The sequence below is a fragment of the Battus philenor genome, unplaced genomic scaffold, assembly GCF_028537555.1.
Source record: "Battus philenor isolate CCGP_79_NKW_IND1 unplaced genomic scaffold, ilBatPhil1.0.hap1 SCAF_11, whole genome shotgun sequence".
NCBI classification, from domain to species: Eukaryota; Metazoa; Arthropoda; class Insecta; order Lepidoptera; family Papilionidae; genus Battus; species Battus philenor.
Genome location: NW_027181673.1, coordinates 10,571,179 through 10,643,267, shown reverse-complemented (window position 1 = coordinate 10,643,267; position 72,089 = coordinate 10,571,179). Strand labels below are relative to the sequence as shown.

At 31.5% G+C, this 72,089-nt stretch overlaps 3 protein-coding genes across 5 annotated transcripts; 1 reads left to right on the top strand and 2 right to left on the bottom strand.

Moving 5' to 3' along the window:
* Nucleotides 1-26,022: 26,022 nt before the first annotated feature.
* On the bottom strand, nt 26,023-28,460 carry LOC137930856 (protein FAM177A1). The gene is made up of 2 exons (XM_068774196.1): nt 28,198-28,460; nt 26,023-27,236 (listed from the first exon to the last, which is right to left on the bottom strand). The coding sequence occupies exons 1-2, from the start codon at nt 28,354-28,356 to the stop codon at nt 26,955-26,957; spliced, it is 441 nt and encodes a 146-aa protein (XP_068630297.1). The 5' UTR covers nt 28,357-28,460; the 3' UTR covers nt 26,023-26,954.
* A 572-nt stretch (nt 28,461-29,032) lies between these two features.
* On the top strand, nt 29,033-36,723 carry LOC137930277 (uncharacterized). 2 transcript variants are annotated; one of them, XM_068773504.1, is made up of 10 exons: nt 29,033-29,201; nt 29,669-29,859; nt 30,075-30,136; nt 30,627-30,813; nt 31,968-32,212; nt 32,660-33,357; nt 33,830-33,949; nt 35,034-35,182; nt 36,146-36,240; nt 36,495-36,723. In XM_068773504.1, the coding sequence occupies exons 1-10, from the start codon at nt 29,094-29,096 to the stop codon at nt 36,710-36,712; spliced, it is 2,073 nt and encodes a 690-aa protein (XP_068629605.1). In that variant the 5' UTR covers nt 29,033-29,093; the 3' UTR covers nt 36,713-36,723. The 2 variants fall into 2 exon arrangements, with proteins under 2 accessions (XP_068629605.1, XP_068629613.1); XM_068773512.1 differs by having other exon boundaries at nt 29,116-29,201; nt 29,669-29,735.
* A 1,060-nt stretch (nt 36,724-37,783) lies between these two features.
* LOC137929569 (upstream stimulatory factor 2-like) lies at nt 37,784-43,377 on the bottom strand. Of its 2 annotated transcripts, none has more exons than XM_068772586.1 (7): nt 43,265-43,377; nt 43,053-43,096; nt 42,844-42,933; nt 41,964-42,044; nt 41,423-41,547; nt 40,646-40,830; nt 37,784-39,284 (listed from the first exon to the last, which is right to left on the bottom strand). In XM_068772586.1, exons 1-7 carry the CDS (start codon nt 43,315-43,317, stop codon nt 39,110-39,112), a joined length of 753 nt encoding a protein of 250 aa, XP_068628687.1. In that variant the 5' UTR covers nt 43,318-43,377; the 3' UTR covers nt 37,784-39,109. The 2 variants fall into 2 exon arrangements, with proteins under 2 accessions (XP_068628687.1, XP_068628695.1); XM_068772594.1 differs by having other exon boundaries at nt 40,646-40,827.
* Nucleotides 43,378-72,089: the final 28,712 nt, after the last annotated feature.

The following is a 72,089-nucleotide window of genomic DNA, read 5'->3' as shown; positions in this document are numbered from 1 at the left end:
AGCAGGCAGGTTTAAAAAAGGTATAAGCGTCTTAATAAAAAAACAATTAAAAAATTACTGTCATTGTATATTCTTAAATTAAAAAAGTAACCTTTTTCGTATGACAAAATATGCGTTATATTGTGTCATAATACATTTTCTACGAAAAGTAAAAGCTTTGTACTAAAATTGCAAGGAGAGCGACATTAAATGTTTCACCAAATGAAGTATTGTACTTATATTGCTCTGTATTGGTTCTGTAACCAATATTAATGACTAACTACAAACTCCCAAATATTAAAATATAAAAAGTCAATGTAAGAACAATCAATTATATTGTTATTAATTTGTTATATATGTACTCATAATATTTTATTCATTGTTTCATAAAAGGGGCCATTTCAGATTTATTCATAAATTTTCAGATGATGGGATCGAGTCATAATTATCGTTATTATTGTAGTTACTATCATAATAAAATAATATTTATAGTTTAACTAAAGCTTAGATAATCCAAAACGAATTCAAAACTAAATTACACTAAATAAGATCGGTATTTATTTCGCAAAATACCTCCCACGCAAACCAATTGACAAGAAACGCTCATTTACTCGCAGACTAATTTATCCCGTCTAATTCAACCCTTAACAAGACGCTGTCCGTAGCTTTAAAGGTGTGTATATAACGTACATAGTTTGTATATATTCAGTTAAGCCTTCCGAAAGTAGATCTCGGCATACATTGGAAGCGAGGCACGCACACATACACAGTAAAGCCGCAAGGCACGTAACATAAGGAGCTTTGAAATTAATTTAGCTCGGAACTAGCTGGCAAATGGATAGACGTGAGCTCGGCGAGGGGGGGTTTGGGCGCCCCCTTAATGGAGGGGGTGGGAGTCTTGCGAGGCCGTGTGTCGGGTAAATTCGGCGTTTAGAGGAACCTTTGTGGTGGGACCGGTTGCGCTTACGAGTAATTGTGTTGGCTCTTGTTGTGTAACAATTTTATTAACTAACGTTTATCGTTTTTTAATAAATAATCTCGAGTTTAGCCCCCACATTGTCTATTTTGCAGCCAGTATTTTTGATGCCTGATAGTAAATTTAATTCTTTACCTCACGAGATATAAAAATTATAGCTTCCTATGTACATAATCTTATAATACAAAGTCTCAAAATCGACTACAATACAGCGTATTTTTCCTCGATATAACTTTTCCGACTACAACGAAACAACTGCTTTGATATGTAGACAGTATCTGACAATAAAAATACGTTTTGCATTATGTCGCCTACTACATACATGTCATTATTTCAGCCATGGGACGTCCACTATTGGACATATTCCTACCTCTAAGATTTCCAATTGGAGCGTTTGAAAGCAGCCTGCATTCAGGGTCTTTTCCGGCCTTAAAGAAGGTCGTCTGTTCACCTTGTGGATGAACGTTCTACACTGACTGAGCCTGCCGATCTGTGGTCTCCACTAGGGAAACCAAAATACATGTAGAGATTGGTTATGGGTATAAAAGCTTTAAGAGGTGAATTTATTGCGCGTATGTCTGCAAAAAACTTTAGCTTTCCAGCTTCTTTAGATTCTATTATACTTTCAATCAACCCGTATAAATTGTTAAATCTGAAACATATTATGTTAACCCAAATATATTTTTGACTGGAAACACTTAACGTCAGTTATTATTTTCTACATGGTTGGATCGTAGCATAATATTAAAAGTCACGCAATATCCGTTGCGACAGCGCCAAAGGCCCGACAATATCCGACGGACGTGCCCTTAACATATCCCTGCTCGCTCACGAGCTACGCCCGCGCCATTGTCATGCTCGTACGCTGGCCGATTGACATATAACGGATATAATATCTTATAACTTTTATGTAGTCGACAAATGTTTTTCTTAGAACATATTTCTAATGTACATAACGAAAATAATGTCTCATTGTTTTGACTTAACAACTCTTCATAAATTAGATCATAGTAAGTCATAAAGCCGCTTTCACATACTCCATATGCAGCGTAATTTCTATTTTCTTAACACAAATTTTCTAAAAACTATAAATATCAAATCATCATCGGTAACCCGATAATAATGTTTTTTACTTAATTTAAAAGCAAATATGTACGTGGAATCTTGGATATTCTCTATCCTAGTTGTAAATATCCATTAAAACCGAAGAAATATTTTGTACGAATGTATCCAAGATGTCAGACATTATTGTAATCAAATATCATAGTTTAGAATTATGACTTATGAATAATTTGTTTCAGTTATAATTAAAAATAGTATTACATACATACATTAAATGTAAACCCGACTTTACCGACTTCATTCGTTTTTTTATGAATTTCCTAATAATAAAGAAAAGATTATTATAGAAAAAAATATTTCTAGTGCAGCTTATATCTGCAATGTCCATAAATTAATTGCAAGGGCAGTCATTGATTTCTTTTATTTTGCTTATACTCATGATGGAAATGCTTAAACATTATTTATTTACGTACCAGGAAATAGATCTACCTAACAATGCTATGTATCAATAAGGATTACAATAAATATTGTTTTGAGATAATTTATTAAGATTCGAATTGATTATTCATAGCCAAGACAAGATGTCTGTCTGATCAATTAATTTTCGATACAAAATAATCAATCACTTCAAAAATTCTATCCATTTTAATGAAATTTATTTTATTTTTGTAAACATGCTCTGTCATCGCTTGTGATTTTAAAGTTAATTATTCACGAAATAAAACGTTCTCTTTATTAATTTACGAAATCCTTACTAACCCTAGTTATTATATTGTTATTACAAGAAATATGTGTTTGGTTGTTAGCATATATATTTTAACATAAAAGACGTCAAAGAAGCTAGGAAAACAATCATCTAAAGATCTTTTATTTAGTCTTTCTCTAACTAATCCTCCAACAAGTATACGGTCTGCAGGGAAATATGTATGCAAGTTTAAGAAAAAAATTTTTTAAGTAAACTTTTTTAATAACATTTACATAAATAGAATCAGAAAGCAGATAATAACTAACTTTTAACCCTGTAATTGAATGTAGAACGCGAACACACTAAAATTTAACAGTATAAGAACAAGGTATACATAAATTAAAAATGTTTTTTAAAGGTTGTCTTTTATATATCTGTGGTACACGTCTGGAAACTTATGAATGAAACTTTATTGAAAGTCACGTATCTTTTGATAATTTGGTTTAAAGAAATCACGTTTCGTTAAAACTTCTTCTCACCCAGTAATCGAATCCAGAAGTACCAGAGCTGAACATTTCTAGCATATCCTAAAAATAATTTATTTAAGCGTATCTTCAAAAATGTATGAACAACCCAAAATGTATTTGCTATCCGTACAAGTAATTATAGCGAGCAAATAGGTATATAGTTGGTAGTACATAATGTAATTATGCACGCTCGTACATACAGCCTTCTAAAATACCCGAACAATTTGGAACTAGAGGCGAAGTTGGAAACCGCAGCAGACGGCGGCCATCTTGCCGTCGCCATGGAAACAGGCCGCGAATTGTCTGTTCAACACCTGAAATGTAAATAACTTTGTTACGTTGTTTACGAGTGTAACTTGTCCCGGAACTTAAGTCGGAACGAACGCTGGGATATGTTTCCCGCCTACATTCCAAACTTTAACTACTATAAGTGTAACTTAATAAATAATATTAAAACAATAATTAAACTATTTCATTTCGGACCACAGAGATCGATAAATGAAAACCAGAAGACGTTTTGGTAACTGGACAGTTGTGTCAACTTCTTTACTTAACAGAAACCCAGCCATAAATTATAGAACATTGTAGCGAAAGTAACGATTTATTCCTATAATACTATTCTAGTCTTAAATAAAACACTGGAACTTATTTTAACTTTTAATGGCAATATTTTATGAAAATTAGTTAATCCATTGCATTGGAATAAAACTATGTAATAACAGTTTTTAATTTATTAAATATCTTTTTTAACTTATATAAACTTGGACCTATACTTAGCACACACAACACAACATTATTTTTAATTATAGACATTAAGCTAATAGCATACCAGATTTTAAGGGTAAACATGATAAAAGATATATCTAGTATAAATCCATTCAAAGACATGACAGCGAGGTCGGCTCGTAAATCACTGGAGACGTCAACCACCGAATCAAACCGATCATATTAGACAGAAGTGTGGCTGAAATTTTTTTCGGCACTACGCCAACCATTTTAGAAGTGGTAACCCGGTTTGAAGTGGAACCATGAGTTTGAACCTTTCGAGCGCACATATATCAGAATATACAATCGTTTTGAGTGACAATCCAGGCAGAGTTCCCTCTCGATCCGGTGACCACTTGGCTAGACGCCCGCACAAGCGATCTAAGAGTTGGGAGACCTTATCCATATCCAATAATATAATTAAATGTAGAGACCAGTCTTGTGAAGTCCTTCAGTTTTGTCGTATAATAGATATAAAAAAAGGTTTAGTCTAATGACCATCTACGCTCTGCCTCTTCGATCTAACAGGAACCGTAATTGTGGTGAGCAGCAGTATCATTCCTTCAGAATTTTTTTTAGTAAAAAACTACTAACTATATTTCATCATATTGGCGCAAAAGAAATCGATGTTCTCTAAGTAACAGATATCTGAAGATAGTTTAGTTGAAGATATCTGAAGTTTACGCAATAAAAAATTTATCTAAATAAATTGTCTCCCGTGTAAATGATTGAGCTCCTCGAGCCGGGCTAAAGAAACAATCGTCAGGTGCTTCGCTGGGGTCATCGCCCCCTCTGCACCGGGCATACATAACAATTCGGCGGAGTATTTCAATATAAACGCCGGTCCGCCGTTAGCAGGCGACGCGCGCGGGCGGGACGCTCAAGATATGAGGACTACACTACCCTCACGGCTAAGAGCTTGCTAACTGTGGAGATGGATTTTAATTTATATGTCTATTCTGTTGCCGAGTATTATCTTGTTAAAAAGCAACATAACCTAATGAAAAATAATAACGTCCCCTGTTTATTTTATTAAAGTAAGACATAGTTAAGATCGCGGTAAATGACTGGTCGTGGGCAGCGTAATAGCAGTCATCGGGGCGATCTTTGGGGGAGATCTATGCCTTGTAGTGGGCTTCTATAGGTTGACATGAGGATGATGGTGATGAACAGTAATCATGGAACAACAAGCTCAGCGTACGCGACGTTCTCCCACAAGGATAAGCGATCTTGTCAATGTCGTCCAGGAACGCTTGATACAGGCAACTTTCATGCGGTGTTATTGGCATTCTTTGGAGAAGGGGTATGTCTCGTAGTGGTCGTCCTACGGGTAAAATGATGGTTGGTTATAATTATAAGTATTTTAGATTTAAATATATATGAAGGTATAAAAAATATAATTTATAATCTCTGTAAAATTATTTATCTTTTAATTAAATATTAATATTTATTGATTGAGCCCCTTATGCATGCACACAGTACAATATACTAAGTTACTATTGACGTGTTTCGTTTCAGAGCACAAAGAAAATCCATTTCCATACAAATGTTGCACAGAGGACAGACAGACTAGTTGTGGAGCACTCTTCATTTCAAATGCCTGTCCACGCGCCGCCTCCCGTTCCCCCGCGTGTACACGCCCTTCATCGTAGAAGCAAACTTTAAAATCACATGTGCGCTTTTGGATGAGGTAACCACACATACGGCATGAATGGGCGCATCACTAAGACGACTGACGACAAGGTCGCTGGTATTCTTTGGATATGGGCATCTACCAGCTGACATAATCATGATCCTTACACTCTTTACGAAAAGAAAAGTAATAAATAATTTCTTTCATTTTTCCAAAATAAAAAAAAAACAATTCCTCATGTTTCACATACAACTTAACTAATCTCGGTCTTATATAAAAAATCATTTAAATTAAATTTGGAGATCTCAAGTCCGACGTATTGAATGATTTTTAAAAATATTTACATTTCAAAGGATGAACAATAAATGTACAAACAGATATAATGATTATAAGTTGTAATAAATACTTTCGTTTTTTAAAATATTAAATACGTTTAATTTTGAAATACTGAATAGTGTAATCATAATATAACAATAAAAAGGTTTTTAACATCTGAATTTCTTCATATTAAAATTAATTCTTGTTTATTATCTGTCCCCGCGGACATTATACTGCCAGAAGTTATTTACCCATACCAATAGAAATTCTTTTTTTAACAGTGATCACTTTATACAGAATAAATGTGATTTTAAGCTTGATATTACATTCAACTCTTTTAAGCTTTTACACCTGTAACCATTCACTCTGTATACCGCATCCATTAGAATTTTTTTTGTTAATCGTGTATCGCATGCCCTTCGCTCCTTGGCAAGTGATGAAAGGACGTGTGATGCGTACCCCTCTATTGTGGTTTGTATCTTGGCAACCAACCTGCGGAGAGCCGGGAGGGTCCGCCATTACCGAGCACTCCCACCTGACGCGGTGAAATGGTGTAGAAATTGTAATAGATAAGACGCTAGCGCTGAAACACGTCTCTGTCCATTACGAACGGACTCTAAAACTTTACTTTCCGATGTTATATTGAATAAAATATTTGTAAAGAGATATAGTTATCACAATTGTCCAAATAATTTTTAAGTATTAATTTAATTTTCTTTTCGAAAATTTTACGATATATTCTCGTTGTAAATTAAATATGCATTAATTTTTATTAAACCCTCAACGATTTAAGCTTTAATAAAAATATAATAAATGAAATTACTTTTCATTACTCTTCCTTTCCTTTGTCATTTTCTTTATATACTTCATTTCTGTCATGTGACTTCTACTGTTAGGCCTCCCCCCTTATAGATTTTCAATAAAATCGGTTCTTAGCAAGCTGCATTCAGTGTGTCCCGGCGACCTTAACTAGGTTGTTTTTAAAATATCTAAAAACATCGCTGTGCCAAATCTCTAATACTTCTTCTTTGTGTCTTCATATCTGATCTCTGATCCGATCGTGTCCGTCTTGTAAAGCCTTGACGTAATCCATGACACCCTCTTTCTATAGAAGCCTTTCCTCTCCTCGCTACCTCGGGGTATCTCTAACACAACTTAAAATTCAAATACCAATTGCCGCGACCAACATTTATAATTTTAATATTTTGTAAAATTTATTTTTACTTAAACCTAAATTTTAATATATAAAAAAACCAAAATTGAATTCCAACTTTTCTCAGTATTGTAGCACTATAGTTTCTATTTTATTTTTATTGCAGTAGTGTTCACTTCTGTAGTGTGTTTTTTATTTTTTTTTTTATTTATACTTTGTTGCTTGTTTAATCGACTAGTTTAGTGAACCAAATTAAAAAATTAAAAGCTCTACCAGACACTAAAAATGTTGTTCAGTAGAAGCTCGGTCGACTGTATGGAGGTTATTGGTATTTTCGTCTCTTACTAACAGTCTATTCTCCTGCTCCTTCAAGAATTTACGGATTACTCTATATATGCCGTCCCAGAAACTCCCGGCAATCTAAGTCGTACAGAACTGCTTCCAGCTCTTTAATTGAGTATCATTACAATTTGAAGCGAACTCCATTTGAAATTATTAAAAAAACCTCCTTTCATAAATTCGTTATATCTTTATTCAAGTAGGCATTTACATGCATTTTTGAATTGTCGATTATTTTAAGATTGGAAATAGTAAGCTAAAACCGGTTAGCAATGCCGATCTGCTGTTAAGAGCCTGCTAGACAATCAACAGTTGCTCTTTACAAAGGAAATTTAACAATTTTTGATATATACTTTATAATACGAATCATGTAAATAAGTCGACAAAGTTAAGTCCACACGTTTTGATCAACTAAAAACTTGAAAATCATAATAAGTTTCTTTTTATTTATTTTCTTTTAATTTAACATTTAAAACTAAGAAAAGAAAGGTCTAAGATATGTCGTGGAACTTTTTTATATATGCTTCCACACAGGAATCAGTTTACACGCTATAAAGATACCTTAAAATTGCATTTGATAGTGACTTTACAGTTATCATAGAAGGTAATTTCACGTAAAATATTTCAGTTTCCCGGATGTAATTATAGCTTTGCTACTAACACAGAAACCAATCACATCTAAGCGCTGTGAGAGATCGCCTATCCGAGATTGAATTGCCAATCCACGTAATATATCAAAGGTAATCCGTTTAAGTTTAAGGGGCACTATATATCATGCGACGGTACATAGACCACCCTGCTGTTTGGTCGCCTAAGCAGGGTGGCTCTTGCGGGCTTAGTCGTGTGGTTGAAGCCACAAGCGATTCATTGCCTCATTATTTATTTTCAGTACGCATATACATTCTTTGTATATTGTCTATGACTTAAAATATTTCACACAGATGTCAAACATTTCTTTACATTTCAGGAGACTTTCACAGTTGAATTTTTTATCAAATATGTCATTTTATTTTAGTAAAAAAGCAATACTATAACCATGTATCATCGCTGTAAAAATAATGTATTTTTTTATTTATTTATCATAATCTTTATATCAGGCGATAGACGTCCACTGCAAGGCATAAGCCTCCTTCATATATTGCCTTGATTAACGGTCTTCCGCTGCCTGCATAAAACGATTTTCTACGACTTTAACTATGCAGTAAGTCCGCCTAGTAATTCATATTAATAACCAAATAGAATTATTTCCTTTGACCAGTTGTGCGCATCATAAAAAAAATGCAAAAAGAGCCCAATTTGACAGAAACTTAAATCACATTGAGCTTTTTTATAATGGCATCCTTTAATTTAAAGTTATGAGGGTTCCGGACATTACCTGATCTGAAAAAGTCCTACAAACTCAGACCTCTTTATGCTATGTGCAAAAATTAGTTTATACAAAAATGATTATCGAATATTTTTTTTCAATAGTTATCAAAACTACAACATAAAAATGGCTGTAAATAATAAGTTAGTACAAACTTCAGAGCCTCTGAACATGTATATAAATATTTATTTTATTGCAACTTACTCGTAAGACTTTTTTATAGGAGAGCTATAAAGTAACAAAAACAGTTTCACTGATAGTTTCTTCAATATTATCATAAATCATCAGCGGTAAGCCGTTACTGCTAAAGCACTCTACCATAGAGACATACAATAGCAAGGTTAGAAGCGGCCTACGTATAGCGTCTGCCGACGGTCTTAACAGCGTCACTTGTACACCTTGTAGATGGATGTTGCTACCCCGCGCTTGCCGGCCCGTGGTCTCCAGTCCAGAACCTTAAAATAATGCCATTAACACGCTTATTACTTAAAAAATAAAAATAACAGATTAACCTTTTTATGATAGTTGTAATTACAATAAAGTTATGATAAACGCTTTCGCTTATCCCTTGAGTCCATATGCGCTCGTCAACTAAGCAGTGGGAGAGGCGGTGCGGAGGCGGCGGGGGGGGGCTACATTTTCCTGTTTGAAGGCACACGTCGCAAAGGGAAATCCTGTACAGGACAGAGCTCTAAAATTGCCCGCTTGTGATAGAGGTACGCAGATATCTGCCTATCGCGGTAGTGTATGCAAATAAAGTAAAATGTTCGTTGTATCTCGCTTAAAATTTGACTTACTTGTCTACACACTGGCAAAGAAATTCTTATACATCTTTACCTTTTAGTTCGTCATAAATAAGTACTATCCACCTTCACGTTATTCTAGCATGATTATTGGTAATACTCTCGGGTATGATCGTTCCAAATACGTATTAAATTTATTGTCACTCAATAGTGTGACATAATTCAGGAAAGAATTATTTCTCAGCGAGGAATCATAACCATTAGTAATGAGATTTTATGACAAATTCATAAAATGATTCAAGCCTTATTAATTATTGCACAAGATAAGTAAAATTTACTTAAATCTTGAGGTTTTCTAGTCGCCGCCCAAGCGCTATAGTCAGCGTTTAGTAAGAGCGAAAATAATATTTTGTAAAAAAAACACTAGTGACACAAATTAGATATAATAAAATAATCTTGAGGACCTACTAGACAAATACTGCGATAGTTTTTTAACTAATAATAATAATTTCTCTTTTATTGACAAAGTTTTATAACTAATAACTGATCGTTCTTCTTCTGAACTAGTGTCGTCATCTGACCGTCTTTATAAGCATATTAATGTTTGTACTGTGAGACACTTTCATAACTATACGATTTTTTTTACACCATTTGAAAAACACTGTTTTAAACTATTCCAGCTTTATATTGTTTTACGTATGTTTGTAGGAGACGACGATTACCCAACAACGTCATAAATTTGATTCCAAAAGCTGTGGAATCAAAGGTAAATATGACATATGCCGTTCTCTGGATTGTCTCTCCCATAATAAGAGATCTTTTATTAAGGTGCCGGACACGGTATTGTGCCGAAATTTTATTTCAAAATTGCAATACATAACACTTACCACTGTGGTCTAAACTCGTTGTTGGCGACTGACTGGGTCCTTTAAAACCTTTATTATATTTTTTACCTTTTTACACTTTTTATATTGATAATTTGTGTCGCGATACAGATTTGCTTTATCGTTCATTCTGTTAGCCTGTTGTTACGTATTATTTTACAGTTGTATAATTTAATAAAATTATAATTGAATTATATTTTCCATCATTTTCATCAATTTAATCCTTTTATACAGTCTACATGTTTGCCTACATCCGTGAAGAAGGTCGTGTTCACATAAACACATAAACCCATTGAAGTAAGCTATTCAGAAAGGATCTCTATACGGTAAAACTATATGTGAATGTCTTACCTATTTACATAAAAAGTTTGTTTTTTCTGCCGACTGTACCCGGTAAGAGAGGCCGGGCGACCATGCGTCCCCTATCTATAGTAACGGTTACCCTCTGATTGCGAACGTAGGCTGCGGTGTTTACCTTTACTTCTAACCTCACGAAGAAGCCTTTCACTGTACCACGAACTCACAGAGCAAAGATGAGATTTTACGATCTTGATTACTCGAGAGCACGGCACAGATTGAAATGCAACGACGTACATGCGTATATTTATGCATCAAAGATAACATTTTATGGAAATAAAAACTTTTATTTTCATCGTTTATTTAAGATTAGAATATATGTTACTCTTGTATGTCATTGGCGATTACGCATCAATGCGTTAGAGATGCTGGAAAAGAATGTTACAAATACAGATTGTAGAACCAACACCAATAGTGAACTAAATGGATTTTTGAGTTTTTCAGCCACCTAGCTAAGAAAGGCAAAGACAACTTAGAACTTTTGATCAACAGAAAAGTAGATGGACAGTTATCACGCGGTCACAGTCCAATACGCTGGTCCTATCAGGTCTGAACCACGCCCGGTACCTCATTAGCTGAAGCAATACACACCGTCTAACACCGGCATAGATATAATATAGTACGCGACAAACTTTCCAAGATGGGTCATACGATACGACCCAAAAAGGAATAAACCGTATTATGAGACGAGTAAAGAGTAGAGTAGGCTATAGATCTACCAAACCACAAAACAACAAGAACTCCGAATGATATGCGGCAGTCAATCAACCTGTTCAAGATCAGATTTCAGCCACCTTGAATTTAAATCCCTCAAAAACGCCTGCCTAGGAACCCGTGCGGAAATTAACCGCGTGTATTTTTCCGAGAATACTCTAGTTGATGCGTGGAACAAATGGTTTTTGGGGTTTTATGGGTTTAGAGTACAGACCATGCACGGGCAAGCGCAGGGTAAGACGTCCACAAGGAGGACATACAACGTTGTTAAGGTTGTCGCTTCCAACCTCTCCTATATGAGTGAAATGATGATGATGACGTGGTATTACAACTGTCAGTATCCTGATCCTTAAATAAAGAAATAATAAAGTGATATATTCGAATGTACACGTAAACCAAACCATTTAATTCAAGGTAAAAATGGTCTTTTTGTACATATGAGACTAATATTTATTTATACTTATTATTTGTGAACATGTAAAGTTTGTCAGTGTATTTTAAAGGTAACATATTAAATTTTAATCACTGGTGAATTTGGGGATATTTTACCCTTATTTAAGTTCAAATATTGTTTAGAAATTAATATGAGATGACTTAGCTTTCTTGAAATGGAGTTAGAAATAACTTAAGAGAATTTATGGGAGTCTCTCGAGTCGTAATACTCATAGCTAAGGCTCGTAACCCCAAGGATCCAAGGATAACTTTCTCCTTGACGAACTTGCGCCTTACGAATTCCAGCTTTGTATTTGGCATCGCATGCTTCACAGTCTAGAGTGGTGCGGTTTTAGCCTGTCCAGCGCATTGGGCTTCTTCCTCGTAGCTTTTTATCTTCGATCTGACCTAACGATAAATTTCTCGGGGTTCTCTCCATCTTTGTGGGCAATGTAACCCAAATTCTCCATGACTCTTTGTATATAAAAGTCTCTTTGTCACTCTGAGTTCTTTAGGTATCAAGAAGTTCGTTCATTACGCCGTTTATATAAAGAGGAAGATAAAGGAAATCAAGGTCGTTATGATATTCTGCTTGCTTATTTTTGTAAAATACACACCAAGGTCTTTACGATCTTTTGTTTAATTATTTTTGTAATGTTCCTATTCTTTCATATCTTCTCTAACTGACTCATTTGACCATTTCGCTGTTAATCAATTTTTTTTAAAATACAGTAGTATTCGTTCCGAATTGTACAGATTATATTTATAATTAATTTCTTTTGATTCTCTCGTCCAACAAATTTATATGAATAGGAAATAAGAGAAATCGTTATCGTAACGTATTGTACAATTAAATCATGAACATTATAAACTTATTAAGAAATACACTTTAGTATCCGAGTCGTGACTCAAAAATTAAGAAACCATCAACTATAGATTGCCGACCCATCAACGTCAAACAAACCCAAAAATCTATTGTGAACACTATGGGAAAAAATCACCGAAAGTCCCACTCCGGCAACCCTATCGTTTTTTTTTACTATAGAACTCATTTGAACATCTCGATGCATCCCCTGCGATGCACCTTGTTGCAAATTAAGTATTCAAACTAAAAAAAATTGTGACCCCAAAGAATCGTGGGTAAAAAAGTTTTATCTTTTTTTATTATACTATATTGAAATGAGACACCGGGTACGCATATAAAATTGGTCTTTTTATGCACGGTGAAAGGGTTAGACACGTTGGATGGGTGCATTGAATGATTTTTTTTAATTTCCGATTGTATGGAATGTTAACCCTTTGCTACTGTGGTTCGCAACGGTCCGTTATTTCCGTGTTAAAGTCGAACATGATTTAGGAACGCGATTACACAAACAAATTAAGATCGCCTTGAAAGTCTATTTATTTAAAAAAAAAACCAAAAGCAGATACAATAATTGGTCACAATTAAGCGTTATAACAATTAAAAATTCTTATTACCTACTTATTTTTTGGCGTACAAAATTTAATATAACATTGTTTTCAACGTGTCAATGCTTCAAAATATTTTATTAAAAAATTACAAACAATAAGCTAATAGTAGCTTTTTTGGTTTATTCAAGTTATATAAACATCATTCATTCCGTAAAGATATTTTTGCTACCGTATGATTATTTAAAATATTACGATTTATACTACAACATAAAGAACAACATGATATATTAATTATTAATTTTTCACAAATTAAAAATAATTTACTTACTATTTTTAATAGCCTTTTCTGTATTACATCTGCTAATTAAAAATAAGCTGATAACAATAGCTTTTAGCAGGGTTTATAGATTACATAATAATTACGTATATAGCTAAGCTATTATTTTAATAACAGTGATAACCTATGTTTAAAATCTTAAACTTGAACAATCTTAAGCTTTTGTTACATACTCAACAAACAAACTGCTTTAGGGAATAACGTAAATACTAGACAAATAAGAATCGTTAGGAGTTTGACATGATCCAACAGCTAAAATCCGAATGAACTCGTTAAAAAATCCTATTACAGTGTAAAAGCTTTTTAAGTGATAATAAACTATAGCAATGAATTGCTCTAAACACTGGATAAATAATTAAGGATATTCGAGAAACTGATCATAAAAAACGGACTGAGTTTGTTAAGATCATTGTGCGTTCGGAACACTGGTAGCCATATATTTTAAGAAGAAGAATGCAAATATAGGAAAACTCAATTCAAGAGATTCTTCTGATAATAAATAATTTCAACTATAAATAAAACAAATGCATTGCCATAACATATAACTTCTGACAGGAAAGTCTATAGGAACAGATAATAAACGGTAATTAATTTTCAAATATAGTAATTCTAATTTTTAAAAGATTTTTCTTAATACATTATCGTTACGTTACTTTTTACTTCTAAAACTAATGATTTTAATATGGTGTACCATACATTAATTAAAAACAATGAAACTATTCTTTCACTCCTTTAAACTTTTAGAGATAAAATAAATAAATGTGTGATAATTTGCTTAAAGATGTCGCGTGATATAATACAACGTAATTAATCATTTAACAAATAATAATTAAACATTTCTGTAAGGTTGTTGAAACAGCACTGCGAGAGAAGCACCGATTTAATTAAGAGATACATACACATTTAAAATTTGGAAACATTTCCGGATGCCTATTGTGACAGCGCACAAAACGCACAGACAAAAGCTGCATGAGATAATATCAACAATTTCACACTTGGTACCTCGGGTGCATTTTTTTCAATTCGCCAGAAGTGCTTTATTTGTGCCGATAATATCGCCCCCGATTCCACGTCACGTCGTTATTATAGTCGAGGGCCCATTGACTTCTGTACATTCATTTAAAAAGTAGCTTTTGTGGATAGGTGTCTGCGTTGATGACATTTCGCGGCACTTGAACTTTTATATAATTAAAAAAAAATTTTAAAACTTTTGGATTTCTATTATTATTTAATTCAAACACGTGTATCATATATTCATGCATCATATCTAAGGAGGTTACTAATTATTAGGCCATTTATATCACGTCATCGTCATTATGTCAGCTGATAAATGCCCACTGCAAGGTATAGGCCTTCCCCAAAGAGCGCCACGATAATTTTGCACCACCTGCATCCGGTGACTTCACACGACATTGACTATGTCCTTAGTTCACCTAGTGGAGCACCTAACTACGCCGTGTCTATTTCCCATAATCATCAAACTTTTAAAGTAAACTTACCAAAATGGTAATGTATTTTGAAAGACCTTAGTTGACCTGATCATCCAAAGACTGTAATAGAAAACAGACTGATTTGCAGCGCCAGTGCGCCCAGTGGTACATGTTCAATTAAAAAACAAATTTGTGGCTAGGCTACCCATTTAAGTCTTTTAAAAGGCATAATGTTGATAATTTGACTCTGGTATGAACGAAAACCGAGATTCAAAAATACAATTCAATCCAAACAGAAAAATTCAAGGTTCGCAACTGTCACAGACTAATACACGTCACTCACCAGAGTGGTTCGTCAAAAATAGCTTAAAAGCTTTTAAATAGCTTAACAGTCAGGTCACATATTATCTCTAACCCTAAGGCCGGCATGCTAAATACTCGCAAACGTAGATATCATCTCTAGGTGACATACTTTACTAACGAAGATTGTTGGAGTTTCTTCCATCATTTCTCCTAGCGCTAATTCTTTCCAAAATGATAGTAATGTTAACTTCAGAAGATCTCTTGATAATTCGATGTTATAACAACTAACTCGTCCGAATCAGCCCTCTCTTTCACGCTCGAATGGAAATGGCAAATGTAATTCAAATGACAGCCCAATTCGACGATTCCTCAGAGAACATCTGCGTCCGGTCTCTCCAAAAAACTTAACAGTTATTGAAAAGTCAATTAATCACAAGATTAATAAAACGTACACAGTCACTATTAATTTCTTTAAACGGTTAAAGAACACTTTTTAGGACTAAAAAAAGGACCATACGATCTTAACATGCATTTTTTCTAGTTTATATGTTGTTTTAACTATCTTAAAACATTAAATAAATTAGCTTAAAAGTTTTGTCAGAAAATGACCTACACATACCTCGAAACACCCTGTATAAAGTGATCACTCTGAAATAAGTTATATTGACTTTTTTATTGGAATGCGACAAGCTCGTCCAGATGTCTTTAATATGGAGATAATAGAAATAGCGGAGAAAGCTCTTTAAGGTTACTTGACAAATGTTACATCAAACTAAAAAATATATGCACTATGTATGGTTAATACTTACTTAATGGTAATACAGTATGAAAATGTTTTCAATATTCTTATTATTATATATTAATATTAATTATTCTTTTTTATTTCCTGCAAACTTTGTACTGCCAGAAATTATAGGCTTGCCGCATACCCGTAAAAAAAAAAATTTGAAAACATTTTTAAAGTGAGCACAAACAAGTTGATTGGTATATCTAAGACTAAAGCTAGTCAGTCACCTTTTATATTCACTATTCTAATAACAACCGATAAACTTCTTCTGGACAATCAAATAAAAAAGGAAGATGGTCTTATCTATCTTCGATTAGAAACTATTAATATACTTTCTACATTAGGGAACATTACTAAAAAAGTATACAAATATTATTGAAGCACAAAACAAATTTGAAATGTTGTTATGGAAATTTATTATAAGCCACAAATCGTCGCGGACTGTGCAAAGAGCGGGCAATGTGCGGAAGCACATAAATCTCACGTAGCCGACGTGTTGTCCAAACCTCGGTGCCGCTGTCACTCCCCCAGCATTGGCAGGACACGCTCCTATTTACTGGTAACCCTTACTGACCCCTAACCCTGCCTACCTAAATATGACCTATAGGCCTGGCCCCTGGTCATTGTGAAGAGAATTAATCGGCTGGTATGCCTTTGTAGTGGACACTGCCCACCCGTTATCCGCGTCCGTTCCTCATTGTGTTTGAATTAAAAGTTTTTAAGTGTTCCCCTTAGCAGTTTAGGGTCGGTGAAACCGGTTTGCAATTTCTTTTTAATCGGAACGCGATTGTGTGCTGAATATTACATAAAGTGTTACCTTCCGCGAAATATATTTTTTAAATTTAGCATTGTTAAATTATTGTCTTTCTAGTGATTTATAATTGCCAATTAAAAACCGAAAGTAAAATCATAAGGAAATGTAATTAATCGTCAATTGATGTGATGAAAAAGATGGCAGAATTTTCTTCAAATCTTCTTCCACATTTAATCTTATACAGTTTACACTTTAATATTTTTTTATTCTATTTACTAGAAATAAATGTAATACACGGTTTTTTTATCAATTTTTTCGTTACATTTTAATTACAGTAGATTTGTTTAATGATTTTTACAAAAAGTTTTGATATTTTTAAACGTTTCTTTTTATTTTAACGACGTAAGAAACCATTCACCGTTAAATCAGAAGGATCCTTGACAGAAATAATATTAAAGATCTTCATTTTGGAATGGACATCAATCATGGATCATTGAATTTCTTTCTTGTACTAAATCCTACTGAAAACACCGGATCAAATATATTAGGGGGACCAAAAAGTAATGTCGCTTTCTCAAATTAAATTCACACGACTACATTTTTAACAAGTTTTTATTTCTAATCAAAAATATATTCACTTTCGTTATTAACAACCTTTTGCTATCTAGTATACAAATTTTCAATGTCGGAGCGGTAAAAACACTCGGTTTTTCTGCAAAATACGTCGACAAAAACGACATTACTTTTCGGTACCTTTAAAATTAAATGCATAAGAATATTTAGAAAATAATGGTTATGTTTGTCATAATAATACTTATTTGTTATTATTATATGAATGCTGTGACTCCACCACACACCGAGCTACATGGCGACATATAGCGGGAATCGACCGGCATATGACCATAATCCCTAACAATAGTGCAAGACTGAGGAGAAGCATATGTTGTTATAATTTACATATAAAACAATAGTGTCATAAAATTTTCACATGTTAAAATAATGAAGGTGAATTCATGCATCGGACTAATCATTAAGAAAGCTTAATTGTATATACAGAGATGTTATAAATATAAAAGCTTTAATTCGTGAATGTTTAGCTCATTTGCTTTCAATTATTACACGGTACGTCTTATACAAAAATCGTTTCAGAAATAATGAACATTTTTATCCCAATTCCGATTACTACATATTAAAATTAATTATTGTTTATAATCTCTCTCTCATGTTGTATTGTCAGATGTTATTAATCATATTATAATAGAAAAAAAATTAATGTAACACATATCAAAGTGATAACGTTATATAAGTTGATTCAAAGCTATATATTCACAGGATGTAAACCTTTTACACTTATAACATATCACTTATTACTAACTCTTTTTATTATAATTATACAAAAAAATCGATTCCTATTTTTAGAGTTCGGCTGGACTATGTCGATATATTTAGTTCCCCTACGCATCTTTTCATCTCTGATTTCTGGTTACATGGCTAGTTAAGCTTACCAAGGATGCCTGAAGTGAGAGACCACGTTCCTTGCAATCCGAAGCTTCCAATAGGGAGCCCTCAAGGTTCGCTACTTTAACAGAGGTTTAATCGAAGATTCTTCTGCACCCTGCCCTGTATAAGCCATATAAAAAAGTCTAATCTCTTAATGTTTAACGTATATTTGTCATTAGATATTTGCTTCTATAATTCAAACACAAATTAATAGAATGTAACAGTTATTATTATTATCGAAGCGCTTTCTAAGCCGTTTGGCATTGTCGTAACTGTTTTGCATACAGCTCACACCCTCGGCAAATGCGTTTGTTATTATTACATGTTATTTATTGCACCGGAAGTGAAACCCTTCGCATCTGCATAAAAATGACTTACAATATATAATACATTAACCGTAAATCCAACATTAGGTGAAAAGTAACCTAACCTAAAAGATTTTTCGAGTTTTATTTCGATTTCAAAATATCAAAACTTTTAACTCTCTCTTAATACTATCGTTAACAGCGTAACTAAATGCATATTTAATTACGTTGCATAAGGAGATAATTGATTGTTAGTCTTTCACTAAAAAAATGATAAAACTATTGAACTTTTTATTTACTAGAATTAAATAAATAAATTGCTATTTAGTAACAAAAAACTTAAATAATGTACAACTCTACATCGAGACTATTAAAATAACTTTCAAACACTAAATATTGTCGAGCATTACTTATTATTTATTTTCACTTAGGTTTTTATGATATAAATCTTATGTACATCGTTTGGACATTCGTCCAAATTTAAAGTTTCCAATTTCAAATCATTCTGTATTTCTTCTGCATTCTTCTGTGATAAATAATACAATTTTTAACAAAAGAAACTAATACTCTATAAATCTAAAATACTTTGTGATAAATAAATAATTATAACCTAATTTGGTGTAAGAAATGAGACGTTAATTATGTTTTTTTATGAACTCATTCACTTAATTCAGGTCAATAACTTTATTCGTTTTTATTATTATTTCTATTATATGCAGGAGTCCTTAAAGGTTTTAATGTTTCAAAAAGTTCTTAATCATATAAGAGTATTGTTCCTAACGAAATATTTTATTAATGTATTAATGTATTTAATGGCAACATTAACAAATATATAAAAAGTAAATGACGCCTTCTCATTGCGGATTTATGCTTTATTCGACCTAAACCCTGTCAGTCAAACTGCCATAGAATGGATCAGCGGGAAAGGTGTGCGATATCGCTTATGCAAATTTCTATTCAATATACACGCAACTTTCACCTTTAAAGCATCACAACAAAGAGTATTCTAGTTTGTATCGTCAAAAAATAAAAATAATATTTGCATTCTCAATTTCACCGTGCAAATATAGCAATAATTGCTATCAAGTTAATGTAACTTTTGGCGTATCAGCAAGATTTGATTTACGTTCTTTCGATAGTATCGTTTCATCTAATTTGCATGGCGCATTGTTAGGAGAAATTTTACTTTTTAAATGGCCACAAAAGATTTTTTTTAATAAACAACATTGCAAATACGCGGGAAGCCAAGTTTGGAAACATCTGCCGTACCCGTGTGCCGATTTGAATATTGAAAATGTATCATTTTGCATTACCTACCTGAATAGTTCCGGCTTATAGATCTTTGGATTTAACAGATTAACTGCGTTCTGTAATTTTATTATTATTCGGTTATTTAAATAATCATTCAAGAATTTTCACTCTAAGATTTTTTATACATCTAGTTAACAGTAACGTGTACATTACCTACTGTACATTAATCCGTTTGAAACTTTTACACTTATTTCAATGTGAACTGGACAGTCTTATGTGTCGCAATTATAACTTTAAATATAATGCATAATGCGTTGTTAATTTCATGTCGAATTAATTTTTTTTTTTACAAATAATAATATTAAATTCCATAACTTTTTGTAAATATTTGTTTAATATTAATTTGCGTATACATCTATATACATATTATATATATATTTATATAACAAAAAATTCGCGACGATTGTATATACATATATATATATATATATGTATATTTATATATATGTATATACAATCGTCGCGAAAATTGCGTGAAATAATATGTATAAACCCGAGAAAGTTTTTGAAAAATCGTTTTTAGCAGTTTATGTTTGATTATTAACTGAAACAAAACCAAAACCTTCAGTTCAGATTTGCATATCATAGCAACACGTGAACGAGTAAATCTAGTTAGTTAGTAATGTCTTTTTAAAACGGTCTAAGTGTGCTCCTGGATAGTTTTTTTTTTTCATTTATTATATTTCTTTTTTTTAACGTTTTACGGCCAAAATGATTAACAAAATAACTGACTAACAGAAATAAGTCTGTATTATCTCCCTTTTTCTCTGTATAGTAATTTCCCTATATTAATCAAATTATCTATGATGAGATTTTTATATAAATTTAAAAACTAGTATGGAACGATCTGTCAACTTTCTTATTTCCCGAGAATTATAACCCAGGTGTCTTCAGGGTCAGAGTGAATAGATACCTACTGAGTCTGCATGCTTCATCTTCGACCACATCTTGGCTTTCAAGAAAGTATTAAAAATGGTTAATGTTAACGTAACCTATAATCATACTGGTGCCTAAAAAGTAATTATTAGGCCAATTTAGATCAGCTTGGTGGGACTGACTTACCTCGGGACACTCGACCCCGCTTTACTGGTATTAGTTAATTTTGAGGTCTTCGGAAGACCGAGATCCAGTGCCGACTGTTTCCTACCGATCCTAATAGAATTCTATCCCATAGTCTTATATCTTAGAAATACTTATAATGGGTTGTTAACGTATACAAAACATACTTATTTACAAACAAATGTACATAAACATACATAGACATACATTAACACACATACATATGTATACAACATATATATAAATACGTTCTCATGTGTTATGACTATGTAATATGTACCTTCATTCGATCAAACAATGCATATAGATTAAAATTATTAATTGAAAATGAAATAAAATTAGATTTTATTATGCTTTTTATCAGTAAAGCTAAGTTATTACAATCGTCTGTAATATTTAAAAGTGATAGACATGACGCAGAAACATTAAACATTTTACCGAACGATGTATTACGAGTGCCTGTTAGCTATAAATCAATTTCCATTACAATTTACAGTTTATTTCGACGCGTGCTGTAATTATTAACAAATTCAATAATTCGTTAACATCGCGGGTCATTCCGGACAATGTGTCTCTTTATGAAGAACCAGTTGCATGCACGCCGATCGTCCCCTACTTCACGGGTAACCTGATAAAGAAATATTGCGAATTATAAAAAGGCGCGTGTGGAAACCAGTTCATAGGCAAATAAACCTGATATACTGGTTCTCGCGAAAAAGCAACGCGCTCTATTTTGCGCGGATTTGCTAAACATAATGATTTTGAATGTCCACCATTGTTCGAAATGTTATACAGAAATTCACGGTGTTAGATTATAAATAAATATTTTGTTGTACTTTCAAACCAATGTTAGGCAGATGTTCGAGGTTTATATTTTATAAATGCATCCGATAAACAAGTATATATAGAATAATAAGGGTCATCTTGTGACCTTATAGTAGTTGTTATTTTATTTATTAATGATAATAAATATAACTTCTTCCCGTACAACCTACATAGATAAAGATTAATCATTATTGTACATCAAGCGAAAATAAAAATAAATAAGAAGAAATACCCAAAAATTAAGTACAAATGGTGGTATTATTGCAAGCGATGATTTTTTAGAAAACCATTGGATGGACTTAGTTAATAATGAATAATAAATTGGGCGGACACCAAGTCATAGGTGTTTGGAATGATTGTAAATTTCATCTTTTTTCTGAAATATTAGAGGTAGCATCTGATTTATCAACATTAAAAATGTATTGCTATAATGTGTTCACACTAAAATACAGTTACATGAAACGTAAAGTAATTGGTCTCTGTGCTTCTTACCTTATAATAATTAAATCAATAAATAAAAATTGTTGTAAAACGATGTTAATTTTCAACACTAATGAAATGATATAATAAATCAACAATCAATTTTTTGCTGTTTGACAGCAAATCCATCAAGTAGACGCAGCGTGGGCAGGCCGCCCTCTTGGTGGACCGAAGACATAAGTAAGATCACGGGAAGTAGCTGACCAAGCCCACAGACACCCGCTGCAAGACCAAGCCGGTCTTGCAGCGGGTGTCTATGGGCTTGAAAGAAGAAGAATTAAATCCTAATTCTATATATTTCATCCTAATTATAAATATCACCTAGCATTTAGAAATTAGGAAATTTTTGGTGCCTTTTTAATTAACATCCAGCAGACCAAAGAAATGAGGTGGAGGTGAGCAACGGGTTCTTTGCCGTTGCTTATTGGCACAGAGGCAGTGAAGAGAGTCCACACAATTTCTTACCTCGGTAGCGTAGTATCGGAATCAGAAGGGACCGAAGATGACACCGCTTTGAGAATCTCCAAGGGAATGGCAGCCTTCGCACGGCTCCGTTCTGTATGGCAATCACGGAAGCTGACTAGGAGAGTTAAGCTCAAAATATTCAGGTCCAATGTGTAAACCGTATTGCTATATGGATGCGAGACGTGGAAGGTTACCAAGGATTTCACGCGGCGGCTCCATGTCTTCATTAACAACTGTCTTTGACGTATTCCCGGTATGTACTGGCCTAAGAAAATCTCCAACGTAGACATCTAGAAACGCTGCGGTGAGATATCGATCGACCAGCAGATCAAACGCCGCAAGTGGTACTGGATAGGCCATACTGAAGGGACCCTGATCACATACCGAGGCAAGCCCTAGAATGGAATCCTCAAGAAAAGCGAATACGTGGCCGCCCAAAGCAAACCTGGTGGCGGACGATCACTGCAGAAGTGAAGGCAGTTGGAATGACGTGGAGCGATGTAAAGCGCGAAGCCCAAGACCGTTCGGGATGGCGACGTAGTGTGGACATCATCTTGGGGACATAATAATAAATAATGAAATGATGTTGCCTTTTACTATTAATACCAATAAATCTTAATTTAAATACATAACACAACCATTTTTTTCTTAATTTATATAAAACTGTCCTCCTACTCGTTGTTGTGTATAAATAGCGAAGACATATTATCCAGATAGACAGGTTTAATTAAGAGAGAGCCATATCAGTCACTGAATGATCATCTGAACAGGCTATCAAAACCTCTTATCAATCACATATATACCAGTGTTGCCAGCTATGAGATATGAACATATAAATAGGATTGAAAACATCCGAAACAGAACCATGGACATCAACCAATGGCTGAATGTATGAGAGACGTGTGGTATATCATACAGAAAAAAGTTATATTAGTTACATTATCAGAAATTATATTCTTAAGTACTAAAATGGTAACTGTGTTTTTAAAAGTATCGACAGACTCCTTCCATTTTCTAAGTGGACAGGAGATATCAAGTGACCACAAAGTCAAAGGATATTAAAGATGCAATTGAGTTTGGTGGAAATCCGTATTTTTGTTGTTGGTAAAAACGATGGGTGAAATACACCCATCTTTACAAATAATTCATACTATTATATGGTTTAAATACGGTAGCAAACTCTGCTAAGTTAGGAAATCTTTGGGGACTTGTATATTTGTATAATTCCGTAATGTAGAAACTTTCTATGACAAATTTTATTAGCTTTAGGTAATAACGACAGAATTGTATTCAGTTTCTGGGGCCTGTAAAGTAATTGTCTATATAAAAATAAATTAAATAAAAATCATTTACTATTAATTTACTTTACGATAAAATGAACAGGTTAAGATTTTTAATTTGTGAAGAAATGGTTGTCTTCAGACTAGAAAAATGCTTAGTTTAAGCAGAATGTCTTTAGTACCAATATTAAAAAGATTATTCATCTTTGTCATTCAAAATAACAATTAGTCGTTACTATCAGGCAAGATAATTCTTCTTTCAAACTACTACCTTTCTGCCGACAAGATTTTTAAATGTCTTTATTAAGCTGTCAACTTTTTTAGTATGATGTTTGACATTTTTTTATGTACACTGTTAACTTCTAGTACCCGAATAAATCAAAATAACAATTTTTACTTGTACTTACGTTTCAATAAATCTTAAAAGTAGATAAGTTAAAAAAAAACTTGTATCGCCTTTGACCCGCGATGTATGCATACGCCTTAAAGTTCGAGAATGTATTGCACGGGTTGGCGCCAAAATTCGGTGTTGTCCGCGCACCGCCTTACGTGCCGGCCCCGCCCTACATGTGGTGCCCAATCACATGTCGCTCACACCCTCGCGCAACACGCATATCGATCTGCCGAGAGCGACACCGCTCGAACGGTTTGCGTTTCGACATATCACACGCTAAACACCGCCAAACAATAACACATGTGAAAATCACGACGTAATATCTACTCTATTGCAAGACTTTAAGGTTCAATTTAGAATGTCTGTACAAAAGATTCATCTGCCTATATATTTCTATAAAAAATAATGTATCGTTTTTTATAATGACTTCCAAAACTAGCCTAATATTAAATATTAATTTTTTATTTCGTTAACCTCATAATTTGTATAATTTTATTGAAACAATTCTTTGGCACACTTTGTTATATATGTTGGAAGCGTATAAAGATAGTATATGTTTACTACAAGAAATTTAAATTGAATTAGCTAAACCTGTATACATGTCTGAAAGAAATAAGTTATTTAATTATACGAATTGAGTAGATACATTTTAAACTAAAGGCCACTAATATTTACTGGTAATAGTGTCATCTAGTGTATATTTATTATACTAACGTAAACATGTTTGCGCGCCACCTATTATTAATAAATTACACTATTTCCTTATAGCTATTTGATATTATTTTCTTAAATGAAAATATACCACGAATCGGCTCCTGAGAACCTTCGCGGCATAGAGGAACTATACTGGCGGTATACTATCTAAAACGAGATTGGGACTAAGCGCCATCTGTGCTCTGAGTCTATAAGTCTGTGAAACCCGTAAATTCCGGTTGGGGCTACTATCACCATCCGTCATCAAACAACGAAAATATAGTTCACGTATTTGATCTTATAGACTTTTTTTAAGCCAAAAACGTCCTTTTCCTTCAAATTTCGCAAATTATTATTTTTTTTAAATAGGTACGCCCAGAACAAGACAAATCGGATACGAGAAACTAATGATTAAGTTTACGTACCCGGCCACAATTAATAAAATTTATGACAGATGATAACAGATTATAATAAATAAATAATAATTTTCTATTTTATTCCATAATTTTTATTATTAAAAAGCTTTTTTGAAGTAACTTAGCACATGTGTTAATTTAATACTAGTAAGGTAACATAAATTAATAAATAAAAATCACAACAAAAAGCAGGAACAAACAAATTTCGCATTTTGTTATACAAAGTGCCTTTAAACGAAATATTTTTTACAGAATGTTAATAAAGATTAATTGACAAGATATATGTTAGCACACAATATAAGTCGTTTTAATCAGTGACCAAAAGGAATTATAATCTTCATACAAATATTATATAAAATTAATATAACTTTATATAATTAAATATAATACCTATTACATTAAAGTTATATTAAACATGTCCATTTTAAGTAACACATCATAGTTGATTGCTATAATGTACATAAAAATGTACTTACCCAAAAATAAATACACATATGATTATTGAATCCCAAAATATTTTTGAACAAGTTTCATATTGTCTTTTAACAATGACAGTAATAAAAAAATATTATTAATAATCGTCAGTTACAAAAGATAATAACACCCATACTATATTGTTAAAATTAGACACAATGGCTAATACTCATAAATTAGAAACAATTTTAATGCATTACTCAGTGGTATACTTTTATTTTTAACTTTAAATGAACATTAAATCAAATCCAATGTAAAAAGCAAAAGAAATTTTAAAATAAATTTATTTTGAATAGATGTGCAATCCATTTACAGGGTAGTAAGGACTAAGGTACCTTTTTATACAGATGGAATTCTGGCTGATTGACAATAATAAAACCTTATTATGATGACATTTAATAGACAATATTTCCTTTTTCACCAAGAACGCAATTTGTGAATGAAATGGAGATAATTAATAAAGAAAAGCGAATATAACTTGTACCAATATTTTCACTAAAAAGGTAATTCTCTGTTAATTGTCTGTTGACAAATATCACTATGGTTATTAGTCTCTTAACAAGTCTTTTGCCCGACCATTTAGAATGAAGTGCTAATAACATTTGGAAATATAAGATATGTACATTAAAATCTTAAAATATCTATAGCATTCATATTAATTAATTAATTAGTTTGCTTTCAATGAAAATATAAAATTCTGTTGCGTAAAGTCATATACAAATTAGTTCAACATATATATGTGCATGTGTGAATTTAAGCATTGTCAATATAAAATGTGGCAATACACAAGATAAATTAGGCTAAGTTTTCAATTGTCTTCACTTCTCTAGAAGGCTCGTTTAATACTAGAGGTATATTGCCATTACTATTGTTTGAAACCCATCCAGCAGATTCTTCTTCAATTTTTTTCTTTTCTTCTTTCACTCTTTCATACTCATCTATTTCAATTTGATATTTTGGTGTGGTGATACCAAAAAAGTTTGCCAAGGATTCTCCAGCATAGTCAACAACATTTAACACCTTAGTTCCTGATTTTTTTGCATAATGTGTAAACCATGGACCCCATTGTAAAGTTGTCTAGAACATAAAATAATCTTGATTAGAGATTAACTTCTAGCAAAACATCTCAAACAATCTATCTATTTTTTTCTTAATTATATTACTTGACAAATGTTTCTTTTACAGAAGCTCAGAGGGGCTAAATGACACTAAGAGAGTAGAAGGATGTGAAAACTGTGGGGTTCTTGTCCCTCTGCAATAAGGATTATGATGCAAGGAGGAGGATATTCCTTTAATTGGTTCCTTAAATTGGCAACACAACCAACTTTAGTTTGTCTTTCATTATTGGCCTATTTCATATAATTCTTATTCCATTCCCATGTCTTGGTGTACAATAAAGTTTAAAAAAAAAAATTTATGTAATAACAGAATAACACAATGATAATTAACTAAACATTTTACACTATGTAGTCTCTTTGGTAGAGATTACAAAGAAGTTACAAAGAAGTAACATTACGGACTGGTGTACTATGTTAACAACTCTAAATATTGTTCACTGTCTTCGACTAAATATTGTACACCGGTCTAAAAAATTAGCTACAATACTGAAAGTACAGGCAATAATAACTAATACAAATAATAATGAAGACAAAAAAATAAAAAGCTGGCACTATAAAAGGAACAATTCAACTATTTATTATGTTTGTAATTTTTGCTTCCCAATAGTTCGAGTTACTAATTTTATGAATTTTATTGCATTTATTACATAAATAATAACTCATATAAAAACTGGAGCATGAAGCAGACTGGAAATGAAGATGTTAGTATAACAAATGTTTACTATACTGCTGGGAGTTTGATTTCGGGAAAAGAAGAACCTTATCTAACTTAGTTTAGAATTGCCCTGAGAATAAATAACTTTTAATAAAATTCAATTTTATTAAGTTTTATATAAACAGCTATAGCTTTTTGTGTTGAATACTTCAAATCATATTTGTTAATAGCCGAAAATATAACTAACTATTAATTAACTACTCACTGGATCAATGTTGTCTTCATTTCTAGGTATAGAATCCAACTCGCTAGCATTTACTTCTTCAATTTCCTCTTCAATTCCATCACTAAAATGTATAACTTTGAAAGGTCGTTTAATTGTTAAATTAACTTGAGGCAGTAAACCGTTATCTCTAGTTTCCATGATGAAACTACAATAAGGTACTAAACAATAGTAAATTAAACCTCAGCGATTAAATTAATTTAAAGGTTTATCAAGGTCTTCTCGGTTCATGTGTCATTGTGTAGTTCGATTTATCGTGTTTATTTTTTTCCTGTCAATGTTATTATTTACAAAAATGACATTACTTGTGACAAAAATATAATATTGGTTAACAGGGCTTTTAGTTGCGCTGGTACTTATAGTTGAAAATTGTAGATCATTTAAATTTATTTGAATATTGTTGGGAAATTTATTAGTTAGACGTGGACATATTTCCAATGAATGTTTTAGAATTTTGTTATTTTTATTGTTCTTGGTTCCCTTACAACAAAAGAGACATAATTTTTCATAACCGAAAAAAGGGCAACAAAAATAACCGAAAATTTGAATTACTTCTAGCACACGTTAAAAAAAGTGGCCGCTTCTAAAAGAATCTTTAAATTTCTTCTCTTATTTTCTTACTAAAACGTTATAAAGTACCTTAGCGCTTAATAAAGTAAGCAAATTTTTTACTTATAATTTATGTTTTAAGGATAAAAAATTTAATATAATAATATAATTTATATAGTCTTTTCTAGCTGTATAAAGTCGAAGTCTTAGCCTTTTCAATTAACAATGAAATAAAAAAATTAAATAACAACAAACTGAAGTTGTTGACAGTATGATGTAAATAGTTTAAAATATCGTGTAAATTACCTTTAATATTTACAGTAAAAATAATGGAAGGATTTTGTAGAGGATGTTTAACTCAATGTAATGAACCTACAGATTTTTTACTATACAACGAGAAAAACCGGAGATTGTTTGTTTACTCCACCGGTATACAGGTAGACGATTAAATATTAAACATGGTTTTACTTTACAGTGGTTTTTTTCCTGAGATATAATATAGTTCCATGTTTGTTTGCTTTAGTAATGTCAGGCTTTTTTATATGTTGCATGTGTGTGAGCCTATTATTATTTGAATATTATTTGATATTTATTAACTTAGCTATTTATATCTAAAAGCAATTCTAACTTTTAAGACATATCCTCCTTATACTGATTGACTTTCCTGCATTTTAATATGAAAGGTTTATTTTATGTGTCCATATAAAAGGTTTATTTTATGGACACTAAAGAAAATAATGAACTATTATTTAAAAAATAAAGTAAATTTTTAACTTAGTTAATTTAATATCACATGAGTACTTTCAAATAAAGTAGGGTGTAGAAATACTTTTCACATATGTTTTCATGTGTATGTAATATGAATATTATACTTTAATTGTAAAATTATATAATTGTGTTACAGGTTAAGCGAAATGATAAATTTACATTCCAATTATGCAAAGACTGCTATCTCAACATGAAAGTGAGCTGTAAGTTTAAGAAATTGTGTAGAAATTCCGATAAAAGACTTAGAAACTACCTGGCTTTAAAAGATGCTGGTGAAAATGTTGATTTTACTACATACATGAAGAATAATGATGATTTAATATTCAGGTATTTTTATTTTATCTCTAAACAAGGATTTTTCATAACATGGTTTTTGTTACTTTATACATCAATGCATATTAAATCAAAGTAAATCAATTAAACAATCTCATTTCTTTTAATTTATTTTGTGCTAAGAGTAAAGGCACATTAACAATATTAACTCATATAATATGCAAAAACAATGAATTTAATTTAATTAAATAATAATGTTTTATTCTCAGGCTACCACACATGCCAGGATACAGTACACCAGCTAATAACAAAACAAGAGATGAAGATGATGGTAAGTTTCAATAATCAAAGTTTGATATGAGGATTTAACATTTCTGTTTAAGTTTTCATTTTTGGTTGTTTGGTAAATTTAATTATTACCATCATTTAAGGACCATTAAATAAGATTTTCTTCTTAGAGACGCTATAAGGTATTGGTACATATTTTGTTTAGCTATTTTGCCTAAAAAATTAAACTATGGATTGTTAGACAAGTTCCAGAGGACATTCTTTTTGATATTGAACAGAAATTTATTTATTATTTTACATATTAAAAGTTCTTTTAAAGAACACAACTGCATTTTGATCTGATTCTTATTAGCAGACACAGGTCTTGCAGGTACTTTGAACTTTGATAATGTGTAGTATACCATTATTGAGTATTCATATTACTGGAAAATAAAATCAAGATTCTACTTACTATTCCTGCATTGATTATTTATATTGGTTTAAGGTACAAACACTGTAATTGTGAAGAATATGTACATTTCTTATTTTTACAGAATCAACATGTACAAGCATACAAAATTTTATCAGTGATCTAATGGAATCAGAAGAGATACCAAATTCAGATGCGCGCATTATCCGTGAGGTGATAGCAGAAGAAGCGGATATTCTAGAAGATTCTTTGGACTCCCATTGGCTTCAAGATGATGTCTCTGTTGATACTGATATTAAGCTTGATTTCAGGTAACAATATTTTTTGGTTACAAAGTGACTATTGTGGTATTTATAGTTTCAACATATTGAATGTGGTAGACTATGTTAAGCCTAAAGCCTTATAGCTTATTTATGTCTACATTTATAAATACTTTTCATGGATATTAAATATTATTTAGTTTGTTTGTTTTCTATAAGAATTTTAGAAACAAGAGTCGTGTGACTTTCATCTGATAATTTTGTCAAATTTGTATGAAAGGCTCTGAAAGGCCGTTTTAATAAAGGCAGAGTACTGTAGTGTTTCATGACAATTCCTACAGTATATAACTTGTGGACTAGCAAAAGCATTTTTATAGAAAGTTAATCTGTTACGGAATTGTTCAAGCTAGGCTTAATAATAGATTGTTATAATGTTGTAAAAATGTGAAATGGGCAGTTAGATACTTTATTTCACAAATGTTTATGCTCATGTAGGGATTAACTGACTCGCTTCAGAGCAAGCTGACAAAGCAAGTCTTTGTTTCCGTGGTTCACTAACCTAAGTTGTTGGTTAAGTGATTTTGGGCTTAAGCTGTGTTTGATGAGATAGTTAGGGTGGCGGGAAATCGCTGGATGCGGGAAGACTATGCCTTACAGTAGCCGCCTGTCAACACAATTGATTTAGATATTTGTATAACTAAGCTTTAAAAGTAATACCTTCAAGTTATTGACTAATGGGAATTCAGTATAACTGACTTCAAAGACACGATGGTCATGTAATATTGTTACTTCGGAAAGAAAATGCTTGCATTTGATACAAACTTGTTAAAATAAGAAAGACCCATCTTCATTGCTGGACAGATTCAAGCTAATGATGAAAATCATTTAATCATAACTTCCAGTACTAACTTTTTTTGTTTTATATATTTATCATGATTTCACTATATACAAGGTGTAATTTAAAAAGTTTATATTTAATAGTATTCTATTTTAAGTTTACTGGAATAATGCATGAATTTTAAGAATTATTTTCTATGCAGATTTTATTTATATTTATAATGGAGATATTTTTTATATAGAAATGTAAAATTAATTACCTTATATTAATATTTAACATTATTATTCCCTGTACATGGTTTTATTTGAAATACTTATTTTTTTAACTGTACATAACTGTGATTTTTGATAGTTTTTTTTTTATAAAGTTTCAGCCCTTTCATGACACCTCAATATATTAATGATGATCATTGTTACACACCAAAGAAATATGGAAATCAAATTTTAACAGATGAAACTTCCAAGAATCCTCCAAGCCAAATTATAGAAAAAAATTTTGTAATAACCAATGCAAGTGAACCAAAATGCACGATAGATAGAAATTTACAAAATGCCTTACTGAATGTGAAAAATGAAAATTTTTCGCTGGACGATCTACTTGTTACACCTCCTTGTAAGATTTTTTTTATATTAAGATAACTCCTGCCTTAATAAAATTGCATAAAACCCTTTAATATAAAAACGTGTTTTAGGGGATACTTTTTTCAGTAAAATAATATTTTTTATGGATATTTTTCCGTGTTTAATATAGAAACTATGAGATAGTATATATTTTATGTACATAGGCTTTTTTAGTAACAAATTCTAGATAGGGATTTTATCAAAAAATGCATAACTCACTCAATGATTTCGGTTCTTAATAATATTTGTTGATGCCAATTACAATTATTTGCCCCTTTCGACACACCGGATGCAGGTTAAATCCAACTAATCCTATTGGAAGTCTATGGGGGATAGGCCTGCCCAATCTACGAGTGGATGGCCTATGGTTGAAATTTTGATGGCAATATGTTTTACTGTTTTCTGGAGCCATTTAATATTTATACTGTTTTATTTATAGTAAATCTAAACCTGTCCGGACCGCCAACACCTTTAATCACAAACATATTATTTGGCGACAAATTAGACAGTGATAATGATGAATCATGTGAGCGGAAACTGGGGCCGTGTATTGAAAATTTTATGTCTGTACAGAGTAATGATAAAATCTTGGAAGAATTTTTCGCAGAAGATACAAAAGATTTCAAAACAGAAGATACAAACGATTTCAAAACAGAAGATACAAAAGATTTCAAAACAGAAGATACAAAAGATTTCAAAATGGAAGATACAAAAGATTTCAAAACAGAAGATACAATATATTTCAAAACAGAAGATACAAAATATTTCAAAACAGAAGATACAAAAGATTTCAAAACAGAAGAACAAGAAATTAAAGATCACAGTGATTCCAAAAAAAAGAACATTCTATTTGTTGAAACTGATCAAAATATGGATATTAACAGCAGAAAAATAAATAATAAAACAGGAAAGCCTGTATCCCCAAGTGAAACAAAGTTTAACATAACAAACTTTTATTGCAAAATGTGTAATAGGCAATTTAAAAATCTGTCTGCACTGAAAGTACATTGTACTAGAGTGCATAAGTTAAAAATTAAACATAAAAATCCACAACTGCGAAAGACTCGAATATGTGACCACTGCGGGAAGTCATATTATCATTTAGCACAGTTTATCAGGCATATTGAAAGCCATAGTGTAAGTTATTCATTTGTTTAATGAGGTAATCCCATTAAGAACTGATTGTTTTCCAACGTTTTTGTGATGACATATTAAGAAAATACAGGTTGATTGCTTATCACAGTAAAAGCTTTAGTAAACATACATGTATCAGGCTCATTTGAAAGCACAAAAAATATAAAGCTTTTACACTTATTTCCAATCACAGAGTAATGGATTATGAAGTGATTGCTGTGAAATATTAATTTTTTTTTTTGGAATTTTAGAGGGTATTAATTTCTGGCAGGTTAAAGTTTGCAGGGATAGATAGTGAACAATGACATTTTTTTCTTACTTTTTTATTTTTATCTTTTTCTCATTATATTAACTTAACGTTTCTTATAAATTCTGAGATCTTTGATTTTTGGATAGGGTGTATATTTTACCTACAACCAATCATGCTGTATATGGAGAAAAATTAAATACAATTTATTGTTTATGTTATTTTTAGAAACCATTACCACCTCATATATGTAAGTATTGTTCACTGAAATTTAGCTCCGAGTCGAAATTGAAGATGCACATGACAACGCACATCGGAAAATCAATTCCAAAGCCTGATCCTGCAAAGGTAAGGAATTAGTATCATACACTTGATATCTTTGACAGAATCATCAAAGTAATTAGATTTTACCGTTACCCAAATTTCATGTGAAGCTCATGTTGGCAACCCATACGGTTTCGCAGGAATGTTCATATCTTTTATCTACTCTATCCTAGATTTAAATTTCTTCGTGATACATGAAAAGTCTTAGAGATCCGAGGTTAAAAATGCTGGCGAATTCAACGTCGTTTGTGTCCAAGTCTTTTATCACGCAGGCTTTCGATTGTGCAATGCGTTACAGCTAAATATAATACCTATTTTCAAGTAAATGGTTAAGAAATATTTATTACTTATCTACTAATTCTGTTTATTCTTGCCCTGGTCATTTATTGGATGTTTCTATTTATTACTGTTATAATTATGTATTATACATACAATGCATGTATGTATGTACACATTAATAATCCGCTACTTGTTCTTCTATTTTCACACTATGGTTGTCTGGAAGAAATTGCCTCATGTAATAAGACCGCCTATTGTATTTTACTTTTCATCATACCTATATATTATATATTTACCTAGCATTTATATATGTAAATTCTAACATATATAGTGTACAGTTAAGAGTATTATGTACCATAAATTTAAATAAGTAATTGATATGTTTAATCTAAGTATTTGAGACACATAACTCGACCAACCGATGATGTTGAGATGGGTGAGGGGGGTCTAGCATGTCCAACAGTGGGATTATGTTGGAAAACGAAAATAGTTATTAGATACATAATCGGTTTGTTGCAAGCACACTAAGTTGTCTATAGTGTTTAAAATTCTTGCTGCCTCAAGACTCGGCAATTTTTAAAATTGATCTGGACTGTAGACAAATGCACAGAGAACTTCATGATTTACATTACTGCACTAAGTCAATTGAGGGTCTGTGTTTTGTATTACACTCATACCGTATCTTTGAGACAATTGCCTTAAGAGTTAGAACATTGCAAATGTATATGAAATTTTACTTTTGATTAGTGCATTTGAAATCAGTTTTAGTAGAAGAAGAAGATTAAGAATTACATGTAAAAGAAATCACAAAGTTTTAATTTTTTTATAGAAATACGTTTGCACAGTATGCGGAGCCTCGAGTTCTACGGCCACTAACTTGAAAACCCATATGAGAAGACATTCCAAAAATTATACGATATATTGCATCGAATGTCGCAGAGGCTTTTACAGAAAATCAGATCTCACTACGCATTACAGGTTAATGATGTTAATATAAGTAATCGATGTACGCCGGCGAATTAGTAAGTTGAATTAGTAGTGGGTGGGTGCCATAGAGGAGGGGGCGCGCAGAGGAAGGCCGTTGGGACCTTAAGGTCCAGGAGTAGATTAGAACGTCTGTGTCTACAAAGTGGAAAGACCACCTTGTTAAAGTCGTTGGAAGTGGCTGGATGCAGACCAGTTTCCACCGGTATATTATATGGAAAACAAAGATTTTTGTGACGTTTAAAAAATATTTGTACAAATTTAAATGTTTACGTAAAGCAATAATACGTTGTCATATTAAAAATCATTTCAGTAGTTTATGTTATGATTTTGTTTATAATATGATAAAAAATTACCAGAGAAACATATTTAATAGCATTTAAGATATAGTACGATTATCCTAGTATACTATTATAGCGGTATAAAATTTTTAGTTCTAATGTTAGACAAGGTGACAAAAAATATTTTTAGTGTTGCTTTATAAAAAAGTCAGATAAGAAAAATGGATAAAATTTTTAATATTACGTTAATTTACTTAAAAAATAAAATTTAATGTATATTCAAGGGAATTGGCTAGTCAAGTTTTATTATCCGGATACTTCTTTTTTAGAAACTATTAAGAGCCAATTTTGGGACTACTTTTAATGTTGTGGGATTCCCCTTTAGCCAATTTTCGTCTCGTTTCGGTCGAACTTGGGTGAGCAAATATTTCTTCGGAGTTTTAGTTTGAACTAACTCTATCATTGTCCGATGTTCCAGTTCATGACTTGAGGCAGCTTATTCGCCAAACCAAAGTCTAAGAGAAACATATTATATATTGCGAAGCTTGCGCAGTAATCTACAATAAGTCGTCTGCTGTATTTATACCTAGCTAATATACAATATGTATATTATATTATAAACAGATTTCTTTATAAATGAATGAAAATTTATTCAAAAACACTCAACAATTTTCAGACATCACACCGGCGAAAAACCATTTCCTTGTGAATATTGTCCTCGTAGTTTCGCGCGACGTGACGTACTCAACAGGCATATGAAATGTCACACGGGTAAGAAAAAATTTACATAAAGTTAACAAATTATCAGCGGGCGGTGCACTTCATTGCACGACAACTGCTGCATAGCGGAAGCGACTAAACCCTCCCCCTTCCCCGTCTATCGAGCATACCTAAGGCGCGGTACAGCGATTTCGGTAGTAATATAATGAAATGTCTTACAGGTCATATTGCTAAATATTTTGTCTCATTAACGAGTGAACTTTATTGACATTTTTAATAAAAAGAAATAATGTAATACATTTCAGATGAGAAACCATATCAATGTCAATATTGTTACTTACGGTATGCGAAGAAACGCGAGTTAAATGCGCATTTAGAAAAAGGAAAATTGTGTCTCCAAAAACGCAATGAATTGGCTTCGGAAGAAAAGATTGAAAAGAACAAGGTGTCGGTTACTTACGGTACAGTTGTCGGTACAAATATATTATTTGAAGATTTTGATGAACTGAGTAAAGAAACTTAAATAAATTATTGATTCAGTTATTTTGTTTTTATTTTTCACTCGGTAACGTTTTTATATACGAATCTGGCAAGAACCAGTCCATCACAGATGATGTATTCCGTATGAATATAGCAATTATGATGTAGAAATAAAATTTACTGAAAATGCATGAATATTACTGTCTCATATTGAATTAATAAAAAATAATGTTATATTTCCATCAAGGTAATACGATTGCCTGTTCAAGAACGTCGTGTATATGAAAAAGCTTTGAATTATAATTTAGCTTATTTGTAGTTTATTTATTGTTTAGTATCTTCCGGATCTCGTAGTCGTTTCAGCCCTTAGACGCCCACTGCAAGGCACTGGCCTCCTTCAAAGATATCTAGGAGGGGATATGCTATAATTGCCACTTGGCAGGTGGGTTGGCGATCAGTGTTTTATTATGGAAAGCAGAGGAATGTTGCAAATTTTCTCTTGGCTTGTTTTCGAGCAGTGGCAATTTTATATAATCTAATATTATATATAATTATAATATGATTTAGAATTATATATCTAATATTATATAATTCTATATTATATATATATAAATAATATGTCTCCGTGTTAATTATATATAAGACTATCTTGGGAATCGAACCCACGTCCGACGATCGCGCGTGTCTTCTACTGCCGGTACCACTGCTCGGTTTATATCTAATAATTATATATTATCTAAACTTTAATTTTTTACCTACAAAGGTTTACAATAAGGCAGTTTTTTTTTAAGTATGATCCATGAGATAGGTAGTAAAATAAATAATTCAACCTCAACAAGGACGTCTACCTTGTGGGACGTCCTACCCTATACTTGTCGGTGCGACGTCTCAACTACAGAACCTTAAAGCCCCAACGCAATCTATCCTACGCACTTATACCCCTTCAACTTGCTAATCCGTTACTTTAATCTCGTATACCGAACATAGCTGCGGGGGCTAGGTTCGGCAGGTATTGTTAAGCAACTGTTAACTTGCCTATAGTGAGACGAGTAAGACCCACAGTGAGAACACAGATTGGATGAAAATAAAACAATATTATTCTTTAACACCTGATTATATTTCATATCTGTATGGTGAATAAAATAAAGTTTGTTTATTCAACATCAATCCCATTAATTTAATGAATTAACATCCAAAACACGCCTTTTCCTCAAAACCTCCCTAAATATTGACTTCATTACTTAAAACCTATTATTTTGTCCTTGATATGATGTGATCAATCTTGCGAACAATACTTAAGTATGTATATTTTATTTTATTGAATCACAAGAACCAGAGTTGAACAATGTACCTCTATAAAAACCTATTACATTAATGAATCATGCTAAGTAAATAAAATATAATTACTTTAACTCTACACTTAATGCACTAAAATAATCTCTAACAAAGATAATTTATCTCGATAACATTAGGGCCTTGTTAATTCCTAACAAATCACAGAAACTATTATACCAGGAAACTCTTAATCTAATGTTTCTTAAAGTTCATGATAGCTTGAAACATAACACAATAACTAAAAATTACAAAACATTTTTTTATTCTTCTTATAAGCAAATAGACGCCCACTACAACGCATAGGCCTCCACCAACGAGCGCTGCGATGACCGGTCTTGCGCAGCTCGCATCCAGGGACTTCCCGCGACCTTAAATATGTCGTCAGTCCATCTAGTGGGAGGCCACCAATGCCGCGACTACAGTTTATCATTTTTTTTTACATTTTTTATTACATAACTGTATAAACCATCTTCGTAAATAATTACAAATATTGACTTTTTCCACATTTCATTGTAAAGTTTATCTAGTATAAATATTGTCTATGATTTGGTTCCTACTATTCTAGACACTTTACAATGTTGATATTACTCAAATCAATTCATCATTGTAACGAGTTGTACTTGACATTTATAAGTTTTCTTTTTAATATCATTATAGGCAAAACCTGACTGTCTCGGAACAGTGTAAACTCCCCAAGGCATAATTTAGAAAATATTGTAATGACTTTTATATTTACATTATTTAGATCTAAATTTCATTTAAACTAATTTTGGTAGAATCAAGATACTAAAATATAACATGCATTATAAACATAATACAAAATTTTTAGTGGCATCACTACTTGGAAATAAAATAACTAATAGAATTGATTAAAGGCTTCCCTGAATCATGATTTTCCTGAACAAAATTTATCAATTATCTTATATCTATGAAATTAGTATTCTATCTCAATACCACCTCAAGACCTATACCAAGTTTGTAGTTGACAGAAAAAATATTTAGAAATGTTTTTCATAACAATATATTTACATAACTACACTTTACCACTTTATGCACAAACACAAATTTTAATTCCAAGTCTCTTCACCATACTTCCTACTTTGTTTTAGTTCAAAACTTTCGGCCTCTTCGTCCAAGGATATGTTGGTGAGGGTGGTCGACAATTGTCTGCAAGTTGTTGTTTCATAGAGGTGTTTTCTTTGCGTAGATCAGTCACTTCTTGACTCAATCTGAGAATCTCTAACACTAGTTTATCATTGTCCACTTCTAATTTTTCTAATCTGTAAAAGAAATTCTCATTTAAATTCAGTGAATAATTTGTAACTAGCATTAAGATTAAAATATAACAGAAAAATAATTAACAAGTTTTTAAAAAGTGAATTCATTGTTATTTCAAGTTTAAACATCTTGTAATCCTACTAGATGAATAGTAAACTACTGTTTCCAAAACAGTTTTCCAGTTTTATTTCAAAAATTTACCTTTTTAGATTATACAACATTTAATTTATTGGAGTTAATAAATTGTTCTTTCAACAACACATTTGTAATCAAGTGAAAAGGATAGATGAAATGAGTAAATATCTTTTGTTAGATAAAATCTAGTTATGTTTACAAGTTTTAGTTTTAATTTTTGGTTAATGAAATGCCAGCATCATCTCAACAATATAGGTCATTACACAACATTTAACTAAACATTTAACCTCTTGTGCAACCACACAAGATTTTTTTAAAGTTGTGTCTAAATCTTTAAAAGAACACATACAAAACCTGACACTTTCTATCTTTTAGCATTAAGAGTGAAAGGAACTATTATAAATGCAAGAAAGAAGGGGAAAGGTATAAAAATGTACTAGGTGCACCCCGGGGCAGAGGGAAATGAGGATTAATTGCTCAAAGATGCATCTCTTAAGAGATAAAAGGCGACCGCAATGTGGAAGGTGCTCAGTTTTGTTCGCCAAGTACAACTCGCTCACTCGACGACATAAACAGGAGGTATGAGAAAGATGAGATAGCTTCAGTAACAAGGATTTTTATTTTTCCCGCACATTGAGTCGGCTTATAACACGCTTCGCAAAATTGTGCTGGACATGATTCTGACTCAAATGCTCACAGGGCATTGGGAATATCGAAGCATCCACACAGGTTTAAACTTATGGAGTCACTCATGTACCTGTGACCCAGCATTGGACCAAACCTTGGTACACATAATCATTTGTGTCCCTAATTTAGTAGACAAAGAGCGTGTGAGGTGCAGTTGGAAAGAGGATAGAGAACGGTTGCCTCTCTAATGGGAGATGGCGTCACGCGATAGCTGTCACTAATTCTTAAAGTATTGCAAAGTAATAAGTAATACAATAAAAAGAAACAAAATGTAATGGTGTAAGAAGTTTGGTGAAGGATGGGTGATGCAAGAAAGGTTTATAAATAAAAGTTTGAAATGAAATGTGGAGGATAAAAGAAAAAAATTCAGCAAACATTTTAGTAGCTGAAAATTAATAAATTACTAAGGAAATGTAATCTATGCCAGGTAGAACTAAATAAATAACAAATTTCTATAGTAACTTGTACAGTATTCTTTAAGGGAACTGCTTCCTAAATAATTAGTTTTATAGCAATTTAGCTTTATACTAAGGAATATGACCTCTTTTGTTTCTCAGTCAGTTCAGTTATGTGATCACAAGCTTTGGCCAATATGCCGCCTTTACTTGCTGCATCCGGCATACCCGAGTTGGGGACCAAAGCAGCTAACTTCGTTATCCAACTGTTGATCTTGTCCCTGCGCCGTCTTTCCACTTCATTATGTGTCGCGCGTCGTTTCTCGTCCCGCTTTGAAGAAAAAATTTAGTGGCAATAATAAGTCTATTAACAATTTCTATAGGTGATTAAAAGGTATAAAATCTTTGGTACCCTTTGTACATGTACAGCTATATAATCAGCAAAAAGCTGTAAAGCTTTTACACCTATTTTCAATCCCCCTGAAAAAACTGATCACTGAATATGTTACATTAATCTTTTTTTCTATAGGATATGACAGGCTAATAACTTCTGGCAATAGTATCAAATGAACAATAAGCAATTTTAATATCTAGTAAGTCAAATTTTTAAAACATTTTTTTGTTAAATATCATAACTCTATCTTCCGTTGTTGCCAAACCCAATGATTGTCGCTTGGATGAGCAATGTGCCCTGACTACTGTCACTTCCAAATGGATAAACCATGAAAATTGAGTAATTTTTAATTGAAGCAGATCATTTTAGTGGAATATGAAAAAATCAGTAAAATTGTAGTAGTGGCAGAGTTTTCTATGAATAAAATATTGAATGTTTTTTTCCATACATAAATAATTTATTTAGTAATGAAGAGAATGAAAAATATCTGCAATTAATTAAATTTTATAATATTGACAAAAGTACTTACTTTTTTTGCAGTTGTTATAGCTTTAGCTTGTAATGGTTGTCTCTTTACCGTTTTCTTTGGAGCCGGTGATGTAGGAAATACTTCGTCCGGGTTTGTGATGACATAGAACTCACCGCTTGGTATTACTGAAATAATTGTAGCAATTTTTAAAAGTTACCACCTCTTTCAATCTCTTTCATTAGAAACATAATCACAAGTATAACCATTTACAAAATAAAAAGTAATAATAAAGAGTTTACTTTTGTTACAATATGTTTCAATGAGATATCGCAATGCAATAGAAAAAAAGTGTATTAAAAATTTTATTCTCTTTTTGGCTTACTTATAAATAAAAATAGCATTAAAAATGTTTTTCGATTTCATCATCATTCCACCACTGTTACTGGATTCTCAGCTCACCCAGCATATTACTGGAATCTTGGCTATGTCATTATTCCATCTGGTGGAGGGGCCTACCCTCCCACACCAAGACTACCTTGGTTACCATTGGAGAACCTTTTTTTGCAATTGATATATAAATCTAATAAATATCATAACATACCATGGGCTGGTGAGTGAGGTGGTATATTATTATTACTCTTTTCTCCAGTCATTTGAACTAGTTTGTATGTCACTGCTCCAGCTGAAAGAAAGATTACAATTGTATTATTTTTAGTAAGAATAAAAAAACCTGTCCAACATAGTGAACTATTAACACGAATGGGAAGCAGACATTATTAATTCTAAATGCTTATCATGATAGATTGTTTATATAATCTATTTTTGTTCAAATAAGTTTCAACTTAAAATGGTGTATCTAAGATATGTAAAGATCAACATACATTAACATTACAAGTCGCAACAATATTAGTAAAAATTACTTTATTATACAATTTGTTATTATGTTTTTAACTATCCATTTAAATTATTTAAGCATTGTAAAAAAGGCAAAAAGACTTGGTTCATAAAATACTGAATAAATACCACTCTATAAGCATTATTTTAATGAATATTTTTTTCTAACAAGAAATAATCGTGATATTATAATTTCAATGATTTGATGATGATTGATATGGCCTACTTTGAATAAAATTAGTGAAATATGATATATCTCCTTTATAGATATTTTCTCCTTTATATGAAATGAAGTTTATCTAAATTTATACATACTTAAACTCAATAATAAACGCCTAATACTACTCTACATATTTAATTATCCTAGTATTTAATTCATGTTGATCACCCAGAGATGAATAATCAATGTAGATTTGAAAACATCTGCCGTTATAAAAGTAATATTATATGATAATAGTCAGTTATAACCAAACAACATGTTTACATTTTAACATTACTGGTAATCAACAAGGGTCAAAGTACTAAGGGGCCGTAACTATGATGATATTATTCCATCATGTAACTAAAAATTCTTAAATTCTACTTACACAGATCACGAAAATGATATGATGAGTTTTCTTCTTGATTGTTGCTTATAAAGTTTTGTGAGACCAATTGAGTGCTTTCTTTGGTATCTTCTGAAAATGGTCAATATTTTAACATCAATATCACTTAATAATAAGAGTAACTATTGCAATTCTCAAAATATTGTTGTCAATTTATTAAGGCATTTTAAGAAATATATATAAAGACGTACCATATATTGGCTCCTCCATTACAACTAATAATTCGCTGTCTGCACTATAAGAAACAAACAGAAATCTTATCAAAAATTGGCTATGTTGAAAGTAAAAACAAAACTTGGCAAATTGAAAAACTAAAGTGACTACGTCTGTGGGCACTCAATCGTTGTTATTATATAAGACATCCGTCTCTATTCCTAAACATTCTGCGCAGTTATTACTTTACCTGTTATCTAGCGAATTTTCGTGTATGTCTATGTTGATTTCCACTTTGGACATTGCGCGTAATTATTTTTGAATTTTCTCAACTTGGTCACGGGGACAAATAAATGGTCATGTGATGAAGTCATAAACAATAAATACAGATACAAATACAAATGGGAGATAATCCGAACAGCCATAGATTAAAAAACCTATGGTATATTTTGAAACCAAAAAAAAATCATAAAAACCCACTATAAGGTTTTAAAATAAAATTAGAGCATTGAATTAAACCGTACCAGAAGAGCAATATACTTATTTAATTACTACTAGTTTTGAAATAGTAATAGACAAAAACAGCAAAAAATGTAGCAAACATCTATCTATAAGATCGCAATTTTTTGAATAGTCGATTTGAAAGTTCTGGATCGATTACAATAAACAACTTATTATGAAGCGTTAAATTACCCATTTAATTAGATTGTATAACGGTTTTAATTGCTATTAAAATAATAAAGTGTCACACATGTATTTTGTATGACGTATACTCGGAAAAAATTTAACTTCTAAAATCTGACTTTTTGAATCATTAGTCTGATATTTGATTATGAATTGGCAATGCTGTGTGGATATTATTATTAGCTATATTTTTAAACTTATTTGACATTATTAGATAATAGCTTAAAGAATATCTAGAATAAATTTATAAAAAGTGAATGTAGATAAAACCTGTCTGTCAAACAAATGTCCTTATTATCCGATTAAAATTTTGCAATAATTAATAAAATCATTTAAAATATTATTTTATACTCTTCAGTTTTAGATAAAAAATTAAATGAAATTTTTGTAAATTTGAAAGTTTTTTGTAAATCCAAAAATTTTAATTGTCCTACCACCCGTTAATACGACGGTTAGTCGTCGGTTAGCATAAATAATAAAATCGGTTTTTGTTAGAAAACTAGCTTTTTAGACTGTTTTTGTCGTACATGAAGAATAAAGCTATATGCCAATAAATATATAATAAAGGTGAAAACCACAAATTAAGATGGTTTTAATTGCAATTTTTGACGAGCTGAATTGACTATCTGTAGGTAGGCCAATGAGTCAGTAAAAAGGGCAATAGTTAGTTTGAGTATTCGTTGCATATTTAATCTTAAAATAATCGTTTTTATAATTAGAAATGAGCTGCTGTGAGATATTGGTTTGGGCGTCTCTATCAGCAAAGGTTGACGCCGACAGTCTCTATCATCGCGTAGTGTACCTGTTAACTAAAGCTATTATTTGTGCAGACAATGCAGTCGCGGAGTATCTGCCATACTGTCTAACCTCTACGATTAAGTGAAATCTACATAAGTTTATTTCAGGGGATAAGATATTGCTTGTCATGGCTCCTCGATGGCGCATGTGCTAATTTTTCGTGCATCTTTGCGATAAAAGGTGCTGCAATTGTACCCGACGACGTGGACGTATCTGATCACCGATGAAAGTACGGTAGTATGTGAAAGCGTTACCATAGTTCTTAAAAAGGCTTTTGAGAAAACCGTAGGGTTTTACCCGGTAAGATTCTGGCATAACTCTCTCGTTGTCTATGCAACGAAAAGGTTCCCACTTAGGATTTTTCAAACTGCGAAACACAAGAAAGAAGAGTTGCTGAGCCGAGGAGAGCTTGTACTTATGCGTTTTCGCATTCGTGGTTTTCTGTGTAAAAGGTTTTGGTCTGATGTTAAAATAGTGGCAAAAGTAGTTCTGCCTCTTTTAGATGAAATTAGCGAAATACTATATATAAATCTTTCACCATCTGTATTAGTGTTTATATCGGAACATTATTCTGCACTGCTGTTTTACAGTGAAAATAGGAAACTTCATAGTATTCATTTCTACGAGCTCTTATAAAAGTTTTCAGATTTCTTTTGTTTACATGGCTTTCATCACTAACGGTGTTCACAGAAACTGCGGTTCAAGGCGGCAGAGCGCAGTGGGCTCTTAGCCTCTGCTCAGGTTGCTACATAATACAATTTTACCAAATAATAATAATATTAGGAAAGCTGTTCAGCTCTTTGAATGTTAGGCGGATGCTTCGCGGAGTGACTAGGCTCAAGGCGACGAGGGCATCCTGGCTTGGGTGAGCACTTGTCGATAATACCAGCTTAATATTCCGACTCAAGTGAAACCGAGAGAGCTAAAACCTGTACTTGGTCGGATGTAATAGAATTAAATACATAAAACATTATAGCCATATTACGTATACATCGAAGTTTTGAGTATTTAAAATTTTCTTATACTTAGAGGTAAATTTCAATTGGAATATTGATTGAAATTTTAATTTATATTCATTACATAATAGATAAAGAAATCGTAACTACAACTTTAGCAAAATTTTAAGAGTACTTCAATATTTTGTATTTAAAAAACGAATTTTGAACTTTTAATTGAACCGCTTCGCTGAGTAAAGTTTCCGAATTAAAATTGAATTATTTGAGTAGAATCCCATCAAAGAATTAAGACGGATCTACGGAAAGTTCATCGGGAATTATTCGCATAGCAAAATTTATTTTCAAAATCTCTTCGTTATCAAACATTGATTATGTTCCATTAAATTTCAATAAAGACTCTAACTTTTAGCACGATTTGGTTTTATCTTAACATACACAATATATCTTCGTCATTATATTTCTGCTATGGTCTAAACACTAATTGTATTAAAATTTGTGTTCTTTCCCTAAATTGTAGTATCGCTTTTGTGCTGGTTCAATAATTATTTTTCGTTGCAAATTGAATATTAAGAACTAAACTTTTCGAATAAATTTACTTCGACATGAAGGTCAGAGTTGCTTTGACTAAAAAAATATCTTTTGGGCTTGAGTCGTATCTCTATATAGGTTTGTTGGTTATTAGTGTTACAGATTTAATAGGTTAAATGTATACCTCTATTGCAAGCCAAAAGCCTTAACTCTTTTACATTTATTTCCATTCAGTGTGTAGAAAATGATCACTCTGTAATATATTCCATTTTTTCTGGCAGTACAAAGTGCAAGGACAAACAATAAAGAGTAATTAATTTTAATAAACAGATATTCGTATTTTGAAAACGTTTTACTTACTGTGTTATCATTAGATTATTTATCGAACTATCGATATTTGGATAGTATGCCATACATTAATTGACAACAAATGAGCTATAAATTCTCCCATTTCAAACTTCAACAATTATAACAAATCATCCTGTATATGTTAAGGATAAATTACATAATATTTGGTACTTATAGTTTATGTAAATTTCTTGGTAGCTTTAAAAGGGTGTAAATTAAATTCTTGCCAGCTTTTGTCTGGAATTTCTTATTTAAAGCAGTTTTAATAAACGGCTCCTACAAAGGCAGTCTCTATTTTATTTTAAATCGACAGCTTTGTTACGTGGTCGTTATATTTGCTTTTCGAACAGGTCACCTTTACCTAAACAAATATAGACGGATACTGGTAGGGGTGTTAGCTCTCGCGTCCAAGTACCATTATAACAATGTTTTAAAATGTTTTTATGCGTCTGAAATATTTTTAGAGATCTAAAGACAAAAGTCTACGACCAATGCTCGTTACCAATGATGTCTTATGGTACTAAAACGTGGTCTTTCACTTTGTGACTCATTAGCAAGCTCGTAATCTCTCAACGAGTCACGGAGACGGCTATGCTCGGGATTTTTCTAAGTCAACCGACATATCCCAGCGGCAAGGTAAAATGACAGTAGGCAACCCACATAGCGCGCAGAACAGATGGCTGCAGGGGTTTTAAGGTTCTGGAGCGGAGACTACGAATTGAAAGTGCATCGTAGAACGTCCACGTGCATGATGGACACGACGACCTTGTGAAGATCGTCGGATCACGTTGGATATATATTGCTTCCGACCGGTTCTATTAAAAATCTGTGGAAAAGGTCTTTGTCCAACATATTTATTTATTCAATAAGATGAAATTCTTTGTTCTTTCAGATATCGAATAATCTGGCACTTAAAGTTATTTATTCGGCACGAAATCAACGAGGCAGCTTAAATGTGTTATTAAAAAGTTTACAAAAGGATTAATTTTCAGACTCTCAACCGTCCATTCGCATCCGGGGATTTACACAAAAAAAGTGCTTTTCATAATTAGCTACAACCGGATAAATCTACTGCTAAGTACCTTAAGTCAATTCATTTATATTTGTTAATAAAAATACATAACGTCTATTATTTACAAGACATTGTAATAAGTATTTTCAATATAACGCTTTCTTTCCCAAGTCATGATTCACTGACATAAAATAAAGAGCGTTTTTATTACATGGCTATATCGCTCTATGAAAGTCATTAAAGTCAAGTATCAAAGTTAATATTTTATTAATGGTCGTTACTTTTTAACGCTTGACAGAAAACAGTATACTTGTATTACATTAACTAAATGTTATAATTATAATTTCTCGGTTTTGACGGTGTGGTATAAAAATTCTATAATGTTTTGCTTAAGAGTTATTTTACGAACATATATTAGTAAGAAATAATCTCATACCTATTCTATTCTATTGTTTCTGAAGATGTTAATGCTGTTAGCCCTAAGGCTTTTACAGCTTCATCTTTATTGAGTTCACGGAGCGGAAGGGTCCGTGAACTAGATAATCTTATACCATTTACAAGGTGGTCTATATGTATACCAGCAATTGTCAACCTTTTGAGCACGGGGTGTCAAAATTTTAAAAATCGAGTCATTGTGAATTCGAATTTTAATTTTTTTTGGCGTGTCACATATTAAAAAATGAAATTTTTTAAAATAATAACATTTACAATTTATGTAAGTTAATAATTAATAGCTTTTAAAATATAAAAACAACGATTGACATTTAGAGACTTATACTACAGATTTCATTGACAGTTCATAAAGAGATTTATTCTATTTATAATTATAAAAAAAAACACGATGCATTTAAATTTTTTTATTAGCGTATTTGATGCCATATATTAAATTCTTGTACACGACGGCAGCTTTTTGTGTTAAATTAATAATTATGATAAAGGTAATTCATAATATATTCGCCATCCCTGGTCTATACCTATGGGGTTAATAGTGCTGGTAGTTGGTCCAGAATGGAGTCCGCTCGTGGGGTTAGATAAAGCCTATTTAGATGTATTCCCAGATCCAATAACGAAATAGAAGTCCCCGGGAACACGTGATACATCGTTGATCTGCCTGTAAAGGAAGATCTCCTAGACAGAACTATAATTTGGCAAAGATCAGACACAAGGATAGATACAAGGGAAGCTGAGGTGGGTTTGGTTTGTATACGTCTTATTAATTATTTTGGGATTTGGTTGAGCTAGGGGAACTGGTTATGAGGCCGAGCAGCAAGGCGTGTTGATTTCGGCGCACATGACCAGGGGTGCAGAGCGAGAAATTTATACACCTTAAGGTGTACCTGGCAAGGCAGGCATGACTAGTTTTGTTGAAACTAGTAAAATAAAACATCTTTTTGATGCCTTCTTTTATCTACCTATTCGTTAAAACAAACAAAATAAAGATGAGACTAAACGACAATTATTTCAGTAGCAATAATATATTCGGCGATTTAACGGGACTCGTGTATGCCATCATCATTACGTCAGCCGACAAACGCTCGCTACAAAGCCTCTTCCAAAGATCGCATCCAGTGTATTCCCGACCTTGACAGTGGCGTCGGTTTACCTAATGAATCGAGAACCTTTGGCCACAACGGCCGGCTGCATGACCGATGTGCCCACTTATGTCTGTATTATTGTGTATCTGTTGTGACAAAATATGTATACACTAAAAAAACGAAAAAACTAAATGACAGATGGAGCCAATGTTTTTTTATTGATAACTTGATACAAATTCTTATAAGCCGTAAAAAAAAAATAGCACGAAAAAACTGTCAAAACAGCCTGGGTGTAAAATATATTCGTACAGATACAGATACAGTATTTGCAATTAAAAGACGATTTCTGTTATATTAAGATTTATAGCTATCATTGGATCGTTTACTTTGTAACGTATTTAGGTAAACGCGCGGTTTAATTAGAGTTTACGCCTTGTTTACCGGAGCCTTAAAGCTAACTTAATTGACGTATGCTTATATACATGGCATTTTCTTTTAGCAAATGTTACGTAAATATAAATGTACGTATCTTTATTTGTAAATATTATTGGCGTGTATGTACAATGGAATTAATCTCTTATTAAAGTGTTTACATAATTCGGTTTCAATCTCCACAAATTCATCCATCAGCCAAAATTGGTGCCTATACGACGGCGCCGTTCCTTGCTTGCGCTAACTACACTTTTCTATGTTCCTTTTTCTCCCACTTGTTCCTACTTATCACCTTATTTTAGTTTGCAGTCAGTACACAAAAAAACAGGTTGCTCATTAAGCAATAATCTAATTAAGTGTCCCTTTCATAGTACTGAATTTAGTCACTCTTTTGCAATACAATCTATTGTTCTCTGGAACTCGCTCTCTCCCGATATTACGATGATCGGGAATCGTTGCGCGTTCAAATCGAAGGTTCGACAGCTGTTGCTTGACAAGCTGATGGAATCATCACGATAATGGGATTTCATTATCTATTACCTAATATTTATAAAGTTATTATATGTAGATATTTAAATATACCCACTATATTATATTTATATGTCATTTTTTTTTTTTTTTTTTTATTTAGTTGCACCAACAAAGCAATCACTATACATATACAATATTATTCTAACATAAAAATAATTGGTAAGTGTTGCTTCACTTATAGGTACAAACAACATGCATTTTATAAAGCAACAAAATTTTGGAAAAAAAAAAAACAAATAACAATATTAATTTAAAATAAATTACATTGCTTAATATACAAATTAAAAAAGTAAAAACAACATCAATTGTGGATAAAATGGGAACATAATTGAAATTTAGTCACAGATAATAATTGATTAATGAAATAAAAATAAAATGGATTAATTAAATAGAATTAAAATTGATTAAAATTTATATCAAATGAAATACAAATATTGAATTTAAATGTGTGCAGACTATTAGAAAATATATCAATAACTTTATCAGATTTTTTTTGTTTATTATTACATAAAGAAGTTTCGAGGCATAGATTATGAATATTGTTATAATTTCTGAGCATTCTGTTAAGAGGAGAGTAATGCCCCAAATTAGTGCGAGCAGGTTTTGCAGAAAATGGCTTATACTTTAATGATCTTGGCATTCTCCTGGGGATAGTAAAATTAATCTGAGACAATAGATGAGGGGCATCAGTTTTACCATTGACTAGCTTATACAGAAACATGTTATCTAATTGCTTTCTTCGATTAAATAAAGATGTTAAGTGAAAGTGTTTCAAACGATCATCATAAGAGGGTAGGGATTTTGCTAAGTTGCAGCTATATGATAGGTGCCACAGAAATCTCTTTTGTATGTTTTCTATGCGTTTTATATATATATCGTAATGTGGGTTCCACACAACGCTACAATATTCTAGGCCACTACGAACAAGAGCAGTGTAGATCACAATTTTAGTGGTTGGTTTTTTAAAATCCCTACAGTTTCGCAAAACGAATCCCAAGGCTTTAAATCCTTTTTTAACAACGTGCTCTATGTGTAAGTTAAAACGTAGTTTAGTATCGAGAATGACACCTAAGTCCCGGACGTGAGTTGTTTCGTATAGTGGCTCGCTGTTAATATAGTAAGTTGTAGTAAGTGGCTCAATTTTTTTTCTGGTATATCGGACTTTACAACATTTTGATACATTTAAACTCATACCGTTAAAATCACACCATGACACAAGGCTATTTAAATCCTGTTGAAGCAATGATCTATCCCCATCTGTGTCAACCCTTCTAAAAAATTTTAAGTCATCAGCAAACATATAGAATTTCGTATTTTTAAAACAATTACCAATATCATTAATGAAAATATTGAATAAAAGAGGGCCGAAATGGGAGCCTTGTGGGACCCCAGAAATGGCAGTGAATGGCTCCGAACTATGTCCACCTATTACAACTATGGATTTTCTATTCATTAAGTAGGAATTCCACCATTTAAGAAAAACCCCGGCGATTCCTAGCGATGCAAGTTTATTCAGCAACATAATGTGACTCACTCCGTCGAAGGCCTTGCTGAAATCAGTGTATATTTTAGTTGGTAGTAATTATTAGTATGTTTATATAAGGTCTAATTTTTAATGTCCGTTATTATTCCCTTCTCATTTTCTTTTACGATATTTTCTTATTTCACGTACCTTCATTAATATATCTCTGCAGCACCCAAAAGATTAACTGGTAGAAAATGCTTTCGGCATTTTTTTCACCGTTATGTACATATTGTATAAGCTGTACATATTGCCGTCAACGACAGGTATTTAATTAATTAATTTATTTAAATACTCATACATTTATTTATATCCTAAGGATTTTTAACTTCACTTTACTTTTAATATTGTTATTTATAAGACTTAGTGGATGTCTTTTCAATTAAATACACCTTATCTTTTAATCTCCAGGACTTCTTGACTAGCCTGTTAAAACCTACGCCTCTTGATATATAAATTTATGTTAAATTTACTAGGGTTAATGATATGGTTTGGGACGGTGCCTTTTTCATTGTGTCATTTTTTATGGTACCTGCTATTAGGGGTACGAGAGGCTCCCAATACTAGTTTGGGATGGGGATTTTTATTTTTCTTTTTATTAATTTTTTCACATATATTTTTTATTTTCGCGCTCTTTTATCATGCGTATAGATATTTCATTATTTTCTTTACTTCCTACATTTCATCTGTCTTACCCTTTAACTCTATTGTGTCAGTTATCAGTTTAAAAGTTTATAAAATTAGGTACAGAAACCCACTTTATTGAAAAAATTTGAGATCCTTAACCAGAGCATACAGGTTAAAATCAATTCTTCATGTAAAATTGTATACTTTGCTAATTTTTACCTCCTAATCATTGTTATAGTTGTTTATTAGATCGCTTGTGATTTATGGCATGATCTAAAAATACTTCACATAGAAAATAGAAATTTTTGTATTGATTTCATAGTAAATATATATCAATAGGACAGGTTGGAAGAGCCCTGCTTTCTACGTTTTCCAATGACTTTAAGAAGGTTGTCTGTCCACTTTAAGGGTGGATATTCTACACTGTTCTTTCCTGACACAATAAATAAACAAGTTTATCTAAGTGAATCTAAAAATAAATCGAGTTAACATTTTTCAGTTATGTGCGTAGTATTCAGAAAAATCAATCTTGACCCAGACTTACCGGCGCCGACGCGTCCTTCGAGATCCTCTCTCGTCGCCTTCGTGTCGCCACAAGAATAAAATAATTTGCGGTTACTTAAATACAGTGTGATAGATTATAGATACATAAGCTTAAAAGGTATATGTAACTTATGTAATATGTTGCTTATTATTTGTCAATTAATGTATGGTACACCCAATCCGATAAAAAAACTAACACCATTAACAGGCATAAAATGATAAAATAATATCTTTATTTTCCGAAATTGAAATAATAAATTACGTAATAATAATATCATAAGAAAAACCGTTCACAAAATTCGATTTCCTATGTATAAAATGAATTATTTTTTACTACCTGTTTCTGCAGACTTTGTACTACCAAAAGTTATTGACCCGTTGTATTCAAATATACAAATTAATTAATGTAAAATATTTCATAGTTATCATTTTATACAGGATATTTGTAATAGATGTGAATGCTTTAAAGAAGTGAACGTGTTGAAAATTGAATGAATGTTATTTGCTTTTGCATAAAGTATATTACACCCTATTTAAAAATCAGTGGTTTTAGAAATAATAAATAATGTAAAAAAGCGTCTAACTTAAGAAGCGACTTCTAAATTCGGTTTATTTTACGCCTTAAAATGAAATATTGTTACTATCTTACTATTTCAAATTTTACAACATTTTGCAAAAAGCATAATAGTTCAAAAGAATAAGTGTTTCTTTTTCTTTGTTTGCAAAGGTTGTTAGTCCACCTTGTGCTGCCAGGAGTTATTGGTCTATCGCATTTCAATAAAAAACAATATTTTATATATTTCCGAGTGATCACTTTACACAGAATAATTAGAAATAGGTGTATTCGCTTTAACTCTTTTGTCACGACAAATGAGCTATGCATCCACTTCTTTCAACCTTTTACAACTGTAACCAATCATACACATGAATAATCCATAACTATTAGGATTTAATTTATTTGCACGTAATTCAAATGTTTCATTGTAAATTACACGACCTTTTAATACTTTTAAAACTACTATTTTCAAAATATACTATAATACTACGTAAGTTTATGAACCGTTTATTATTAAATATAAAGATAACATTAGTGGAAAACCATTTTATGTGGATCACTGTTATGGATTTCTTAAACGGTGATAAAGTCGTAATAAAAAGCAATCATTCGTTTTATGTTTACGAATACGTACTCACGTACGCCCAAAAATATTTTCCTTCAATTACATATGTGTTTATTTTGAAAATTAAAAGAAATATTTTTTCGTAAAAATTCGCAAGAAGAATTAAAATGTTGGCTTGACTTCACTAATCAACGAAGGCAATTATATTTTTGGAAGCGCAGCCACTGTTACTTGCTGTCAATCCATGGAGCAGGTCCCTGCCATTGCAATTAAAACTCAGCTCTGATCACAATCATATACAGTCCAGGGCCATATGTGAATTAAACCCGTTACTTAGGTGTGGTCTTAGATTGCAAACTTACTTCAAATGTGCACTTAATAAAAACGCATTTTGTTCTAAGCCGTCTTGTCTTGTATGTATTGCTATACAGCGGAATAAAAATGTCACTGTCAAATAAAGTGTAAATATAACTTGTAGTTGGAACTGAGCCGCACGCAAATTTTCATAGTTAAATCTAATCATTATATTTTTTGTCGAATATTTGGTACATGGTAGATGTGTACCTACAAAGGATTCAACGGAATCAGGTAAATTTGGAAACAGGTCCATTAGAAAAAAGGCTGGTAGCCGTTACTCTAAATTCTCATAAATAATGCGTCCATCAAGAAACATAAAATGTGTGTATTGATATAAATTAAACATATAGTGTAACACTATTTCTTATGTTTTTGTTCTTTAATCATCAATCTTCGTAAACATTAAGTGCACTTGTCGAAGTCAATGTACGAAAGATAGTCGTTCGGATGTCAGCCCTCTTCTAATTTGGTCGATAATTAGTCAGAGTCTTAACAATAGGTAACTAATTAATAATTTGTTTCATGAAATTACTTACTCAGTTTTAATATCTTGTCAAACAAGTGTAAATTCATTTCAGGGGTTTAAAAAATCTCATCAAGAAAAAAGAATTTAAGTTCAAAAAATTACGATTTTTGAAAAAAAAAGCTCTCTTATTTTATTATACTTGTAATTATGTTCATTTAAATTAGTTGAATAGAAAGTATGTATGTAAATTATGTTTACATAAATTAAATAAATAAAGAACAATTAGTTATTTCATTATCACTACACCTTTGGTAATTTTCACAAAGGTGTAGTGATAATTTAATAATTATATTATAAAAATACGTTGCTTAAATATTTCAGTGTATACATCTCGTCTTCATTTATTTTTTATAACATTTCCCATTAGCCTAGGAAAATAACTTCTGTTAATATAACCTTTTTTTTGGCGATGGAGTGTTTTTCATATAAATATAAAATTAAAAGTCATCTTTCTTTCTAGAGATTTACTCCTAAAAATTTTCTAACCCAAGAAAATATTGTGTACAAGATACTATAAAATTTATAAATATTATCATAGTTTAAACTATCATCACCATGCCACATGCTTAAGTTTTTCGCCATCTTTTTTATAATAGATACTACATAACTACTATGTTTTGTATACATTTATAATGATAAGGTTATTATAAATAAATAAATTGACAAATTATACTACGGTTCAATCTCTCTAGTTAAATGATTCTGTTAATTATCTAATAACAAGGTGTTACTGTTTGTTATTATTTATTTTAAGGAAATTTTATTATAAAACAAAAGTGCAATTGATTTATGCATTCTGCTTATAGTTATACGTATAGTATTCTGACGTATGAATTATTTATTATCGCTTAGCTCTGTTAAAATTTTTTATATCACACAACATGTTGCTTTCATTAGACACGAAATGAAGGAATGGTATGCTAATAATTATTAAAATTATAATTAAAACCAGTTTTCGATCTCTTAATTTTTAAATATGATAATCATCACCATTTAAGCTGTATATGTCAAAATTTGGGACATAAGCCTCCTCCATAGTATTCCAATGAGGCCGATTAGAAACGGTCCGCGTCTTCCGACGACCTCAACAAGGCCATATTACCTTATTTACTGTCAATTATTGTATGGCACACCCTGTAAAAATGATGATTTCAGAAGTAATTAATAATGCTATGATAACATAAGTAAGAGAACGCGTTCTCGAAATTCGATTCGATTACTTCATATTAAAATTATTTATTGTTTACTTTCTATACCTGTTGTGAGTTAGCCCGTGGTTTCCACTGCAGTACCTTAGGCCTCCTGTACCGGTCATCTGCATTGCGCGCTATATGGCTTGCCCACCGCCAATCCTCTGGATTATATCGTTCCTCTACAGATCTCGTCATCCCTATGTCGTTCTCATAGAGAAATACCGAGCATAGCGCCCCTATAGCTTTCGTTGAAAGTTCGTCAATGACGTCAGAAATTAGGGACCAAGTTTCTGTAGCGTAGATAATAGTTATATTAAGATATACGACAGTTAAAGCCACGTAATTGGCGGTCGGAAGTAGCCTTTTAAGTTAATAATTCTACTTTGTCATAAAATCACAATTATTTTGACTGTTAGCTTAATATTTATTATCTCTTAAAAAAACTTAATTCAATAAGGTTATCTTCAATTTTGTAACAACAAAAAATAGGCAAATAAAAATAAAAGTAGAGTTGGGAAAATATCACGTTTTAATATGAAGTTTATCTCAATGGATAAAAAAATATTTTCATACAACTATAATACATTGATTTTAAGTTGTATACGAGTATATGTTTTTATTCTGTGAATAATTTACATTTGATGTATATTTAACTAGACAATAATACATTGCCCATACTGGAGTAACAAACGGCAGGCAAATACGAATGTCGCTGTAAACAAAGTGTGCATTTAATATTAATCCAGAGCACTTATCTAATGAAAACCATGCTCTACACGCGTTAGAGCTTAACTAGCAATCTCATGAAAGCGGCTTAATAAAGTATTATTAACCTTGCAAACTAAACAGATACTCTAATGAACCCGTTTATAGCGTGAACTATGTTTTCAACGAGTTACAAAAGTAAACATAAATTATATAACTAATCCATGCATTGGTTCCTCAAATTTAATGAAATTTGTCAAGGGGCATCAAAATATCATCACGTACTATACCATAATTTAGGGTGATTGGTTATTGGTGTAAAAGCTATAAAAATAATGTATACATTATTACGAGTAGCTGTCAATTATTGTACGGCACACTAACCAAAAATAATATTTAATGAAATATATTTAACATTTAATATATTATATTTATTTATTTTAATACATATTAATATTTTTAATATATTTATTATTTAATATATTACATTTAATATTTCAGAAACCATTATTTTTGGATAGAATGTACCATATAATAATGGACAACAAATGAACGTAATGAGAATAAAGTAAGGAAAAATGTTTTCAAAATTCAGTTTATTATGTATTAAAATTAAATTATTAATTATTGTTTAGTATTTGTCCCTGCAGGCCTATACTGGCAAAAATGATTGACCTGTCGTATTCCAATAAAAAAAAAATGAATGCAATATATTTCAGAGTGCTCACTTTATACAGGTGATGGGAAATGGCTATTTTATTAAAGCTTTAAAGCTTTTTGCTGAAAAATGTGTTATATATTCATTCCTTTCGATTTTATTTGATACCAACCATCCTGTGCATATATAACAAATACATCGAATGTGAGTCTGTAATAAATCTTGGAATGCGAAAAGACAGCCAATTGTGTTCTGTGCTCCTATTTTATGTTTGTTCAATAATATGTATGATTGTATGTAACATAAGGTATAAATTAATAATTACATTAAGTAATTAATATGTTCGGGTAAATGGTGAAATGTAACTCGCTATTTTTTTTTATTTATTCTAAAGTAAAAGGCAAAATCAAATGATTTCGGAACATTGTGATACTTTAGTTAGTTAGACATTTTGTTATTTATTAATATCATAATCAATAATCTTTTTGCGACCCTTTTTAAGTTTAAAGTCTTGCTAAGCAATTGTGCTACTCGCCTTATGATCAAGATGGTACGTCTACTATGTACTACTATGCCTTCACATTAGTCGTGAAATTTTAACATCTCCTGATTTATGTCCAGGCACTTATCAGTGAAATCTGTTGTATGTGAAGATCATCCTTACACTGTCTTGTAAGTATTCAATGTTTTAAATACATTCTTCTACATAAAAAAATTCTGTAACATTAGGTTTGTATCGATGTAGTTTGACTTATTGACATTCATCATTGGAATGTCTGTCCGCCATATTTATATGAATACGATTCCCGAGTCCAATGGATAGTCGATTTTTTATTTATTTTTCTTTTTGGCAATAGGAAACCGTAACTCGTACAGAAGCTTGTAGAAATTTTAAAATTATTGAATCCTTGATTAAGATCTTTGAACTATTTAGAATAATATCCGTGAAAAAATCAAAAGAGAATTTGTTAGTATTTTACTTAAAAAAATTAAAGTAACTTTGTGAATGATCCTTTTGATAACAAAGTACTGATACCTTTTAAACTCGTTCCAAAAACTTAACCGAACCAACAAAACTAATTTAACTTAAACCGAACCGTAACTTGAATCTGTTTTAAGAAAGTTGTTATGTTAAATTATGCTCTCTAGAGAATTTATAATTTCTTTTAGTAAACGAATGAAGAATACTAATAAAACAATAAACAAAATCAGGAATGAGGAGGTGCAAACAAATATGAAATTAACCATATAGCCATACAGCAGATCAGTAAATTGAAGTGACTGAACGGGCTATACAGCGTGCAGAAGAGATGCTATCGAGGTCGTAAGGATTGGAAAACTTTTAAAAGTCGTCAGAAAAGTCTGGATGCAGAGTGTTTTCAGTAGACCTTAATGGAAGTCTACGGGTAAGGCCTGTATCCATAGTAGTAGTGTGAATACTAAAATGATGATAATGATGAACCATAATTAAAAAATTTTAAGGGATTTTATTACGTTCGCTCCTAAATAGAGATTTCTAGATTAAATCAAAGTGCTAACGTAATTTGTTAAGAAAATAATACAGATAAGTTCAAGCGGTAAATGTTAATACAGATAAAAATATGTTACGCACAAGAAATATAATAATATTACAACAGTGAAGTATTTGAATTCATTAAGACACTTTTGAACAGATTATGATTAAATTCAGTAACTGGTAACCCTTAAGCTAAAGTATGATTACAAAACTGGAACAAAGGAACTTTACTTATTTTGACGACCTGGCCAAGTCCGACCTACTCGACCTGAATTCGGCCTGAACAAACACAACTAGTTAATAGTTTAGACAGTTAATGAATTTTCACACCAATTATAACTTGTAGTTTGGACAGTTTACCATCGATTCGCAAATATCTGTCGCCTTTACTATGTTCGTCAGACAGTTTTAGTGTAGAACTCTTACGACCAGTCAACCACACTTTAATAAATAAGCGAAATGAGCAGATCATTACAGTGGTAAGCGTAAAGATATTTAAAGATATGTTTACACATGCCTGTTTTTTTGTAATGATGGACAAATGAGAGGTTACTTTTTTATAGAATCTAAAAAATAGCCTGTCTCTAGCTTCTTATTGTGTTTTTTTATTTCAATCATAAAATTTTCAAACATTTTTCACACTTCATGATCCATGGAATTCATCTTTGACTATTTCCACAAGATTTTTAATTGTGTAATAAAAAATCACTCCAAAATAACGCCTAATCTCGGAGTAAACAATAGCAAAAAACTGATAGTATCGGAATAGATTCAAATAGTGCAAACGATAGATGTAAACTGACATTATCATTATCATTAACCAATGATGTATTGCGAATTTTTAGGTATTTACTCTGTCCAACGAATATATAAAAGTAAACGGCTAAAACGTCTTACTAATATAATTTAACCCTAAATTTTTAAAATTATATCTTGTAAATATTTAACAGTATTAGACTTCATAGTTTAACATCTTCGAACCACTATAATATGAATTGTGTTTACTAAGACCTTGATCCAGACTAACAGACGCCAGTGTCTTGTGACATTGTTGAGTCATAGGAACGCTAGTCATTTTATATTTTAAATAGTCTTTACAACAATAAAAATAGAGTTGATAACAAAAGCTAAAATAAATGCGCACAGAAAAGCTGTGGCGCCTGCATGTCGCGTCTGTCGACGTTTAAAGTACACAAAGTATGTAGATTATAAATTTAATTTGCTAAAGGTGAAATATTTTTGTCTGTGTTTTCATATTAGAAATTATTATTAAGTGAAATTTACTTCAGTATAAATTTAAGCTCACAAATATTGCTATCATTTATAAATAGATTTTGTTAATTAGCAGACGTAAACCAAAATATGGAGGAGACTAATTTTAGGAAATAAAATAAGATCTCGTCATTTTATTAGACCAATGTTGATGTAGCTTAGTAAATAAAATGGGAATTTGCCTGAAGTATTTCCCGTAAGATCTGTTTTTTTTTTTAAAAAAAAACCTGCAATTGCCACATTTGAAGCTGCATATGCCTATTAGTTAAAACTTTAGTCTAAACCGACAGCACACTTTAAAAGAAGAGAGAGAGAGAGAGCAATTGTCTTTATGATAGAAGACGTACGTCGCCAAAACGAGTCACTCATATGCTTCGCAACTGTGGTAAACCTTTGTGATTTTCTTCCCACAGGTGTATAAAAATCGTCAAAGTGTATATATATATGTACATATGTGTATTATTTATCATGAATTAAATTAATATTGTACAACTCAAAATTGCATGTATATGTGATAAAAAAATTACTATTACTTTTAAATTTTTAATTTATAAATGTAATCATGTAAACCGACAGCATTGTTAGACAAATTTAAGAATAGAATATTTATGGATAATTACAAAAATAAGAGTTATAGTTCAAAAAATATATAAAATTAATTGGATCCGTCCGGGCTTAATTAGCCGAAGATTCTGTTACATCGATATCCTTTGTTTACCGAACCCCAAAGCCTTTGATATTGAAATACAGATTACCAAGAGGTGATATTAATTTACTCGACGAGTAACATTTAAAACACCATAATATCTATAGATAGATACAAATGACGATACTATAGATAGATACAAATGACGATATGTATCATTTTAGATTATTTGCTAATAAGAATAAGCAATAAAACACAATAAATCGTATATTGTAAGCTTGTTATTGAACTTTGCATAGATTAAAAAGATTTATTGGAGTCCATTGGACTTTAATAAGTCAAGTAATTGAATATAATTTATTGATCGTATCTGACAATAAATTTGCGGTGAATAGATGGGGTATCGCAGCATTTAATATCGTCTCTCAGTGGAAATTGGTTCCGTACGATGCTGAATAAAGGTTTGAATAGTTTTTTTTTCTATTTTAAGTTTATTCCTATAATTAAAAGTATGCTTTTTTTCTCTTTCTAGTTTATTGATGTATATGCGTGAGTACTTATTAGCTTAAAAAGACTTTTTTAAAATTACAAATTAAAGAAATATTCATTAAGAAGTTGATGTCATCTGTGCGTTTAATTTGTTTTTTATTTGGCGTCAAATGAAACCATTAAGAGTTAATATTTCGTTACTCTATTTGTCAATAAATTACGATTAAACGAGTGTGAGTTTATATGAAGCTTTAAATTGTTTATCCGAGTCGTATGTATTGTATTGATATACTAAGTTTTATGACACATTGATGATGATGATTGATGATTTTCTTCCAAATTATCTTAACTTTCGACGGATAGTCTTTTCGACGGATTTTTAATATTCGTAAGTTATGGCTTAACAGATGGTCTTTGAGTGTACGTACAGCATGGGTTAAACTACGCTGAGTATTCATCGATATTGTGGGGAACGACTTCTCGTTGCTGGCCTTCGGTAGGGAGATGGTACAGAAGGAGCGGTCATGGTGTCGCTCGACTAACCTTCTGCGAAAAAATAAAGATGGGGAAGGAGGCTGCGGAGAGGGAGAGAGAGAAAGAACAAGTGAGCGCCTTATCCGCACTTGGATGTTGGAGGGTGTTATATCGCGCCTTTCTCTGAAGATTATCTTCGTAAAAGTTGGTTATGGTTTATGTATAAAAGTAGTTTTCATTGAAGTTATTTCAGCATCGTAGCGTATACACTACAAACACTTTGCTAGAGAGAAAACTAATTTACTGTTCAACAGTTGTGAGCCCGAGAGAGTTGACAGCTTACATTTCACAGCCTTTGACGGTCATGATATATTTAATACGCAATAACTTTGCGCATATACGTAACGTATAACGTATATAAACGTAAGTTTTTTACGTTTTAAATGGCAATGCCCCAACATGATGAACCGACGATATATTCAAGGTTGCAGAAAGTCGCTGGGTGACCTATACCTTGCAACGGTCGTCTTTAGGCTAAATTTTCATGATGATAATGGGACCTATATAAAATAATGTATTCGTCACCAACTGCATCTGTTCGCTTTTGGATTGCTTAACCACGCTAATATGGTTCAACGATCGAAGAGAAACTACGCTCTTTAGTCATGCATTTACCTTTTGCTATATTCAAACTGTCAATCACGTAACATATTTGATTATATTTTTAAGATTGCATACACGTAATAAAATAACAAAAATAGTAGGAACAACTTATAAAGTGACGACGATTATTCGAATATGAAATTATTTGAAACACACAGTGGCGTATCGTTTATATGTTGTTGTTTCAAAGTAAAACTTTTGGGCTTTCAATCAATCAAGTTCGAAGGGTCAGCTGTGATTGTTGGATTTAATCAAATATTAACTTACGTATCAACTTAATTAAATCCCAAGTTTCTAAATATATTTTGTTAATAAATGATTCAGTAAAATCGTAACCAGTGTTAATTATTTTACTTTTTTCAATGTCTTTATTTTATAGTTTAGCAATTTATAAAACTAATATATTATTTTATTATATTTAACTAATATACTATTAGTATTTCGATGAAAGTAGACACTGAATAATTATTATAAGTATGTGGTTTCCCGCGACATTTACTAAAAAAAATTCACTATGTCGACGAATTCAAGACATGGCTACAATTTTTATCTAACTCGTAATACTCAGATTTTATCAGAATCTGTAATACCTGAACTCGTCAACAATAAACTCCCACCGCCCACTCGAAAATTCGTAGAACTATGTTACTTTTAACCGCTTATGGAGCTTCTCATTCTTGATTCGAAATTGTAAATAAATTCCCAGAAAATAATTCTCTCTATGGCTCGGTCGGTCAATGCAACTATAACCCTGCCAATCGAAACGCTCACAAATCATCGCAAACACATCACAAATGAGATTATAAAATTATGTAACACAATTATATTCGTTACATAATTGATAAAAAAAACCTAAATAAATGGTTCCAATATATGTAAGAAAAACAATTTGGTTTATTTTATATACCATATTGTAGTATCTTTACATTAGTTTGATTGTTTTAGAATGAACAATATTGCGTACGGAGAGTCAAGTGCAATGTACGCCATTATCTTGAATGCTAATAGGTTACGGTGGAATCCATTACGTTTCAATCGGACTGCGACCCATTTCTAATGAAGATATGCGTGTTAAACTTTATGTGTAATGTGAATTAACATTGGATTAGTTACCACTGTGTACAGATAAACTCTTGTTCAATATAATTCAATACAAATGTCCACGTCTATAAAGAAAAATAAAGTCAATTTATCGAAGCATTCAAAATATTTAAAATAAGTAGGTAAAATATAGTAAGCATAATATAAATAAACGTGGGATTTCATTTCAAGCCTCTTTGCAAAACTAACAGTCGCTCAAATAGCCACAGGAAGAGGGAGCTATACTCGGAATGAAAAAGTCGTGGATGAACGAAGGTAGCCTAGCGGATTGGCCAGCTTATGTGATAGTGGGCAGGCTCACCAACCACCACCAACAATGACCAAGGACCGGCGAGCGCAGTGTACGATGTTCATCCACAAGGTGGACAGGCGATCTTGCGAAGATCGTCAGACGATGTCAATATTCGTTTAAATCTTATATATATATTCTCTTTAACATGATTTTCATTATTATTAGATATTATAATAAAATAAAATAAACTGTTATATAACCTTAATGTTTTTAATAACATCTATTCATGAGTCACATTGTATCTATTTCGACGTAATGTCTGTTTGTTATGAAATCAATTTGAACGTTCAATAAAAAACGCAGATAATTTATCTCCAAATTCTTTTTCTTGCTTTTTTTGTTGTTTTATTATAATCAAATGTAAAAATATACCAATACAACATGTTTATAAATTTCGTTTACAGAGCGTATGGCTCGCGTCGAATGGAATACATTTAAAAAATAAATGTTTACTTATATTATGTTGTATTATGACTATTAATGTTAAGTGCTGTCAAAGAAATATATAGTACTCGTAACTATAAAATAACAACTTTGCTATTAGTAAGTTTGCTTTTGCACACGACGTTTTGACATCTTGACGCATAAGATGAAGTTAGATATCTCTTCATACTGTACTATTGTTAACACTAAAAATGTTCTAAATTTAATGCTTAAATACTTTAATTCAATGTTTATTTAAAGTAAAGCATACGTATAAATTAAATATTTTCATTTCTGGTCAGAATTCAAAAATTTTTTTTAGGGACGCGTCTTTTCCGAGTTCTATGGTGGTGGATGGATTTAAGAAAATACGAGGTAACCTTAAACAAATTAAAAAGAATATCCTCTATACACCTTTACTTAATATGTTCATTTTATATAATAACACTGCCGGAGAAAATAATTTAGAGAAACAGTTTATTATAAACTAGGTTGTACACTATACTTATTTTGTAAACCAGCTGTCCATCACCCGCTTCGCATGGGTGTAATTTTATAAATTCCATTATTGGTAAAAATGGTATTTGAATTTGAAAATATGTATTTTTAATGGTTATAGCATCAACTGCCCTTGCGGGTGGAATTTATTCTTCCTCAAGTACTCAGCTAACCTTTGCTCAGTGAAATGACTATACCTAACAAAATTCTCTGAGCCTTATGGTTGCAAAAGTGTTGTGATGAATCAGTACTAAGGCGGAGATCTCTTATATGTATAGGAAACAACAGCAATCTAAGGAGAGGACGATGTCGCGCTCCTCGGCCACGAATTTCACTGGTTCCTTATGTAAATATAAACTATTTGTATAAAGAATTAAACCATAGTTATAATATTAACTACCTAAATGTTCCTCAGTAACTTAAGGGTCCCTCGTCGTCGTATTTAGATACTGGAGTCAAGATCCCGGAGAGACAGAACGGCAAGTGTATGGTAAATCGTCCACCGACAAGGTAAGAAGTACGGGTTTGATAAGGCTACTGGACGACGCTGTGTGGATCCATTCCGATCGGACCTATTGATCATATTTTGGAAAAGTGTACGTCATACAATTTCTCAAAGTATTGGTTGGCTTTGCATTATTATACGAAAACTGTTGAACGTTAAATAAACTGAATTAACCCTATTTTCAGAATTAATTTTATTGATTAGCTCAATTTAATATTTTTTATTAATAAATTCTTTAATAATTGGCAGTCAGTTATTTAAGTTTTAGCTAATTTTGAAAAATAAGAAGTAATTTTTTCAATAATGCAAAAGAAATATTAAATGTAAAACTTGAATTTCAAAGGAAATATATAAACATATGATGTTGAATACATACTCTTATACCAAAGACAAAGAAATATTGAATGTAGATATACTGCATACAAAGATATGATTTCATAGATTATAATGACTTGTAACAGTAAAAGAAGAAATTTTGGACAAGCAAAAAAAAAAATAAAAGAAAAAATTCTGTTTCATAATGAACATGTAAAAACATATACACATATTTAATTTTAAATTACACACTCATGGTACTAAAAATACATAGTTTAATAATATTAATATTATTAATGTAAAAACGAATCCCACAAAATTTTTAAAAAAAAGAAAAGATTTTTAAAATTCGCTACATTTCATGTTGTAATATGCGTGAAAGGGGAACTGTGTTTGTTTAAGTCGTGCCGCCAGCTTCAAGTAATTAAAACGGACTCACGCTTGTATCGACACCGGCATACACAGTTCGTTCCTTTTGTGTAGAGAACCCTAAAAACTTGTAATATATTATTTATGTGAAAACTTTTTAATACAAAGGAATTTTTTAACACAACACTTTACAGTTTATTAATGCAAATCTTCCCTCTATTTCCCCTATAATACGACATAGCACCGAAGGAGGTCCTCTTTAGATTAGTAATATTTGGGGTATGTACAAAATTTCTGTTTTTTTTTTTTAATTTATGTATGCTGTTGTGAAAATAACATTAATATTAACCGTTACCAATTACACTATTTTTTTTAAAAAAAAAAGAGAATGTTTATTACTACGTAGTTCTTCGTCTATCACGATAAATTGGTTATATTCGATTTGCGCTGGACCCTGTTAGCCGTTTTGGCTTTTACAGCTTTATCGGACCCGGGGCTTGCGGATCCGAAATTCGCGAGCTAATAAATTAAAAAAAAAAACATCTACGTCAGATGTGTCGCTTGTAGTATTGTATTGGTTAATTATGATCTACTCGGTTTTCGGACAAAGGTGTGGTCCTTTCCTCTAAAGACATTTTAACTGAATAAATAAATTAATCCTTGTTAATAATATTTCGGAGAAAATGTGGACCAACGACATGTTAAGGTCGCGGGATGCGGAAGGCATAAGACCGGTCATTGTGGCAATTTACTAACGGTTGCGAAAATTCTCTCTGTGTTTATTATGTCTGCTTATATTTTTGACAATATTACAGACTAAACAAGAGTTAATGGCCTCTAAATATGTTTATAGCTTAAATTCATGCTAAAAGTAGTATCGTGTAGCATTTATTGTAATATTTTAGGTTTACATAGCTAGGCTTAATCTCCAAAATTTTTCAAAGATAATATTTTGAGAGTCGGTGCAGTTAATTAAAGGAAACGTCGTGACCTTATTAAGAGTTAATTAGACATAACTTTTACTCTTAGTTCGCCACGTTCGAATGTTTGTCATTTCCACGTGGAATTACACGTTGTTCTTTTGTAAAACGCCACCCAATTCCAGTTTTATTTCAGAATTGAACACGTTCGACGGAAATTAATTTTAAAATGGACGGTATCCGCTCGCTGAATTGTATTTTTTGTGTAAATTTAAACAATTTCCGTAGTTTTGTTACTTAGCCAGGTGAAAATTTTAAGTGTGGAAGTTTCTGAAAGGTAAGTTATAGATCCTTATATATAATTTGTTCTCTTGCCATAAAACAAACACTTTGTGGGAAATTTCTCGAACTTGTAAATACTATTATAGTATCAAGCAATAAGGTATTCTTTGTATTGATACCGCTCACTAGACCGTTACGTTCACCAACCAACACTGTCGCGTGGCACATTGCAGTAGATACACATTTCAACTGGCTTGTGTAGTCAAGATAATCTAATTCTTTAAGTTTTTTAGCCGTCTCAATAATTTACGTACGCATTCGTAATAAATAATTTCATCATCGTCATTATCATCATTACAGCCAAAAGACATCCATTGACATAGCGCTCCTTTATGGTTTTCAGTAAATTGGTTTGAAGTTGCCTGCATTCAACGTCTTCCAACTATCTTAACTAAGTCGTCTTTCCATCATATGGGCGTCCGACGCTGCACTTACTATCCATGGTCACTACTCTAGAACCTTAAGGCCCGCGGCCATTGGTTCTGCAGGCTATATGGCCTGTCTACTGCCTGTTGGACTTTGTTGGTTACTTTCGTCCAATCTCCTCATTCCTGGTATGGTCTTGGGGATTTCTCGAGCATAGCTTTTTCTGTCGCTCGTTTAGCGATTGTGAGGTAATAATTTTATACATACTTTTAATGAAAACATTGTTTAATTATCACGTTATAAAGCATAATTAAAAACGAGAAGTTAACTATTACTTCACAAACAGATTCTCAACTTAAAGTTTGGACATTGAACGGAAGCTGTCGGTAACAAAGCCGCAATGTTTGTTGCATGAACTTTACAAACTTTGGCCTTGTTTCTTTCACTAATTTATTCGCTGGTTTGTCTTTTTTTCACGAGATTGTGGCTTTCTTTTGTATTAACTACGTTAAGTTTTACTGCATGTCGCTTCAATTATCAGTTGCTAGTAACATTTTGATAGTTATCAAACTTTAGAACCGATTAAACTTTGTAATTAAACAGTTTACCTATAATAACAGCTATTATCGAAATCCTAGATGAACACCATATATTTATAACGGTGAATTCGGTTTAAATAAAAGTATCAATAAAAAATAATAACATATTTATTACAGAGAATTTCATTTATTCGCAAAAATTGTAGACAAAAAAAACATTTAGTAATTTTAGTGTTGGTATTAGGACTTTTAGTCTTTTGTCAACAAGAATAAACTCTCCGCCGAAGTCTTTACAATATACAATTAGATTTCTTCATACCTCTATTATATAAGGTTTTGTTTAAGTTGATGCTCAAATGTCATAAAGGCAAAATTCACACCAAACTATCAAATGCGAAATGTCAAGTTGTTATAGTATTTGATAATTTCTGGACATTTTAATTTTTTTTTATATTGGATTTTTTTTTAGTTTTTATTGGAAAGTTTTTTCTTTAATGTTCATTATATTTATCGCATTTTACATAAGTTTACCATGTTTAGATTATTTTTTTTGTCACTCTGTCAAAACTCTAATGTGTAAAAATATGTTTTCCAAAAAAATTTTAATGTGGTCTGTAATATTTACTTTTTAAGCCAAAACAGTCAATTCAATTCAAAAAACTGTCATGTACATAAAAGCAGTGAAGTGAAGACACAGATATGAATATTCCGCAAGCGTTACAAGGCATCCACATTTGTATCGGATATATTGATATCGTACACAGCTTACGTACATATGTTAATACAAGCTTATAGCTTGGCAGAATTTGAATAACTAACTTAACTCTGTGCTAGGAAAAATTGAAACATCGTGGCTACCATCAGTTTCTATATCATAAAGATAAAGTTAAAACTCATTTATTCAATATTGGAACTTTTAACAGAAAAATTATTGATCGTCAACCTATTATTTATTTCATTTTTGAATCTATTTTTTGACCCTACTCTGCTTCGCAAAGTATTTTAGTTGTGTAGAAGAAGTAGAAAGAAACTTCACAATAACACATACTTTAATCTAACAATACAGACATCTACACTTTATCAGATAAATTAAATCAAAATAATCAAGGGACATTATTGCCAAGGATTCTTCTTTCTGGTCATCTAAATATCTTTTTATTGAATAATAAGCCTTTTCCTTCAAATTATCTTTAATATGCGTTTTGAATTTTGTAAATGTTAGTCTAATGATGTTTTTCAGAATTTTATTAAAATAATACGCATTAGGTCTTTGTTTGTGTTCATAATATTTTTATTCTAATATGGCAGAAATTTTATTTGTCCGTCACAATGGGTTTTTGGAAAGAAAACAATTAAAAAAATGTTTTAAAACTACAAATTTTTAGTTCACCGTTTACATTAAATCTAGTCTGTGACAACGATCAAAGAATTGTTGTTTACATGCCGTACCTTTCAATGACAAATTTTGTTCTAAATTTTAATACAAATATTCAAACCATTTCTACAATCTATATTTAAATTGTATGAATACAGCCCGATACAGATTTTTACGCTTACGTGAGGCATATGTCCAGCAATGGACATCTTACGGCTGAAATGATGATAATTTATAATTGAAAAAATTAAATATCTATCCGTCATGTAAAACTTGTAATTATTACTATAGCAAAATTTATTTTTTGTGTGATAGACGATACGTTCTATGAATATTAATTGTTAACTAAAAACGATCAGTTTTAAATATAAACCGCATATACCTAACTGTATTATTAAGTTTTATTCACAAAGTCCCTTATGTATTGGCATTTCATTTGGCAATTTGGCATGAACGAGTTCGCTAAATTAAGTTTGACAAATCCAATTTTACTTGAATACATGTTCCCTGAAGACCTTTCACGAGAGAGATGATTTTGAAATACCTTATGTAATAAATTATCGATAAAATTCACTGCTGTCTGTATCTGTAATGTAGCAAGAAACACACACATTCACATACGGATACTATAGATTCAAGCAATTATTCCAACATTTAATAAACCTAAGGTTTATAAGTAAATATATATTTTGAATCGTAATGACTGAAAAAGACACAGCAGTCATCCTATATTTCGACTCCTAGATTTATCGCACTGTTCCGATGATAATGCGAAATTCAGAGTTACTTCATTATATTTTATTCGCTGGACATAGTCAATATATACACTTTTGACCACACTTTTGTAAGTGAAACGAATAAATGAATTCAGTGAATGTGAACAATTGTGCTGAAATATAAACATACTACTTTTGGTATTTACATGGCTACTTTTTAAAAAGTGTGAAAGTCAGGTATAAATTTTGATATTGCTTATTTACTTCTTCTTTTTTTTCGGCCGATAGACGCTCACTGCAAGGTACAGGCCTCACCCAAATATCACTACGATGTTTGGTCTGGCGCTGTCCGCATTCAGCGACGTTAACTATGTCTAGCGGCTTGTGGTCGCCAAACGTGCGCCGAAACATACATTGGTTATAGACATTCGTCTTCAGACATTGCGATTTTCTTTACGAGATGCTTTCGGTGATTCGAACGCTGCATAGACGAGAAGGATTCGATGAGCATTATTACCTATTACTTTTGGGTTATTTCTCACTTGCTATTATTGTAGAAAAACTATACAAGAACTCACCAAATCACAGACCAAATAGCAATTAATTCAAAAATAACCAATCACAGGCTAAAATTAGAAAATAGCATCAAAGAAAGAGCTCGTTAATGATACATGCATGTAAACAAACAAACATATGATCTGTATATATTCTGATACTAACACAACATTGCAATATTATATTTGACTACTTTTATTTCAAGTTAATATACAGGATAATATTTTTTTCAAAAGATAACAAATGAACAGGTTTTAATACATCAGATAAATTACTATAAACTATATAAGAAATTACACGACATTACGTTACATACTTGGGTTCTAATAATATAATCATTTCAGACAGGTGACACAAATGAAAATTATTTAATGTTTTTAAATAAAATTACCATTAAATTTGTTAATCGATTTCCAATTGGTGTCCAGAGTCCTTTGATTGACATAGAGCACTGGCTCTACATATTGATTTGGCAAATTCACTTTGATTTGAGGTCGACTACGCTTATACGGTTTCATTTATCAAAACCCATCTAATCAAAATTCTGGAAACGTTTATTAGATCTTCAACATGAAAAATTGCTTTTTTAATAACTTTCTTTATACTGTTTTGTACTTGATCAAAAAAGAAAATATCTTTAGAAATACATAATGTTTCTGAACGCATTAATTTCCTCATAAACACAAATGTTTTATACTTTTCATTAATTGAAGAAATCGATAATTTTAACGTCTTTTTTTTAAACTCAAGAATCTCGCAGAACATTGGCAAACTATGGATAATATCCTGTTAGATTTGTTTGAGAAAAAAAATTCTGGTAAAGATAAGAATTTTTATTGCACGAGCAACCGCAACACAGTCCCTTTCTCTCTGTGGTCTCATCTCTTATTGCTGAGGAATTTTAGCGTATAATCTACGCGTTATAAGACTTTCGGTATATTTTCATCTATGTGTTTCGAAGATATAATTTTTAAACGTTTTAATCTCCACTCATAGAAAGTAAAGTCGTTTTGCGATTCCGAGATGAATATCAGTATCTTATAGTATACTTATCGGCCAAAAAAAATTTTATACCTTCCACCGATTATTAGTGGAAAGACCTTGTTAGAGTCACCCGAAAATATTGAATGTGTGCCTTTTTTAACCGGTCCTGTTGGAAATTTACCACAAAGGCCCATATCCAACACTAGAAAGCCTTTGGCTGATATTATGATGATGATTTTTAATTTTAAAATATGAGTACAGACAGTGTGTTTCTTAAGTTGTTATTACATTCTATATAATAACTCTTTGCCATTCGGCTACAACATTTTATTTATATAACAAAATTTTGCTAGTCACGTACTTGTTCTAAATAGTGGTTATTTGCTACATATTATAAAAAAGCAATATCTCTCATTGACATAATGTACAAGACAGCGGAAAATAATTAAAACTAAGTTACTTCAACTTTGTTGCAGAAACTGAATTTCGATATTAAAAGTTGAGATTGAGAGGGTTACAGAATGAAGCATTTGCACATAAAAATTTAAATGTTATAAGTTCAGCTCTTTTAAGTTTTACAATGCTCTTTTTTGTTTCGGTTATAATTACTTACACCAAGATATATTTTAGTTGTATAAA

What these genes read in the sequence shown, in the direction of transcription:
- LOC137930856 (XM_068774196.1), bottom strand. Translation starts at nt 28,356, where the DNA reads ATGGAAACTAGAGATAACGGTTTACTGCCTCAAGTTAATTTAACAATT. An exon ending in ATGAAGACAACATTGATCCA is followed by an intron (nt 27,237 to 28,197) that starts GTGAGTAGTTAA and finishes TTTATGTTCTAG; the next exon opens with ACAACTTTACAATGGGGTCC.
- LOC137930277 (XM_068773504.1), top strand. Translation starts at nt 29,094, where the DNA reads ATGGAAGGATTTTGTAGAGGATGTTTAACTCAATGTAATGAACCTACA. An exon ending in TTTACTCCACCGGTATACAG is followed by an intron (nt 29,202 to 29,668) that starts GTAGACGATTAA and finishes ATTGTGTTACAG; the next exon opens with GTTAAGCGAAATGATAAATT. An exon ending in GATCTCACTACGCATTACAG is followed by an intron (nt 35,183 to 36,145) that starts GTTAATGATGTT and finishes AACAATTTTCAG; the next exon opens with ACATCACACCGGCGAAAAAC.
- LOC137929569 (XM_068772586.1), bottom strand. Translation starts at nt 43,317, where the DNA reads ATGTCCAAAGTGGAAATCAACATAGACATACACGAAAATTCGCTAGAT. An exon ending in ATATCATTTTCGTGATCTGT is followed by an intron (nt 42,045 to 42,843) that starts GTAAGTAGAATT and finishes TCTTTCTTTCAG; the next exon opens with CTGGAGCAGTGACATACAAA. An exon ending in CTGACTGAGAAACAAAAGAG is followed by an intron (nt 39,285 to 40,645) that starts GTCATATTCCTT and finishes TTTCTTTTACAG; the next exon opens with ATTAGAAAAATTAGAAGTGG.